Here is a 72,089-nt window from a genome sequence, read left to right on the forward strand (position 1 = left end):
GTTCCTCTTTCCTGCGGTGTCACACATAGCGATGTGTGCTGCCGCAGGAACGAGGAACTACATCACTAGCTGCAGCAGTGATAATCGAGAATAGGGGGGCATGTCACCGATGAGCGATTTTGAACGTTTTTGCGACGATTCATAGGTGTCACACGCAACGACATCGCTAAAGCGGCCGGATGTTTGTCACCAATTCCATGACCCCAACGAAATCGCTTGAGCGATGTCGCAGTGTGTAAAGCGGCCTTAAGGCTATGTGCCCACGTTGCGATCTGTCCCTGCAGAAATTTCTGCAGCGATTTGAACAGCACACGTGCGCTTCAAATCGCTGCAGAAACAGTGCGTACTGAAAAGCCGATTTCATGCGCTCTGGATGCAGCCTCTCCCATAGACAGAGCAGGACCTGCATGCAAAGCGCATGTGTGGCGCCCCTGAGGCTTTCGTCGCCACAGGTTATTGCACCCCATCCAGCGGTGTGATGCCCCATTCTGGGTGAGGAAGGGAGTGAACACCGGTCCCCTGGTAAATCTACACTACACCCATTGCTAGGAACACACTGGGACCAGGGATAGTGGCAGTTACCCTCCCATGCTGCATGCTGGGAGGAGCCATAAGACCCATCCCTGCTCCTATAGGGTAGATCAGAGCAACTGGGGAGGTGGGAGGAGCCACATGAGAGCAGACACAGAAAGGAAGGTCAAGTTTAGTTAGTTGAAGATAGAGAGAGGGAGGGGAAGGAGAAGGAGGCCTGCAGGAGGCAGGCAAGGAGGAGAAGTGAAAGGAAAAAGAGCTCCAAGTCAGTCAGGAGCTGAAACGAAGAAAGAGACGCTTCCTGGTGAAGATCCTGGGACTCAGAGGGTCCAGGTGACACCAAGCAGAGAGAAGAAGGGATTCCAGGGCCACGGATAGCTGTAGAGCTGTGGTGGCCTGTTCCACAGGAACATCGGTGGAGGGATCAAGCTGCAACAGGGGACGGTCCCTAGAAACCGGAGGAGTGCAAAATTATCTCCAAACAGTAAAAACCGAGGCCCAGGGAAAGTTGTAAACTCCCCGGGCCACAGCCCACAGCAGCACCTCTAGAAAAGGGGTAATCAGCCGACAGGTGACCCCCCAGCCTGGAGGCTGTTGTGGAGGCCAAGCCAGGTTTACCCTACAAAAAGGCAAGGCTTAGGAAGACAGCGGAAGACAGAGACACTTAAGAGAAGGGCACCGGGTTTTGCTCCAAGAATCACCCAGAAACGGCGGAGGTCCCTGACAGTGGTCCCAGCAGTCCAAGGGTTCCTGCCGGCCTTGACAAGAATTGTGAGTAAAGAACTTGAACTGCACCCTTGGAGTGGTCTCTGTTATTTCAGCCGCTTGGACTTCCACTACACCATAGACTCTCACGAGCACCAACAGTGCCCCGGGACATTGCTCCACCTGTGGGGAGCAGTACCACCATTGCTGCCATATCATCACCCCGGAGGCCTCACACCGCAGCGGCGGCTTAATAGCCGCATACCACAGGTGGCGTCACGAACACAAACTTTAATTCATCAGCCATATTTAAACTGACACCCACCAGGGCCACGGAGTCGGGCCCCGCCACCACTGATGTCCCCCGGACTAGTCTGGCCCGGCACCGGGTGTCCCATAGCCCTGGGGTGGGCGAGTCAACTTTGGCGTCACGAACAGGATTTCGTGCCCGGTCACACCGGGTACTGTGCGCCTGAAGAATCGTGAAATAGCCTGTGTTTTACTGTGAGAGACTGCCGCCATTGAAGCCACTGAGCGCGGGAAGAAGGGGGGCGTGCCTGCAGAAAGGGCGCGAAGAGAAGCCCCGCCCCCTTGTCCAAGAAAAGAGTGCGAAGCAGTGCCCGCCATGGAAGGCAGAAGAAGAAGAGATGGCGACTAGAAAAGCTGGCCGGCTGGCAGCAAGAGTCTAGATGCCAGACCAGACAAGAGCCAAAATGTACCTCATCGCAAGCGGAGCGGTGCCGGCCGTGATGGGCTGGGCGCCAGTGTGGCGCCAGATACTAGTGCAGCCTCCGGCCCCGCCTTCGAGAGGGGAAAGGGTGCAGCCGAGTGGCATGGTCGAGCACCCGAGCAGTGATCCAGCAAGCGTTCCCCAGGTCGGCAGCATGGCAGAGAGGCTGCAGAAGTGCGCACCAGGGACCGGGAAGATGGATCCGGAGCTGGACCTGCTCAGGGAGGAGATGAAGATCTTGGCCCGGAGGCTGTACAGCATGCAGACGGAGGTGGACCGGCGGAGAGAAAATCCGATGGTGCCGGAGAGCGTGGGCCACAGGATGGAGGTCGCCGAGCAGCGACCGGGTGAGCTATTTGAAACCCTGACCCGTCCGGACCCGCTGCCCCACCAAGCGCCACCGCCCAGTCCCTCCACCGTCCCGCAAGCCTTCCCCGCCAGCCCCGCTGATGCCCGGTGGGGCACCGGAGGCCTGCCTGAAACCCCCGAAGACGGCGCCTGGGGAGGGGTGGACCCCGAGCAGCTAGTGGGCCCCCTACCGAGTCCCCCTGTGAGCCTCCTGGGAACAACATCCCCGGGAGTGAACTGGGACGCAGCGCCCATTGAGAGTGGGAGACTGCAGCAGCCACTGCGGCCCAAGGAGACTCCCCTGGCAAATGAGCTGACCTGCCAGAGATTGGTGAAGGAGTACCAGCGGGAGCGGGAGGCCCGGGAGGAGAAGCAGAGGGCCGAGGAGGCGTCCAACCTGGCCTCCAAGGAACAAATCCGAAAGGCCCTCAAGGGGTCACAGGGCCCAGTGAGACGGGGCCTAGTGATAGACTTTCGGCAGAAAGGAGGCTGGGGCTTCATCAGAGAGCCCGGACTGGGCAAAGATGTTTTTGTGACCCGACATGATATAGAAGAGCACCTGCCCAGAGGCCACCCAGAGCGAGATGCCAAGCCTGGTGACACCGTGGAGTACACCCGGTTGATGGGGAGCCGGGGCTGGTACGCTCTACATGTACACATCCTGCGGGAAGAGGCGGCCCCAGAAGAACCGGAGTGGCGCCGCACTATGCCAGCGTGCAGCGTCTCCCCTGTCAGCAGCAGCCGCAGCACTCCCTCAAAGCAGGCCCAAGCCGCAGAACTGTGCAGCGGGCCTGCAACAGCCACGCAGGAGACACAGACCTGGATCTCTATGGCTTGTTTGATGCAAGGCGCACGGCCAAAGCAAGACCCCAAAGATCACAGCAACAGCCCCCTGCAAACCAGCAGCCCTTTGCAGGAACGCCGAGCTGAGCATGCAAGAAGCCCCATTCCTGCCCAGGCTGCAGCGCCTCGCAGTAGGTCAGTAACCAGCGCCCAGGGGACCCAGACAATGATCTCATCGGCATACCTGTTGCCCGGAGCAATGCCGGAGTGGGACCCCCGCATCTATCCTCGTGAGTGAAAAGGAAAAGAAGATGCTGAACTGTAAATAGCCCCTGTCTGCCCCTCATTCTTTGTGAAGATGTCCCTTTTGTGCTGCCCTAATGTTCTTTTTGAAGATGACACCCTACCCTGCTTTACTGCCCCTTGTGCTTTTTGAAGAAGTCACCCCCCATGTTTATATGTACCGGGCCACGGAACTGGAATGTGGTCCCCGGTGAATGTCGACGTATGTGTCCTGTGTTACCAGGCCACTGGACTTAGTGGCTGGTATGTTGTTTTTGTAGCTTGAGAAAGCTGAACGAACTGTTGGGCTACTGGACTTGTTGTAGCCAAAAATGTAATTAGTTGCACCCGTTGTGCCCCCTACCAGAATTATGGGGGATGTGCCCAAACTGTGCAATAGACTGAAAGTGCACATATAGAGTTTCTTCATAAGAAAGTTTGCAACGTTTAAGTACTTGTGCCTCCCATAAAGGGAAGAAATGTTTAATTGTTTTATGGTTATGCATAACAAAAATGTTTTTGCAGTTCTTCCACATGTTTTTGTTGTCTTTTCAGCCCGAGGACGTGCTGGGATTCGCTGTGGGGGAGTGTGGCGCCCCTGAGGCTTCCGTCGCCACAGGTCATTGCACCCCATCCAGCGGTGTGATGCCCATTCTGGGTGAGGAAGGGAGTGAACACCGGTGCCCTGGTAAATCTACACTACACCCATTGCTAGGAACACACTGGGACCAGGGATAGTGGCAGTTACCCTCCCATGCTGCATGCTGGGAGGGGCCGTAAGACCCATCCCTGCTCCTATAGGGTAGATCAGAGCAACTGGGGAGGTGGGAGGAGCCACATGAGAGCAGACAAAGAAAGGAAGGTCAAGTTTAGTTAGTTGAAGATAGAGAGAGAGTGGGGAAGGAGAAGGAGGCCTGCAGGAGGCAGGCAAGGAGGAGAAGTGAAAGGAAAAAGAGCTCCAAGTCAGTCAGGAGCTGAAACAAAGAAAGAGACGCTTCCTGGTGAAGATCCTGGGACTCAGAGGGTCCAGGTGACACCAAGCAGAGAGAAGAAGGGATTCCAGGGCCACGGATAGCTGTAGAGCTGTGGTGGCCTGTTCCACAGGAACATCAGTGGAGGGATCAAGCTGCAACAGGGGACTGTTACATGTCGTGGCTCTCTTATTGCAAGGAATGAGGTGGTCCCCCATTCCTTGTCGGCCACGAGCCCTCCTGCTCAGCAGCACCAAAGGTCTGGGAGACTGCGCAGTCTGCAGGAGTTGCCTTCTCAGAGACACAGCAGAAGGGTGACACCTAGTGGTTCTCTCCTTGCAAGGAATGGAGTGGTCTCCCATCCCTTGCCTGCCACGAGCTCTCCTGCTCAGCATCACGGAGGTTCTGGGAGGTTGCGCAGTGTGCAAAGAATAGATGCTCAGGGAAGCAGCAAGACTTCCCATGTCTCTGCACATTGTGAAACCGGGGATCCCGCCTTTATGACCCAGAGGCAGGAAGATGAGCATGTGCTCCACGTGACGTCTTCTGATTCGCTCACTGATGTCACACGGCCCCATGACGAGGCTGGTGATGTGCTGAATCCTGACTGGCTGGGCCAGGACGTCACGAACCCTGATTCGGTCACGCCCGTCTCGCGCCCGCCCTTGGGTGGAGCTACACCTCCTTAAAAGCTCCCCCTGCCATCATGGCGGCGCGTGACTGTCCTTCTATGTTTGGATGTCTGGCAGCGTGCTGCCACGCCACTGCTTAGGCATTATTGTCTTTTGTGGGCTTTGCCCTTGCTGCTCAGGCAGCACCTAGTTTGCAGGTCTTGCCCCTGCCTTGCTGCTCCGGCAGTATCCCGTTTAGCAGGCTGTGTTCCTGTCCCAGGTGAGCTCCTCGAGTCTCTGTCGGACTCACTTGGTTTCTGAAGCACACGTGCGTGGGCACCTCTGTGCTACCCCCGTGCCATATTCCTGTGACTCCCGCTGGCACACGTGTGTAGGCACCTCTGTGCGTCCCCGTGCAACAGGTACACCGTACGAGAAGCCCCGAGCCATACAACCCTCACGGGTTAGGGCGGACCGGTGTACATAGATCGTCTGTGACGTTCCAGACGATCACTAGCAGCAACCCGCTCACTCTTTCCTGACCATAGCAGCGGTCCCTTACACCGCACAGTGGACCTTGACCGGAGGAAGCTGTCCATTTCCCATCTTGGCACGCTTCCCCGGGTCCCCCTCGTAACAGGGACGGTCCCTAGAAACCGGAGGAGTGCAAAATTATCTCCAAACAGTAAAAACCGAGGCCCAGGGAAAGTTGTAAACTCGCCGGGCCACAGCCCACAGCAGCACCTCTAGAAAAGGGGTAATCAGCCGACAGGTGACCCCCCCAGCCTGGAGGCTGTTGTGGAGGCCAAGCCAGGTTTACCCTACAAAAAGGCAAGGCTTAGGAAGACAGCGGAAGACAGAGACACTTAAGAGAAGGGCACCGGGTTTTGCTCCAAGAATCACCCAGAAACGGCGGAGGTCCCTGACAGTGGTCCCAGCAGTCCAAGGGTTCCTGCCGGCCTTGACAAGAATTGTGAGTAAAGAACTTGAACTGCACCCTTGGAGTGGTCTCTGTTATTTCAGCTGCTTGGACTTCCACTACACCATAGACTCTCACGAGCACCAACAGTGCCCCGGGACATTGCTCCACCTGTGGGGAGCAGTACCACCATTGCTGCCATATCATCACCCCGGAGGCCTCACACCGCAGCGGCGGCTTAATAGCCGCATACCACAGGTGGCGTCACGAACACAAACTTTAATTCATCAGCCATATTTAAACTGACACCCACCAGGGCCACGGAGTCGGGCCCCGCCACCACTGACGTCCCCCGGACTAGTCCGGCCCGGCACCGGGTGTCCCATAGCCCTGGGGTGGGCGAGTCACATGAAGAAGTGACATGTCACCACGTGGGCATGGATTAGGCACAATCTTCATAGATTGTGCTGAGGACGCAGGACGCATGCAGTTACTCTGCAGTGCAGAATGCAGCGTAACTGCATGAAAATACGCTACGTGGGCACATAGGCTTATGCAGATGAATCAGGTCGCCTTGCAGTCCACAGTGCATCACGACTCTCTAAAGGCCACTTTACACGCAGAGATAAATCTGCAGCAGGTCTGTGGTTGCAGTGAAATTGTGGACAATCAGTGCCAGGTTTGTGGCTGTGTACAAATGGAACAATATGTCCATGATTTCACTGCAACCACAGATCTGCCAAAGATTTATCTCTGCGTGTAAAGTGACCTTTAGGCTATGTGCACACAGTGTGTTTTCTGATGCGTATTGTCACAATACTGCATGCAAATCCTGATGCCAGCATAGTCAATGAGAATTCTGAAGTTTTGTGCACGTTGCTATTTTCCTTTGCAGATTTGCGGAAGAAAATAAACTGCACCATGTCAATTCTTTCAGCGTTTTTCTACCCCAAGTGCATGAAAAATGCATGCAAAAAAAACGTATTGGAAAAAACGCATGCAAAAAAACAGATCAAAAACACACGCAAAAAAACATGCCAAACTCACCAAACACACTGCAAAAACGCACTAAAAAAAAAGCAGCATTTTTCCTGCTAAGTAATGCAGATTTGGGGCAGAAATCTCTGCAATAAATTCTCAGTATGTGCACATAGCCTAACATCCAAGTCTCACAAAAAAAAACAATGGTTTCCAATTTTTTGCACCTTGCTTGTTGCAGTCATGACACTATTCAACTGCATCCTGATAACCAGAGCTTTGCCGTACAATCTGTGCCGTGGCCAAAGCCGCCATGTAACCCCGGTATTACATGTTCTTTCTAATATAATTCGGTCTATGTGAAGCAGACATAGGTTGTGGTGAAGTTAGTCAATGTCAGATTCTGTTCTGATCATGGTGTTCAAGGGGTTGTCAGGTTTAAATTAAAGAAGACCAACCACCAGGATATTCATATATACACTAAAGCCAGTGCTATACTGCCACTATCATGCTGATTCTATACATACCTTTTAGTTGTGAGATCGGATGTATATGTCGCGGGTGGAGGAGGGGACGCTGCGCTCTCCCACTGCTCGGGTCCGGCCGCTGCTGCTGCGGCTGCTCGGTGGTGGCTCGAGCGGTGGGCCGGATCCCGGGGACTCGAGCGGCGTTCCTCGCTCGTGGGTGAAAAGGGTGGGGATTGATTGTGGGGATTTGAGATTGTCTGTGATGCCACCACGGTTGTGGTGAGGTTGTGACACCACCGCTGCTCTGCACGGGGATTCCGGGAGCGATGACAGGGAGCAGCCTGGATGTTAGTTCTCCCCTCCGTGGGTAGGGGGTTGGTTGTCCCGGGGCCCGGTGATGGGGTAGGGATGGATTGCAGGTGGGTTACGGGGCCTGGTGAGGTGCAGGGTCGCGGGGGCAGCGCTGTGCCGCACGGCACGGTGGTACTCACTTAGCCAATGATGTACACAGAGTCTCCGGTAAATCAAACGGCTGGATGGACGGGTCCCACAGACGGCTGCGGTGTTTCTCCTCCCGGCAGGTTGATGGTGACTGCCTTTCCCTGTACCTGTGTAACATGACGGTTCCAATGGGTTCCCACCGGTAACCCGCTCCCCAGCTTGAAGGTTGCTGAAGGAGCCCTTTTTGCCTGCAGGCTCTGGCCCTGGAACTTTAGCCTTGGCGGTGACTGTGTTTCCCTCTCTCGGTTGGACGGTTGCCTTCTGTTGGGACTTGGCTGCTGGGAAACCCAGGAGGTTCCCTTCGCTAACGGATTTGGCAAATTCACGGCGACTCCTAGCCTTGCCGGGGTCCGTAAGCCCCTGCCGGATGGTGCTGGCTTCTCTTTGCGTACCGGTCCGGTACCGCCGGGCCACCGCCTGTCCACGGTCCTTACGGATAGCTCCAATAGGCCACTCCTGCAGACGGTCACCACCGTCTGCCAACCTTGCTGATCTGTCCGGGCCACACACCCGGACCAACTTCTGTCTGCTCAACTGCTACTTCCCTCCTTCCACTTTCACCTCCAAACTCTAATTCTCCTGCTTTCCCGCCTCCAGGACTGTGAACTCCTCGGTGGGCGGGACCAACCGCCTGGCCCACCCCCTGGTGTGGACATCAGCCCCTGGAGGAAGGCAACAAGGGTTTTTGTCTGACCTTGGTGTACCTGACCGGGAGTGTGGGGTGTGTTGGTGTTGTTCTGTGACGACCTGGCTTGTCCAGGGCGCCACATATACTTTCTGAAATACAGGCAAGTAAAGTTTGTGAAATGCTCTGTTATTTGATTGATAGGTGCAATGGAATATCTAATAGGTGGGTCGGGTTTTGCTAGTTATTCCTGCCCCTGTCTGCCTGCCGCCCTGTCCTTCCTCCCACTGTCTCTGTTATTACAGGGGATGGAGAAGGGAGGGAGGACAGGCAGTCAGGGGCGGGAATAACTAGCAAGATCGACCCACCTATTAGATATTCCGTTGCACCTATCAATCAAATAACAGTGCATTTCACAAATTTACTTGTCTATATTTCAGAAACTATACATCCGATCTCACAACTAAAGGTATGTATAGAATCAGCATGATGGCACCAGTATAGCACTGGCTTTAGTTTATATAGGAAAATCCTGGTGGTTGATCCTCTTTAATATTGACCTGCAGGTTCATTATCATTTTTTTCAAGTCTTAACACCAAGGTCAACTTTTGCAATAACTTTTATTGCTCTAAATGATGTATAATAAAAAAAATATTGAATATTGATTAAAGTCTTCTTTTTTGCATCCACAGCTCTTTGCAGAACTTTATACATTTAGCAGTATGTAGGTCACAATGAATGGTGAATGTTCATCTTTAGTTAGTGAAACTTTACATTATATGTTTAGTATTTAAAGGGATTGATTACAATTATTGCCATTCTCCATTCCGGCTCCCAGAGGTGGAAATTAATCAGGGAAGCCCCTGTATGATGTCCTGATGAGATAACCCCTATGTGTGTCTGATATACAGAGTATCGCCTTTCTGTGCATATGGCAGATATTTCTTGCTGCAGCTTATTCCACAACAGTACATTCATTATTTGGGCTCTGACCGTCCTCTAGCTGATTACACTGAGCCCTGATCTCTTCCATTTCTCTTCCTCCATGGGACATCGAGGGACTATTTCACTTCCCACCCTGTAAATTACCCCAGCGCTGCTCCACGAGAAGCTTGCACTGATGAAGCCGGCTGTCTGTCTTCACGTCTAAATGAATCAACTTTTAATGTTGTAATGGATTACCTAATAGCAGGCTGCACTGCAAGGCCGGCTGCGGAAAGGGAATATATCACAAAAAATGAAGTCTCCTTATTTTAGGGGAGTGAACAGTGATCTGACAGCAGTGAGAATAAATCGATAGATATATCCCATCTGCTTCTATTCTTCATATGAATGGGAGGATATACACTGTGAACTGTGCTACCTGCCTGCGGCTTATTACATTGTGGCCACCTACAGCACGAGTCCCCAATATGTGGTCTTCAACCTGATACAAAGTAACAACTGACGTGGCCCAGGATGGGGGATATTTTACCAAGAAGGGGCCCAGGATGGGGGACATTTTACCATGAAGGGGCCCAAAATGGGGGACATATTACCAAGAAGGAGCACAGGATGGGGGACATTGTACTATGAAGGGGCCCAGGATGGGGGACATTTTACCATAAAGGGGCCCAGGATGGGGGACATTTTACCATAAAGGTGCCCAGAATGAAGGATATTTTACCATGAAGGTGCCTAGAATGGAGGACATTATACCATGAATGGGCCCAGGATGGGGCATTTTACCATGAAGGAGTCCAGGATGGGGGACTTTTTACCATGAAGGAGCCCGGGATGGGGAAAATTGTACCGTGAAGAGGCCCAGGATGGGGGCATTTTACCATTGCAGGGCTGTGGGGATCACCTTGACAAGACAAGTTGTGGTTGGAGGATGTCAACATGTAGGTCTGACCAGATGGTAGAGTGGACTCAGGGTCACTGCAGGCTGTAGGCTTGTTGGAAGAGGTGGGTCTTCATTCTCCTTTTGATGGTTTCCACAGTAGGCGAGAGTCTGATATGTCTGATATGTTGGGGTACAGAGCACCATAGTATGTGGGATGTATGGGAGAAATCTTGTATGTGATTGTGGAAAGAGGAGATAATAGGGGGGAAGAGAAGGACATCTTGTGAAGATTGGAGGTTGCGTGCAGGTAAGTAACGGGAGATTAGGTCACAGATATATGAAGGAGACAGGTTGAGGATGGCTTTGTATGTCATGGTTAGGGTTTTGAAGTGGAGTCTTTGGCCAATGGGAAGCCAGTAAAGAGATAGGCAGAAAGAAGAGGCTGGGGAATAGAGTGGAGAGGTGGATTAGTCGGGCAGCAAAGTTTAGGATAAATTGGAGGGGTGCAAGAGTGTTAGAAGGGAGTACAGAGAGCAGGAGGTTGCAGTAGTCAAGGCAGGAGATGATGAGGACATGCAGTAGTCACCAGAACCAAAATCTTGGTTAAGGAATGTACGGATATGGCAAATATTTTTGATTTGCCATCAGCAAGAGGTGGAAAGGGCTTGGATATGTGGCTTGAAGGAGAAAGAAGAGTCAAGGCTTACCCTCAGGAATTCAGCTTGCTGGACTGGGGAGAGTGAGCAGCCTTCGACTTTGATGGATAGGTCTGATTTTGAGGGTTGAGTGAGAGGGGGAAGATGATGAATTCTATTTTGTCTACGTTAAATATTAAATGAGCATTGTAGACATTTGCATTGGCGTGCTATGATTTTTTACTATATATCTATTATTAATATTGGTTATATCTCTCAGACCAGTCAATTGTTTTCCTTAAGGCCGCTTTACACGCTTGGGGTCATGGAATTTGTAACGCACATCAGGCCGTGTTAGCGATGTCGTTGCGTGTGAAACCTATGAGCGATTTTGAATCGTCACAAAAACGTGCAAAATCGCTAATCGGTGACATGCCCCCCTATTCCCAATTATCGTTGCTGCTGCAGGTACGATGTTGTTCTTTATTCCTGCGGCAGCACACATCGCTACGTGTGACACCACAGGAACGAGGAACCTCACCTTAACTGCGGCCGCCCGCAGTGAGGAAGGAATGAGGTGGGCGGGATGTTCGTCCCGCTCATCTCCGCCCCTCCGTTTTGATTGAGTGGCCGCGTAATGACGTTGTTGTGATGCTGAACAAACCGCCCCCTTAGAAAGGTGGCGGTTCGTCGGTCACAGCGACATCGCTAGGCAGGTAAGTAGTGTGACGGGTCCGCGCGATTTTGTGCACCAAGGGCAGCGCTTTGCCCGTGACGCACAAACGATGGGGGCAGGTACGCACGCTAGCGATCTCGCTAGCGAGATCGCAGCGTGTAAAGTGGCCTTTACTCCTTCACGTCTTCCATATGTCCTTACCCACTATATAGTGGCATTATTCTTCAACTCAGCAGCTCATTTGACTTTTAATACCACCTTTGTGCTCACAACAACCACATACCACGCAGTTCGCAACACACCTGTCTCCAGCCCTCCGGAATGGAGCACGAAGACAGGCGTCATTGCAGATGGGCACCGGGCAGCATTACAGGTTGGCTGCTGCAGTAAGTCAACACATCAGTTCATTTACAGAGCACTGCTGTTGCCAGTCGGAATCTGGTTCAGCAGCACTCAGGATATGTTATAAAAATTTTGGTGAGGAGGGGACTGGGGAGGAAGGAAGAGGAGATATTAACTGCTGGGTTGGAAGAGAGGAGATAATGACTGTTGGAGGGGAGGGAGAGAGGAGATAATGACTGCTGGGGAGGGGGAGAGGAGTTAATGACTGCTGAGGGAAGGGGGAAAGGAGATAATGACTGATGCAGGGGAGGGAGAGACAGAGGAGATAATGACTGATGTAGGGGAGGGAGAGAGGAGATAATGACTGCTGGGGAGGGGGAGAGGAGATAATGACTGCTGAGGGAAGGGGGAAAGGAGATAAAGATTGATGCAGGGGAGGGAGAGAGAGAGGAGATAATGACTGATGCAGGGGAGGGAGAGAGGAGATAATGACTGCTGGGGAGGGGGAGAGGAGATAATGACTTCTGAGGGAAGGGGGAAAGGAGATAATGACTGATGCAGGGGAGGGAGAGAGAGAGGAGATAATGACTGATGCAGGGGAGGGAGAGAGAGAGGAGATAATGACTGATGCAGGGGAGGGAGAGAGGAGATAATGACTACTGGGGAGGAGGAGAGGAGATAAGGACTGCTGGGGGAAGGTGGAGAGGAGATAATGACTGCTAGGAGGAGGGAGGGAGGAGATAATCATTACCTCCTCTCCCCCAGCAGTCATTAGCATGACTGCTAGAGGGGAGGGGGAAAGGAGATAATGACTGCTGGGGAGAGGGAGAGAGGAGATAATGACTGCTGAGGGAAGGGGGAAAGGAGATAATGACTGATGCAGGGGAGGGAGAGACAGAGGAGATAATGACTGATGCAGGGGAGGGAGAGAGGAGATAATGACTACTGGGGAGGAGGAGAGGAGATAATGACTGCTGGGGGAAGGTGGAGAGGAGATAATGACTGCTAGGAGGAGGGAGGGAGGAGATAATCATTACCTCCTCTCCCCCAGCAGTCATTAGCATGACTGCTAGAGGGGAGGGGGAAAGGAGATAATGACTGCTGGGGAGAGGGAGAGAGGAGATAATGACTGCTGAGGGAAGGGGGAAAGGAGATAATGACTGATGCAGGGGAGGGAGAGACAGAGGAGATAATGACTAATGACTGATGTAGGGGAGGGAGAGAGTAGATAATGACTGCTGGGGAGGAGGAGAGGAGATAATGACTGCTGGGGGAAGGTGGAGAGGAGATAATGACTGCTAGGAGGAGGGAGGGAGGAGATAATCATTACCTCCTCTCCCCCAGCAGTCATTAGCATGACTGCTAGAGGGGAGGGGGAAAGGAGATAATGACTGCTGGGGAGAGGGAGAGAGGAGATAACGACTGCTGGGTGAGGGGGAGAGGAGAAAATGACTGCTGGGGGAGGGGGAGAGGAGATAATTACTGCTGGGGGAGGGGGAGAGGAGATAATTACTGTTGGGAGGAGGAAGAAAGAGGAGATAATAACTGTTGGGGGGAGTGGAGATAATCATTATCTCCTCTCTCCATCCCCCCAGCAGTCATTATCATGACTGCTGGAGGGGTGGAGGAGAGGAGATTATGATTGCTGGTGGGAGGGGGAGAGGCGATAATGACAACTGGGGGGAGGGAGAGAGGAGATAATGATTATCCCCAGCAGGCATTATCTCTTCTCCCCCTCCCCCCAGCAGGCATTATCTCTTCTCCCCCTCCCCCCAGCAGTCATTATCTCTTCTCCCCTTCCCCCCAGCAGTCAATATCGGAAAACGTTTTGTTGTTAGAGCTACAAATATCACAAAATTATAGATTTTTCGAGAAGTGACACACCACTTGAGTTATGCTCATTTGTTTTTACGAATTTTGACACACTGAGTTCAAAAGGTTGGTCATCACTTCCTTAGGGTATGGTCATGTGGCGCCCCTGAGGCTTCCGTCGCCACAGAGACATTGCACCCCAGTCAGAGGTGTGATGTCCCATCCTGGGTAAGGAAAGGGGTACATGCCAGTTCACAGGTAAAACTGCACTACACCCATTGCTAGGCACACACTGGGACAAGGGATAGTGGCAATAACCCTCCCATGCTGCATGCTGGGAGGGGTCGTAAGACCCATCCCTGCTCCCATAGGGTGGTAGCTTAGCAACCGGGGGGTGGGGAGAGCCAGCCGAGTGTAGAGCAGAGAGGAAGGTCAGAGTTTCAGTTTACCTCAGAGAGTGAGAGAGTGAGGAGCCAGCATGTAGCTGTGAAAGAGAAAGGAGCTCTGTGAGTTCAGAGTGTCCGGAACAGAGAAAGAAAGCAACAGAGAAGGAGAGAAACAGAGAGTAGAAGAAGAGCTCTAGTCAGGTAGGAGCTAAAGAAAGAAGAAAGTGACGCTTCCTGGTGAAGACCCTGGGACTCGGAGGGTCCAGGTGACACCAAGCAGGGAACGAAGGGATTCCAGGGCCACAGATAGCTTCAGAGCTGGTGGCCAGTGAAGTCGGCTGAGAAAGGACACAATTAGAGGGGTGCACTGGTGTAACGGGGGCAGGGGGCACCTCAGGGGGTGTAGTCGGGTCCCCTCGCCTTGTGGGCCGCAGGCTGACCCCCGGCCCGGCCGTCACTAGTAAGACAGGTGTGTTGTTGGGGCAGAGTGTGGATGGCAGGGGCACATACATGTCAGCATTCTTTCTGTGCTCTTCAGCTCCCTTTTCACACACAGGAAAGAGGCAGTTACAGACAGCAGGTAAACTAAACACCAATTTATTGTATAGAGCTTCCATCTTTTTGTTTGCAGCAGGTTTACTTTGATACATTACAAGTTACAGGTCCTTTTCTACAAAAACGGTTTCCTTTTTCTCTACGGGCACTTTCCTTTGCCTGCAGGGGACATACGTTAACCCCCTAGTAGCTGCGCTCTAACCCGGATTTACTGTAGGGCAGATCCAGCACACACTACCGGCTCTGGATAAGTTCTCACCTCTCCACTTCTTTGTCAGGGCACTAACCTTCGCCTGCAGGGGCCACTTGTTATCCCCCTGATAGCTGCACTCCACTCTAGTACACACCACCGGCTCCGAACTAGTCCCAACTCTTCCACCGTTTCTCATGGGTTTCCTCTGCTTTCTAGCCAAGAGTACTCACTCAGGCTGACTGCCTCGTCTCACTCCCACACTCTGCCCCGTCACCTCAGACCGAGCTTGCTCGCCTCTCACATCTCACTGCACACTGGACTCTGCATTCAGAGACCTCCCTTCCCCACCTAGGCTGCCCTGCCCCTTCCTTCCCTGCCACTGTTACCAGGGGAACCACTGCTCTAGACTGGCACCTAGTGGGGAAACAGTTTATGACAGGTAACATTTTACCATCAACATTTACAATTTGCCACCATACTACTGTGGCGTCTTCAGGGGGGGATTCTCTTTCCCGGTTCGGGGGTCCAACTACCCCTTACATTCCTCCCCTCTTTAACCTCAGCCTCCTGGCGAGGTTCGTACCTGCAAAACAACACATGTAGGAAAACACAATACTTAAAACACATAGACTGGCACACAAGTTTGGTGCCCGGAGTCCCTCCAGGGAAGCTCCCGGTCTTAGTCGCACATCTGCCCGGAGGCCCTCCTCAGGCACTCCCGGTCTTAGCTGACCTTCTGCCCGGAGGCTATTTCCAAGCGCTCCCGGTCTTTGGGTGGGCAGAAAACAACAGGACAACAAGATTCCTTCACGGTCACGGTCACAGTCACGGAAGGAGTCCACGCACAGTTCTGCATTAAGCTCCTCCCGGGTTCAGTACTTTTAACGTTACTGTAACTGGAAACATTCACCGGCTTTCAACAGTACCGGTTTTCAACGGCAAACAAATCACTCTCTTCCGGACGATTACCTCTTCACGCTGGGTGGTATGCACACAGCCATTCAGCCCGCTGGGCCCTCACATGGTCGGAGAGGGACTGTCCAGGTAAGCGGGGTAGCCTACAAAACGGCTCATAACCCGGTGGCTCCGGTACTTCCTTCTCCGGTTCAGGCCCTTCAGCCTCCTGCGGGGGTGAGGGGGTAGCTGGACGGGACCGAAGTGGGCTGCCGACAACAACTACCGGGTGCGACACCATACTCTGTATCACCAGTAATGCCGATGCTTCTCTTGGCTTGTCTCCAGCCGTAGGTTCGGCGGCCACTTTTGGCGCGACCGTCGGGGTACTCTTCAGCCCACAGGCTTCAGCGAGCGCTTGCTTATGCTGAGCGCGCCACGCTCTGTTCTCCATTCTGCTTGGTCCAGGTATTGGAGTTTGCTTCTTCTTCCACTGCCGGGGTTGCAATCGCGCCGGGGAAGGTGGAGGTGGTTCTTCTTTTCCCGCTTCTGCCCATACTCCGCCCCCGGCCTCACCCACCAGGTCGGCACAGCGTTTGCGACGCCTCTTCTTTCTTGCGGTGCCGCCCACGTCTCTAGACCTCTGCAGTATCTCGGGGCAAGCACCTCCCCTCTTTGGGCGGTGCACTCCGGGCTTATTCCTTACAGGCCAGCCCAGCGCTTTTCGTTTGGCGCCCACTTTTCGCGCCTTCACTGAATCCATGAGCACGGCCGCCATCTTGCCGCCATCTTGTGGCCTGTTCAGTACATCAGGCACCACTTGGTCTCTACTCGGGGTTTCTCTTCTGCAGGCTTGATCCTGCCGACTACGCCAAAATGTAACGGGGGCAGGGGGCACCTCAGGGGGTGTAGTCGGGTCCCCTCGCCTTGTGGGCCGCAGGCTGACCCCCGGCCCGGCCGTCACTAGTAAGACAGGTGTGTTGTTGGGGCAGAGTGTGGATGGCAGGGGCACATTCATGACAGCGTTCTTTCTGTGCTCTTCAGCTCCCTTTTCACACACAGGAAAGAGGCAGTTACAGACAGCAGGTAAACTAAACACCAATTTATTGTATAGAGCTTCCATCTTTTTGTTTGCAGCAGGTTTACTTTGATACATTACAAGTTACAGGTCCTTTTCTACAAAAACGGTTTCCTTTTTCTCTACGGGCACTTTCCTTTGCCTGCAGGGGACATACGTTAACCCCCTAGTAGCTGCGCTCTAACCCGGATTTACTGTAGGGCAGATCCAGCACACACTACCGGCTCTGGATAAGTTCTCACCTCTCCACTTCTTTGTCAGGCACTAACCTTCGCCTGCAGGGGCCACTTGTTATCCCCCTGATAGCTGCACTCCACTCTAGTACACACCACCGGCTCCGAACTAGTCCCAACTCTTCCACCGTTTCTCATGGGTTTCCTCTGCTTTCTAGCCAAGAGTACTCACTCAGGCTGACTGCCTCGTCTCACTCCCACACTCTGCCCCGTCACCTCAGACCGAGCTTGCTCGCCTCTCACATCTCACTGCACACTGGACTCTGCATTCAGAGACCTCCCTTCCCCACCTAGGCTGCCCTGCCCCTTCCTTCCCTGCCACTGTTACCAGGGGAACCACTGCTCTAGACTGGCACCTAGTGGGGAAACAGTTTATGACAGGTAACATTTTACCATCAACATTTACAATTTGCCACCATACTACTGTGGCGTCTTCAGGGGGGGATTCTCTTTCCCGGTTCGGGGGTCCGACTACCCCTTACATTGGCATCAACCCCCAGATCTACCTGGGATCGGCGGAGGTCCCTGACGGTGGTCCCAGCAGTCCAAAGGCTCCTGCAGGCCTTGACAAGAACTGTGAGTAAAGACCTTGAAACTGCACCCCTGGTGTTGCCTCATTTATTTCTCTGCATAGACACTAATAAGCACCAACAGTGTCCCCGGGGCACCGCTCCACCTGTGGGGAGCAGTACCACCATTGCTGCCATATCATCACCCCGGAGGCCTTACACAGCAGCGGCGGCTTAATAGCCACATACCACAGGTGGCGTCACGAACACAAACTTTATTCACCCCAAGTCACTGAAGCCATATTCAAACTGACACCCACCAGGGCCACGGAGTCGGGCCCCGCCACCACTGACTACCCCCGGACTAGTCCGGCCCGGCACCGGGTGTCCCATAGCCCTGGGGTGGGCGAGTCAGTCACATGCAGCAGATTGTTGCTAAAATTTCCGTAAGTGTCCAATTTGTCTAAATATGGTTTGCAGAATTTCATTCACCTGCTGTAGAAACAACCACATTGAGATTTACCGAATGGATTGTTTTTGATTTTCTGTGACAAACCTGCAATCTGTGAAAATAACCAAACGTGAACATGACTGTACCTTTGTTTGTATAATCCGATCACTCGATAGCGATGGGTCCTTATCTCTGAAAATGATTATATTAATAGCCTGTGTCTATTTGTTCTCCCCGATATTAGAACAGGAAGCTGATATGTACTTGTTCTCTCTACGACTAATTATTCAGATGAAGGCAGCCGCAATAAGTCACCGCTCAGCGCGGCAATCTCCGGAAGAGACAATAATTGGTAGTTTGTAAGATTTAAAAGCCACATAGAGTTTCCTGAATACTCGGGATCCTGTTTACGCTGTCCATAGTGGAGATGTGCCAAGGAGGCAGCCGAAGATATATTGGACATAGTAAAAAATTATTAACGCAGCTAAAGCACCCCCTTAAGTTTCAGCTTGCTCACATTTACAGTTTCCTCCACTGCTTGGGAATCCCTGTAAGAACTGATTAAGCACGGCTCATGGGAACTGTCTTTCAGGATGAGACTTCTTAAATCCTTTCACGTTGTGTGACTTTAAAACTGATTTACTGCAAACCTGCCACACTTCACATAACTGTACGGCACAGGCCAGCTGGGGACATTTATTAAGGCCATTGGAAGACTTTGGCTCGTACATCGTAAAGCCCAGCACTATCTTAAAGATTCAGCAAATTTATAACAGGGCTGAGACCCCCAATGCTATGTACCAAAGCTGCTGGGTCTAATTTGTATATAATAACCGCTGAAGCTTTGTCTTTGTGCACTAAAAAGTCTGCATTGTATACATCACCTGTCCGTCAGTCATCCTGCTCGTGTCTGCTAGTCCAGTGGTTCTTTACAGGCAAACATTGGACTCCGTAGCTGTGAGGTCAGAGCTTGGTAGCCGCTGACTTCACAGCTCAACTAATAAAAGTATACCTAGGCAGTGCTGAGAACGAGGGGCGTAACAAACTGGGCCCGTGCTGGAAGGGGCAAGAGTATTTCAGCTGGATGTCTGTCTGAGGGTGCTGAAGTCTATTACGGCGCAGAGACACACTGGTTCTCTGCACTGCAATACATGCTGTCGGTGAATCAGAGGCCGGCAGTTGACGTTGGCCAACCAATCACAGGCGACGCATGTCAGTGACGTCATACTCTGCCAGCGGTTGGGACGTCGAAATCAGATGCTGCCCTCTCCAATGGCAATGGAGGGCGCTGTATATGGTGGGAGCAGGGGAAGGTAAGAAAAATTGTTACATTTTTTAAAAAAATATGTGTTGTAAAAGAGAAGCAAAATGGGGGACATTATAATATGAAGGGGCCTAGCATTAGGGATATTTCTTACAGGCTGTGGCCCAGGATGGGGAAATTATAACAGAATGTGGTTTATTTCTTATATGCTGCATCCCAGGATCAGGCTAATATAATAGAAAGGGGCACAGGATGGAAGGATTTTTTACAGGATGCAGCCCAGGATGGAGACATTATTATAGGAAGGGGCGCAGGGTGAGGATTATTTTTTACAGGCCGCGGTCCAGGATGGCGACATTATAATTTTGTTTTACAGGATGTGGCCCAGGATGGGGATATTATAATAGAAAGGGGCCCAGTATGGAGAACATTATTACAGGAAGAGGCCCAGGATGAGGACATTATTACAGGAAAGGGCCCAGGATGAGGATATTATAACAGGAAAGAGCCCAGGATGAGGACATTATTACAGGACGAGGCCCAGGATGAGGACATTATTACAGGAAGAGGCCCAGGATGAGGACATTATTACAGGACGAGGCCCAGGATGAGGACATTATTACAGGACGAGGCCCAGGATGAGGACATTATTACAGGAAAGGGCCCAGGATGAGGACATTATAACAGGAAAGGGCCCAGGATGAGGAAATTATTACAGGAAAGGGGGGGTTGTTTGTGTACACTACATCTGATCACGCTGATTTTACCCCAAATGTGAGCCAATCAAACACTGCACGCAGCTTACACAGGGCTGTGCCTCACTCATACCCAAGCACAGTGTCACTTGCTCAAACCTTGAACCACAACCTTGGTTTTTTTGGAAGTGTCTTTCTAAACCCGAACCTCGAATCTCAAGCCTCAGGTTCACTCATCTCTAGACATTATGACAGGAAAGGGCCCAGGATGGGAATATTATTACAGGATGGAGCCAAAGATGCGGGATATTTCTAACAGGTCGCAGCCTAGGATGGGATCATTATTATAGGATGGGGTGCCATGATTACAGGATGGGGTCCAGGATAAGGGACATTATTACAGAAAGGGGCACATGATGGTGGACGTAATTACTGAAAGTGGCCCATGATAGGGAATATAATTACCGGAAAGGGACAGAATGGAGGACTTTATTACATGGGGGATAAACACATATGTCTTTATAGGATGTACGACACTGCAAGGGCCTATACATCTGCCCAACATTCAGATGAGGGCCCAGGTCCACATTTTGCATCACTGCCCATTAGACTTTAGTTTCGCCACTGAGAGTGGCATTCTCATTTTGTCAGATGAAGCAGAGCTGAAGCACAGCCATACACATAAGACAGGGGAGGAACCTGTGTAAGAACAGTAAAAGGAGTCCTTTGCAGTCCAATATGTCTGTGACAGAAGCTGCTTGCTGATCCGGAGGGTTGGCAGGTGTCATATTGGCCATTGGGACACCTCTGTTCATTGACTACCTCTGCAGTGTTCCCAGGATTAGTTGTATTCTGTTCCCTATTCTATATTAGAAGAGACGTATCTAAACCTCAACATAATTGCCTGTTGTGTCAACGATGGCTCCAAATAGTATAACGAGGCCCTCTACGCTTATGGAGCGGTTCCTTTTGGCAGGATGAGAACTGGTAATGATATATAATGTTAATTGGATAATTATATATTTTTATTTCATGTCCATTTGTATCATTATACAGGAGAAAGCAACTTATGTCATTCTGACCCATGTGGTGGTCATCTACAGAAGCATCATTACTAATGGACGGGTAACTTTTGCCTTATTGCCCATCAGACTTCTCGAGTGCTGCAAACTTCAATCCGTTGGACGTCAAAAGGAATTTGATGACTGTTTCGTGTCTCTATCTTTCCCTTCTTCTTCCCAGAAATGAAGAGGATATTATGAGTGAAATCAATCAAGAGTCCTTGATCCATCTGGTCAATCTTTGTCAGAGAGAGAGCAGCCGTCCCTATTCTTGTGCATTCTCCGTATGTTTAGTGGACTCCGGCTCTAACAGCGGCTGACATTTAAATCAATTGTGTGACATTACAGAACTGCTTGTGATCCGTCAAGAAATTCAGGCGTCCCTACTGAGCTGCGTCAAGCACTTCATCTGAATATTGGGTCTAGAAGTTGGGTGGTCGGGAAACATGAGTGGAACTTATCTGAATGGGAAATACAGTTCTCGCAAATGAGAGCAAGTGCTCATAAGTCTACTGCATAAAAAGCCCAGGTCAGATCTGTTCAGACGCGGAGCTTCCTAAGAGATCGGAAATTATAAGAGGAATGATGACGTCAAGAATATTGCTACAGATTAAAGTAATTAATACAGATAATATGGTATTGTCACAGGGTGTGAGGGGATAACAGGGGGATCGGGGATCCTAGACTGGCCCTCAGGTTAGGCGGCCCTAGCTGTCCCTAATCCCAGAGATACTTCTAATAGTGAATATGTCTGGGTCACCTTCCTTTCCCTGCTCCTGGCCAGCCCTGACCTAATACCCCCTCTCCCTCACCCCAGAGGAGGACTGGGACAGAAGTGGTTGAACACACAAATAATGACAAACGGGGAAACCAAAACGCTATCACACAGCTAGTGACTCGCCCACCCTAGGGCTCTGGGACACCCGGTGTCGGGCCGGACTAGTCCGGGGGTAGTCAGTGGTGGCGGGGCCTGACTCCGTGACCCTGGCGGGGTCAACTTAAATGGCAGTTGTGGGGGTGGTAATTAATAATAAAGTTTGTGGAAATATTCGTGACGCCACCTGTGGATTGCGGCTATAGAGCCGCCGCTGCTGGATGAGACCTCCGAGGCTGATGGATTAGCAGATGGGATGGTTCTGCTCCCCACAGGTGGAGCGGTACCCCGGGGCAGCCGTTGGTGCTTATTAAAGTCTATGGTGATTTGGAAATGGTGCAGTGCAGGGCGAAATAAAGGAAGCAACGCCAAGGGGTGCAGTTTCAAGGTTTTTACTCACTGTTCCAGGGCTGCAGCAAACTGGTTGCCTTTGGATTGCTGAAATTCACTGTCAGGGACCTCCACTGATCCCAGGTAGTCCTTAGAGTAAATGCCGGTGCACCCTTATTTGTGTCTCTTTCCTCGACTGACTTCAGAACCTTGACCTTTATAGATAAACTTGTCTCAGCCTCCACCATAGAGTCTGGTCAAGAAGGCTTGCCTGGCTGGAATCTTGCCCTCTTCCCAGGGGATCTACGGCAGGTTGTGGCCCGGGGCACTTGCAGCCACCCTGCGCCTGGGTGTCACTTTCTGGAAAAGTCTTTCTTCCCTCTGTCTGGGACCGTCTCCGATTGCAGCCTGATCCCTCCACCTGATGTTTTAGTGGAACAGGCCACAAGCATGAAAGCCTTCTGTGGCCCTGGAATCCCTTCTTCACTGTCTGTGGTGTCACCTGGGCCTAGCTGGGCCCCAGGATCTCCACCAGGAAACTTCTCTTTCAGTCACTTTCTCTCTCCACTCTGCTGAGGTAACTACCTCCCTCTCCTTCTCCCTCTCAACAACTGTCTGAACTTGAACTTTCTGCTTCTACTCTACTTTCTGTTGGCTCCTCCCACTTTCCCTGTTGCTAGGCCCCACCCTATGGGAGAAGAGATGGGTCTTACGGCCCCCCAGCATGCAGCATGGGGGTAGCTGCCAAAATCCCCGATCCCAAAATATGCCTTACAATAGGTGTAGTGTGAATTTGCCTGTGAACCGGCGTTTACCCTTGTCCTTACCCAAGATGGGATACCACACCTCTGGCTGAGGTGCAATGTCTCTGTGGCGACGGAAGCCTCAGGGGTGCCACACTAGCACACATGGAGATTTAAAATAATATGTGATAAGGAGGAAATAAAGAGCAGGGAGGATATAACCAGATGATGAGAGGATTTCCATATCACACCAAACAGCATGCAATAAATCACCAAGAACAGGAACACAACAGCATCTGGACCAGTTTAGTAAAAGCTATAGTCAGCATGGAAAGACAGGCTCCATCATCTTGAGTTTCAGCTCCTCCAAAGATTTTCTATTGGTTTCAGGTCTGGAGACTGGTTAGGCCACTCCAGGACTGTGAAATGCTTCTTACAGAGCCACTCCTTAGTTGCCCTGGTTGTGTTTTTCGGGATACTGTCATGCTGGACCCAGCCATGACCCATCTTCAATGCTCTTTCTAGCATAAGGTAAGGAGGTTGTTAGCCACAATCTTGTGACACATAACCCCATCCATCCTTTCTTCGATACGGTGCAGTCGTCCTGTCCCCATTGCAGAAAATCACCCCCCAAGTATGATGTTTCCACTGCCATGCTTCATGGTGGGGACGGTGTTCTTGGGGTTGTACTCAATCTTCTTCTTCCTCCAAACAGGCTGAATGGAGTTGATACCAAAAAGTACTATTTTGGGCTCATCTGACCACATAACCTTCTCCCATGTCTCCTCTGCATCATCCAGATGGTCATTGGTGAACTTCAAACAGGCTTGGACATGTACTGGTGTGAGCATGGGGACCTTGTGTGCCCTGTAAGATTTTAATCCATGATGGTTTAGTGTGTTCCAGGTGTCTTCAGGTCATTAACCAGGTCCTCCCATGTAGTTCTGGGCTGATTCCTGACCTATCTCAGAATTATCCTTACCCCTTTGAGATGAGATCTTGCAAGGAACACCAGACCGAGTAAGACTGACAGTAATCTTGTGTTTCTTCCATTTTCGAATAATTGCTCCAACAGTTGTTGCTTTCTCACCAAGCTGCTTGCCTATGGTCCTGTAGCCCATCCCAGGCTTGCGCAGATCTTTTATTTTATCCCTGGTGTCCTCAGAAAGCTCTGTGGTGTTGGCCATGTTGGAGAGGTTGAAGTGTGATTGTCTGTGGACAGGTGATTTTTATACAGGTAATGAGTTCAGACAGGTGCAATTAATACAGGTAATGAGTGCAGAGTAGGATCTTCTTAAAGAAAAAAATAACAGGTCTGTGAGAGCCAGAATTCTTGCTTGTTGGTAGGTGACCACATACTTATTTTATGCAATAAAAAGCAAATTAATTATTTAAAAATCATACTTTTCAGTAATTTCTTTATTCTGTCTGTCACAGTTGCAGTTACCTATGATGTAAATTATGTACCTCTCCATTCTTTGTAGGTGGGAAAACTTGCTAAATTGTCAATGTATCAAATACTTATTTTCCCCACTGTATATACCCACTCCTGACTTTACTCCATGCCAGTGATAGATATTCTCTATACTGACCTTGAAGGAGCTTGTCTCTGCATAGCTGTGGTGTCGTGTCAGTTGCAGCTGGAAACTTTCCTGCTGAATAAACCAAGGAGTGCTTTTTGTTGTGTCTTTCTCCAACCGTTTGTCCTACCTTCCTTATGTTGCTTTATTGTAGTTGTGGGACTAGTGTCTCACTGGCCAACAACCTAGTCAAGATAAGTTCAGGGTCAGCAAGGGCCTAGACACATGATGGCGCACGAGGGAAGGACCCATCTAGGGACATTAGGGAATGCAGGTATCAGCCACAGGTGAGTGGGAGGTGGTGACCCCTCTCCCTATCTCCAGTGCCTTCTTCTATATATTCCCTGGTTTTCCCATGTGTGTTGCGTCCACGCCAAACGTTCCCTCGCCCCAGCATGACAATTATACAGTAAAACTTGTCATGAAATGAGGAGAGCACACAGTATAGACACATACATTTTCATGGACACAATGTTAAGGATCCATCAATCCCTAATCCATATCACCCACATGCAGTAATCAATTGGTTAGAAATCTTTGACTAAATAGACTGAGTAACCGGTGTGCAATACAAATCCCTTTAAAACATCAATCTTTAATAATTCATTTTTTAAAAAATTCGCCCAGGTGAAAAAACTCCAAAAAACTCAAATACTTATTGATAAAAAGGGAGCTACTGTAGATCAGGTACAGCCCAAAATTCTTAAAGTCATAGAGGCAGATATGATAGTAAAAAAGCCAGCCCAATACTTCTCTATGCTACAGTGACCCTAATATGTCACTGTGTCTGGCTCTGCCTATCAACGGAGGGTATGACGCCCTAACTTAGCTGGGCGCCCCCGTTCCTCGACGGCTGACCCTCACTCTCCCTAGTTGACCCTACCAATATAATGATAGTTTCTGTAGCTGATAATCTCAATAGTTAACACATGGTATAATACTCCATTATAAACTCAACTAGAGGGTTAATACCTCAATACCAGTTATCTAGGTACAGAGCAAGGGGTACTTCACACACAGCGAGATCGCTACTGAGATCGCTGCTGAGTCACGTTTTTGTGACCTCACTAGCGATCTCGCTGTGTGTGACACTGGCCCCTGCTGTGAGATCGCTGCTCGTTACACACAGTGCTGGTTCGTTTTTTTATTGTTGCTCTCCCGCTGATAAGCACACATCGCTGTGTGTGACAGCGAGAGAGCAACAATCCTGAATGTGCAGGGAGCAGGAGCCGGCGTCGGCAGCCTTCGGTAAGCTGTAACCAAGGTAAACATCGGGTAACCAAGGTGGTTACCCGATATTTACCTTCGTTACCAGCGTCTGCAGCTCTCACGCTGCCAGTGCCGGCTCCCTGCACACGTAGCCGGAAGACACATCGGGTAAATAAGCAAAGGTTTGCTTATTAACCCGATGTGTGCTGTGGCTACGAGTGCAGGGAGCCAGCGCTAAGCGGTGTGCGCTGGTAACTAAGGTAAACATCGGGTAACCATACCTGATGTCTACCTTAGTTACCAGTGTCCGCAGCTTCCAGACGCAGTCCCCGTGCAAGCGCAGCGTCGCTTGCACATCGCTGCTGGCTGGGGGCTGGTCACTGGTCGCTGGTGAGATCTACCTGTTTGACAGCTCACCAGCGACCATGTAGCGACGCAGCAGCGATCCTGACCAGGTCAGATCGCTGGTGGGATCGCTGCTGCGTCGCTAAAGTGTGACGGTACCCCAAGACAAAAGACATCTGCTGCCACAATCAGCTTACAGCATGTCAATCAAGATACAATGGGGATAAATGTACTTCCCTCAGTTTGATGCTGTGTTCATGGCCTAAAATAGACTGAGATGTAATATGCATGGATTGTTCAGCTAGATATGGTAAGTCCATCATATGACTGTAGATCAGTATGTTAATCCAATTATGGCTGATTTCCAGTCGCCAGAGATCTATGGTGGACGCCAGCTGGGAGTTTTCCTCCTCCTCGTTAGGATACAGGCATTTTTCACCCAGGGCTCTGGAATAAGACAACGTCCACCTCCATATTACTAAAACTGATTGCCGCGAGAAGCAGAATTCTTCTTCAGCTTTAACTCCTTTGTGTTTTCTTCTCCTCCGCTTCTCCAGAAATTGCTATGCTAATCCAGTAAAGGAGCAGAAAGTTGGCACCTGTGAGCCATAAATCATGCACAATAAGAATATGAGTAACTTCATTACTTCTTGTTTGATAATGCTAATGCGAACCTCATGTTTGTTAGTTTTGTGAGATGAAATGAAGGCCACTTAGCAGAGATTTATTTTTAGAACATTCTTTTTTTCTTAACTTAAAGGGATACTCCAGATGTCACCTTGACATTTTTTTTGAGGGGTGATCGATAGTAATAAATATATATATATATATATATATATATATATATATATATATATATATATATATATTGTGCCAAGAACAAGTTAAAATCCCTGGGATTAAAACTTCCAGAAACTGAACAAGGAGGAAATAATAAGATGGATCAGCTCAGAAGTCTGTATAAATGGGAACATGAAATGGTACTGTACAGACCAAAAGTTTGGATACACCTTCTCATTCAAAGAGTTTTCTTTATTTTCATGACTCTAAAAATTGTAGATTCACATTCAAGACATCAAAACTATGAATTAAAACATGTGGAATGAAATACTTAAAAAAGTGTGAAACAACTGAAAATATGTCTTATATTCTAGGATCTTCAAAGTAGCCACCTTTTCTTTGATTACTGCTTTGCACACTCTTGGCATTCTCTTGATGAGCTTCAAGAGGTAGTCACCGGAAATGGTCTTCCAACAGTCTTGAAGGAGTTCCCAGAGATGCTTAGCACTTGTTGGCCCTTTTGCCTTCACTCTGCGGTCCAGCTCACCCCAAACCATCTCGATTGGGTTCAGGTCTGGTGACTGTGGAGGCCAGGTCATCTGGCGTAGCACCCCATCACTCTCCATCTTAGTCAAATAGCCCTTACACAGCCTGGAGGTGTGTTTAGGGTCATTGTCCTGTTGAAAAATAAATGATGGTCTAACTAAACGCAAACTGGATGGAATAGCACGCCGCTGCAAGATGTTGTGGTAGCCATGCTGGTTCTGTATGCTTTCAATTATGAATAAATCCCCAACAGTGTCACCAGCAAAGCCCCTCCACACCATCACACCTCCTCCTCCATGTTTCACGGTGGGAACCAGCCATGTAGAGTCCATCCGTTCACCTTTTCTACAAAGACACGGTGGTTGGATCCAAATATCTCAAATTTGGACTCATCAGACCAAAGCACAGATTTCCACTGGTCTAATGTCCATTCCTTGTGTTCTTTAGCCCAAACAAGTCTCTTCTGCTTGTTGCCTGTCCTTAGCAGTGGTTTCCTCGCAGCTATTTTACCATGAAGGCTGCTGCACAAAGTCTCCTCTTAACAGTTGTTCTAGAGATGAGAAGGTGTGTCCAAACTTTTGGTCTGTACTGTATATACCAAAGGGAACAATGTAGGATCACTCCAAGATAAGCATAAGTAGTAAAATGGTGTTTAATGGGGTTGTCTGCTACTTAGATATTGATGATTTCTCATTAGGACAGGATGAAGATTTGTAAACCAAAACTAGGAGTGGGGGAATAATGCAGAAGTGGTGCCTGAATTTCTATGACACTTTTCTTCTGATTGTTCCCATCCTGATATTGGAGTATTGTAAAATACTGACCAAATACTGAATGTGGGAACGTGGCCTTAGAATAGGTAATCAATATGAAGTCAGTGAGGGTCCTGCCCCCCACCATTAAAGAGAACCAACCACCATATATAAACTAAAGCCAGTGCTATACTGGCGCTATCATGCTGAGTCTATACATACCTTTACTTGTGAGATCGGATGTATAGTTTATGAAATACAGGCAAGTAAAGTTTGTGAAATGCACTGTTAATTGATTGATAGCAGCTATAGAATATCTAATAAGTTTTGCTAGTTATTCCCACCCCTGTCTGCCTGTCTTTTCGCCCTCTCTCCTCCCCCCGTAATAACAGAGACATTGGGAGCAAGGACAGGCAGCAGACAGGGGGTGGGAATAACTAGCAAAACCCGACCCACTTATTAGATATACTGTTGCACCTATCAATCAAATAACAGCGCATTTCACAAAGTTTACTTGCCTATATTTCAGAAAGTATACATCCGATCTCACAACTAAAGGTATGTATAGAATCAGCCTGATAGCGCCAGTATAGCACTTGATTTAGTTTATATAGGAAAATCCTGGTGGCTGGATCTCTTTAAGCTGTTTGCAGCTCCGGGGACAACCAGATCTGAATAGTGCATTGGGCAGGAACAGTGTAAATACTTTTCCCCAGAACCTTCTTAAGTATAATATTTTACAGAATTTTTTGATGGAATTAATAATAATAATAATAATAATCTTTATTTCTATAGCGCCAACACATTCCACAGCGCTTTACAATTCAGGAGGCTCATATACATATCATATACATATATAAACAAGTAACAATTATAGAAGATACAATATTTAAAGGGAAAAAAGGCAACCCTGCTCGTGAGAGCTTACAATCTACAATAAGATGGGGGTGAGGGGACAAGGTTCAAGTGCTTATTTACAATAATAATCCAGCCATCACAAGAAAATGGGGGATAGATAATGGCTTCCTGGACCAATAGGCCAGAGCCTTAAGATGCATTTGGGTGCCACGGAGTTTGACGTGGGGTTATGTTCTGAGAAGTTGTAGAGGGGTTAGGTGAAATTAGTTTGGCTAGGGAGTGTGATAGGCCGCCCTAAAAAGATGCGTTTTTAGGGAGCGTCTGAAGCTGAGTAAGTTGTGACTTGTCCTAACTTCTTGGGGTAGAGCGTTCCAGAGGTTTGGTGCAGCTCGGAAGAAGTCTTGTATTCGGGAGTGGGAGGTTCGAATTAGTGTGGATGTTAGTCGAAAGTCATTGATGTAGGAATTGATGTATATCAGGTTTAAAAGGGTTATCCGATGACAAACAATTATAATATTGGTTCTTGAGGAGCTTGAAGTTCCAACACCAGTATAGTAGCTGGGGACCTTGTCCACAATTTTGCATTGGGATCTATGTTGGTGAGGAGGCTTTTGGTCACAAGTGAAAAGGGATGGAATGCTTTTCTTTTGGAAGGATTTTCCTCTTTTTCTGTGATGGGAACTATTGCCGTCTTCACTAGAGCTACACTATGAAGCAAACAGCCTTGTGATTACGCCCTGATGGGAATAAATGGCGAGGGATCTATCAATTACTATAGACAGAGCATTCCATGGAGCAAAACTGTGATAAAAGCATGCCGTACCAAGTGATTGTTCCTGCTTAGAAACAAATTGCTTCATATCTCAAGACCTCCATCCCGTTAGCAGGGATACAACCTCCGTCTGTCTCCATTCCACATCTCGCTTGTTAATTGACAGGACCCAAGTCAATTGTACATTAACCCACAATCACTAACACGAGCCCGGAGATCCATTTGTCTCATTCTCATGCAGTAAATTAGACAAACACCCCTGGATCATCTGTGCCGGATCAATTCTAAACAAAATTCAAAACTATCTTTGGGGCCCCTCTATAAAGGGAGGACGGGAGGTCTCTCAACATCTGCCCTATCATAACAATCTTGGGAAATTGGCGTTATTGTCAATGATGGGCACCGGCGTATTTTGTCATGTAGCTGCCGAGAGAGAGGAAGCAAATCAATAAACCCATAGTGAAGCATAACACTGAGACTAGCTGTGAATAGAGTAATATGACTATATATATAGGGAGCTGACATTACCCTGTCAGGAGTATGCTCACCGGGAGTCATGATAACCTGCCCTGTCTCTTACCACTTAGTAATAGAACAAAAAATTGTCACTTTCTGAAATGTCACGAAAAATGAAAAATTACTACTTTTGCAATAATTTGTCATTTGTACAATTCCAGCTGTAAGAAAGAGAAACTGATGCACAGATATACCACATGCTTATTCAGAAGTGCGTCCTATTGATCGGTATACATACCGCAGGTGATAAATTGCAGATGCATTAACACTGGGCATATGAGCAGTATAAGAATGAACTGAAAATTTGCTGCTGGAAGTCTGGCTTAAGTAAGAAGGGTCTTATCTAGAGATGGAGAATAGTAAATATTCGTGTTCGGATAATGCTTACCGAATACCGAGAACTATTCCTGTATTCAGTTCCCCACTGACTTGCATTAAGGCCGCTTTACACACAACGATATCGCCAGCGGTCTCGTTAGCGATGTGACACGCCCAGATCGCTGCTACGATTTGCCGAGATCGCTCATAGGTCGTTTTGTAGCGGTCACACGTACACATCTCACAAACGACGCTACATTGTTCAGCGATATATTGTTTGACCAAGGCGTCGTGTGGACACCGTCACACAGCATTCCTCCCAATGATTTTGGCAACGACAGAGGCATATATTTGTCCATACCCCCTGGCGTGACACCAATCAGAGCGGAGGAGACGTGAAGCATTGCTCGGAACGACACGCCCGGGTCGCTGATGACGGACGCACTAACAATGTTGTTTGTCGTTGGCAGGGTGTCAAACGTAGCAATATGTCTGCTGCGTTCGAAACGACGACCAATATTTTGAAAATGAACGACGTGTCAACGATCAACGATTTTTGCTACTTTTACAATTGTTCGGAGTCGCTCGTAGGTGTCAAACGCAACGACGACGCTAACGACGATGTAAGTGCATCACGAAAACCATGACCCCGACGACATATCGTCATATAAATTGTAGCATGTAACGGGACCTTTAGCCTCATTATTCGTGATAAATTCCGAAATAGAACTTTGGAATTCGTTACGAATAATCTGAACACGAATAGTTACTATTCGCTCATCAGGACGTAAGTATGAACTTTTGTAGAGGTATCAGTACAATAAGAATTGAACAACATGGTTTGCAGTTGTCCAGCTTTTGAAGAATTTTTCTATTCAGATATAAGGAGGTCGAGAGCTTTGCCACCCCTATAAGAAAATGTCTTCTGTTATGGTTGACAAATAACTGTTATCTTTGTAAAGGCCAATAGATGGCCATAATGCAGTGATCGCTTCCCTGGTACCTTCTGGGTAGAAAAAGTTTAATTGCATGGAGAAGAGTAGTTAATAAAAAGGCAAGTAACTAGGAAGTGGACAGGAGAGTCCCCAGTGAGGAGAAAGGGATAAGTAGCGGTGGCTGCAGTAGGCCCAGGAGGCGAGGGGTCAGTTGAAAATAATTTGGCCGGACCTTCGGGTCAAACTTGGACCCCGGACATGCAGTGTCCTAGCATGGCAAGGACTAATTGTAACTGTCCCTAGGAGAGGATAAAGTCTGTGCGGTCTGAGCGGCATCCGTACCCAAAGAACCCCGTCAAGAGACAGATGGTTATTGTGGCCCTAAAGAGAGGGTGGAAACTGAACGTGAGAGCAGAGGAGTGTTGTCATAATAGACCCCTTCACTGGCGAAAGCTAGATCCCTGTGAGTGGGACTAAATTTGCTAAAAGGACTTTTTGAACCTGCTAACGTACAATGACGCCCTTAGAGGGGATGAGGGGCTTAGAGATCTTCAAGGAGACTCAAGTACCAGGGAAGTGGTTGGTGTTATGATCCGGAACCATGGAAGACTACCACAAATCATTGGTAAAAGGCGACAAGAGCATTGGCAACTAATCTGGCCGCTATCCGCTTACTAACCATCACAACTAGAAGTAGCCGAGGGGTGAACTAACATCCTGTGCACCGCGAACCCAGCCGGAGAACTAACTATCCTAAAGAAAGGAAAGATGAATAACTCTCTGCCTCAGAAAATAGACAAGAATAGCAAGCCCCCCACATTCAAAGACTGCGGTGATATAGGAAAAACACAATACACAGATAGATGACAGGATTAGCAAAACATGAGGCCCCCGCTGACTAAAATAGGAAAGGACAGGAAAGGGACTGATGGTGGCCAGAGTAAAACCCTGCAAAATTCCAAATTCCTGATAGTACAAAAAGGCCCCCAGATCGCACGATCTGAACTCCGTCCTATACCAGGTGCCCTTGTCATACCAATGAACAGAAAACAAGAATCATAACAAATTCACCAAGCCACAAACACATGGACCCAAGCAGCTATACTCCAAACAGAACTGCAGGGAGTTCCCCAGCCAAGCCACTGAGGGGAAAATCCCTGCATCAAACTAAACTGAAAACAACCACAGCAAATGACAAACCCAGATAAAAGCAAAAGAACCAAACAATAAATAAAGAGCAAGCACTTATCTGGGGTAGATGTGGTGTGGAGCAGAATGAAGCAGGCTGGTGATACAAAGAACAACTGACATCCGACACAGCCAGCTATCAGACCACGATTTAAATAAGCAGAGAGTTAGCAAAGAAAACGCCCATGGCACAACATACCTGGTCCAAGTCCAAACCATTCCTGGCCACCAGAGGGAGCCTCCCAGCAGCCAAAACATAACTAACATTCACAACAGGTCGGCCTATAAATTGTATATCGTGATCGTTGCTATAGGAAACCCGGTCGGGGGTAAATGTTGTGCCCGTATACTGCATAAAGAAGATTTCTTTGTAATTCTACCAAGTTAAATTCCAGTGACAAAAAGAAACCTGCAAGTGTCTAAGTTAATGTGTCCGCAAGTGAATGGACTTTTGTTGTTTTATTGCAATGGGGCATGAAGTGTCAATATCGGGTGGTGCTGTGGCCATAAAGCCTCTACTGCAACTACAATGGCCCCGTTTGCCCCTCCAACACAGTGATTAGGAAAAAGATGGACTTCCACCAAATTGTAAATGCAACACTTGGAGCCTTTTGCATGTCCTCCTTGCTCCCTGCACAGGTGTATGATTTAGAATTTTGGAATGGTTCTCATTGGTATTTACAAAGCAACGAACTTCAGTACTGAGATATGCGCAGTGCAGTTTCTGCATGCAGGCGCTGTACTAAGCATACATGCTGATATGCGTACTAAAATCGCACGTGGTTAATAATGAAAAATAATGTCTTACTTAAAACTACTACACCTGACCCGCCTGGTTCTTGTACAGACTAGAAGTCCCAGCTATGAAGTCTCTAAATTTCCCTGCGCAGACTTCAACAACCCTAGCTGGATGACTCAGATGACCACTCAGACGTTTACTTCCTAAGCTGCCATCGAGGGTATGACATACCTCCTTAAGAATCTGGGGGAAGGTGCAGAGCAAAATAAGGTAAACCAAATATTATAATCTGCCAGGAGAAACACTAGACAGACAGGCTGACGTTCCAAGCAGGGTCCACTTCAGAAATATCACCAGTGGGAAATGATAGTGTGGGGAAGCTTTAAATAGGGCAGACTAAATTACATCATAGGAAACACTTGTTGGCAGAAAGGCAACAAACACACAAAGTGTGAACACAGAGACAAAGTGTTCAGAACCAGGACAGGGACCAAACCTGACTGACTCAGTGGAGAGGGAAATAGACCACAGCACTGGAGGTTGTTGGACCAAATCCGACGCATAACACATGCCGTGGGCAGCAAGGACAAGCAGATTGTAGAGACCAGAAAACTGATATAGACAGAAGAGTGGAGCACATGCTTCACTTTGCTTAGCAGGAATTCCTGGAGGAAACCTGCAGACGGGACAAAGCACTAACAAATTATTGGTAATGGATATTTTGATGGGTAGCATTGTAGCCAAATAGTTAACTCTTGAAAAATAAATTTAGTTAATTTGCAATAATAATATGACTCCTGACATTTCTAAGAGTCTTAAAGGGGCTGTCCACTATTCAAACAACTCCTTCTCAATTCATATGTTTGCTGCCAGTGCAACACCTCTACTCACCTCTGGTGTCAGCGGTGTTCCAGTGATGTCGGCACTGGCTTTCCCAGGGATTGCATGGTATTGTTATGTCACACAATCCCTTTGTCCAATCAGCTCTGGCTTCACTTTCCCCTCTTTTGGACAAATCAAACATTCAGAGAAAGTGATAGATCAGTCGACAACACTGGAGCGATGCTGGCACCTGAGGATTGAGAAGGAGTTATCCGAGTAGTGGACAACCGCATTAAGAAAACAGTATAGCACAGTCAGAGAGCCACATCTGGCTGCTACAATATAGACCGGCATTCCTACTTCCTATCTCTCTGATAGTTGAGATGGTAATTCCACTATAAATTACTCCCCAATTACCAGACTTGTAACTTGAAGCTCCTGCGTTCCAATGCAAAATCTACCTAAAATATGTAATTTATAAAACTTCTTTCTTCTTATATGGTGGAAGAGTTTTGGGGTGCAACTACTAATTTTTCACCAACTAAAGTATCTTTCAGTCCTTGCTAATTTTTAAAGGGGTTGGCCACTACTTTTACATTCATGGCCTATCCTTAGGGGCACTTTGCACACTACGACATCGCAAGCCGATGCTTGCGATGCCGAGCACGATAGTCCCCGCCCTGTCGCAGCTGCGATATCATGGTGAAAGCTGGCGTAGCGAACATTATCGCTATGCCAGCTTCACACGCACTTACCTGCCCTGCAACGTAGCTCTGGCCGGCGACCCGCCTCCTTATTAAGGGGGCAGGTCATGCGGCATCATAGCGACGTCACACGGCAGGTGGCCAAAAGAAGAGGAGGGGCGGAGATGAGCGGGACGTAAACATCCCGCCCACCTCCTTCCTTCCGCATAGCTGGCATGAGCCGCAGGACGCAGGTAGGAGATGTTCCTCACACCTGCGGCTTTACACACAGCCATGTGTGATGCCGCTGGAACGAGGAACAACATCGTAACCTCGGTCATTTCCAAATTATGGAAATGACCGACGCTACACCGATGATGCGTCACTTTCAATTTGACCCCACCGACATCGCACCTGCAATGTCGTAGTGTGCAAAGTGCACCTTAGGATAGGTCATCACTTACTGATGGGTGGCGTTCAACACCTGCCACCCCCACCAATCAGCTGTCCTGCAGGTGACCGGAAATACTCAGTTCCGGGACTGCCCGGTCTTATGATAGCAGCCGCGGCCAGGTAATGCACATCCGCCTAATATTGATTTGCATGGGGGGGTGGATGTGCTGTACCTGGCTGCGTCCGCTATGGGTTGACGGGGCAGATCCTGATATGAGCATTTTCGGCTGCCTGCTGCAACTGCCGGCACCGAGGACAGATGATTGGCTGGGGTGCCGGGTGTCGAACCCCGACCGATCAGACATCCTAAAGATAGGCTATAAAAGTAAAAGCATTGGACAACCTCTTTAAGAAGTTGCGGTAAACTAAACCCTACTTTGGTTGTTTAGTGCCCCTCACAGTCTATCCCGCTGCGCCTACTTTGTCAGTATGGTTAGCACAGCCCCGGCACCCTCGGAGCTTGGCTCAGGCTGTAGAGTACAGCAATAAACTTTGTAAGCTGTGAACTTCATCCCACACATATGCTGACTGGATCCCTGCAGCCCCACACCCCAGTGCGCAGTATTTCAGACGCTGCGGCTGCAGAAGTACGGGTACGGCCTCCGCTTTATTGATACTCAGCGATTCTCATCTCACGCAGGAGAAAGTGTCAGATTAATGTTATTATGCAAATGTGACATATTAGATTAATCTGCGGTGACCTTTCCTTCCAGGATGAATCTATATAAATAAAGTCATTTTTATTTGATATATTTAGCATTGTTACAAAGATTTTTTATATCCAATTTTATGTTTTATATGATCACATTAAGACAATGCTCATCAGGATACTTGCTGTAATCTATGTTCCCAGTGCACTCCCTGCCTCCTCCGTCATTACAGAATTATTTATATGGCACAGCTTCAGACACTTTTTTTTTATAACATTTTTTTTTCACAATTTACATTTTGCACATTCAGTTTTTTCTGCAGTACAGTAATGGAGCTGTTCTCCGCTGCCCCAATTATACAGTTACATATTGTATTAGACAATAAGATGTTCTTGGTATTAAAGGGATTATCCGGGACTTACTATGTGCCAAAAAGCTAACACGCAGGTAGCTGCTAACACAGGCAACAACCTGCGTATTTTACCCAGTGTCGGCACAGAGTGATCCATGACCGCTCCCACCGGCGAGTCAGCTTCTTCATGGCAACAGAGCAGCTTTTCTTCTTCCTCTTTGCTCTGTTGATGAGGCGGGACTGCTGGGATCAGCCAATTGATGGCCGGCTGTCACGCTTTACACACAAAAACACACCTCAACAACACCACAAACAAAGGGGGCACTGGGAATGCAATAAGAACGGTGGGCCCTGGTACTTGTGACAGAGTACATGGGACACCTCCTGCCGCTGTACCCTGCACTCCCAGTTAGACCCTATACAGGTACCTCACCTGTCGCCAAGCAGGAATATCTGAAGCCCTGAAAAATCCCTACTATAGTCCTGGCTAGTGAGTGTGAAGGTAAGGTACACTTCCCCACTACTGCACTAATACAACAAGAAGGTAGGTGAGACAAACAGAAGAATAACAACTGAAATGAAGAAGATACGACTCAGGATTAATCCACAGCAGCTCTTTCCACCAAGGTGGCCAGTATACAAATGGTTTTGTATAAACAGCAAAGATTGTTGGGAAACCTAGCTACTTAAACACAAAGGGGCGTGGCTGCACTGCTGCAAAGCTGCTAGCAGCAAAACTGACTAACTGTTTCAGCACCAAGTGAAATGAAACAACATTTAAATGAAGAGTCTCAGATGGAGAAGGGAGGCTCTAGTCCTAAAGCTGTCACTGGTCTCCAAACACAGACCCTGACACCGGTTTACCGCAGATAGGTAGCGGAAAGCCGGCTGTCAATTAGCATGACATCGACAATAACGCTACAGGAACAGAGCAGAATGGAAAAGAAGCCGGAGTGGTTTGAGATTGCTCTGTGTCGGCAGAGTTCGGCGCCGGGCAGAACAGTCAGATAGTTAGCCTGTGATTGGTTGCAGTCAGATGCTGTCACACAAACTGGGGGCGTGTCTGACTGCATCCAATCACAGACGTCAGGACTCCTGGTGGGTGGGGGGAGCAGTGAATATGGTTTAGCAATAATGAGCGGCCCGGAAGCAGTTGCAGCCGCTCCGGAAACTCGGTAAGTATAAAGTGCTTGCTTCAATACTCCTATCCATTCTACCACCATTTTTAAGCACCGGATTCTGGTCCCCATAAACTTTTATGGGGACCGGCGTCCATCCAGATATAAAGGATCAATTCAGGGCCAGAACAGAATTTATTTGTTTTAATCCATTCAGATCCTCCGGTCCCGGTTATCTGCAAGTCCACCCATCACTAGTCATCTCGTCTGCAGTTTTCATACTTTTTTCCTCTATAGGTTTTTGGCAGGAGTCTGAAAAAAATGCATGTAAAAAATACTTTGCAGAATTAAAGCTTTTCTGTACTATAAAAATAAATTACATTATAAACGCTGCTTAAAATATGTACGTAATAAAGGGAAAACACATACAAAAATATAACAAAAATGCAGCAACCAGAGGACATTTCTATTGCATAGTGCAGATAGCTACAGAAAATGTGCAGGAAAAAAAACATGTTTTTACGTAACGTGTGAACACAGCCTTAGGCCCGTTTCACACGTCAGTGAAAAACACAGACGTTCTTCACTGACGTGTAAAACACGCACATGTCCCTCCGTGTTCCATGATGCACGGCACACGTGGGTTGTCCATGTGCAATCCGTGATCCATGATCCGTGATTGCATATGGACATTACTCACCTGCCTTCACTGCTGCTGTCCATGGTGCTGAACTCCTCGGCTCTCCAGCGTCCGCCCACTGCTCTCAGCAGCTACTTCCTGGTTGGGTTTTCCTACTCTCATGAATATTCATGAGCCGGGCAGGAGCTGCCGAGAACAGAGGCTGCAGAGCGAATCGCAGGCAGGGTAAGTTGAAAATATTGAATATATCCGTGATTTTCTGGTAAGTGTTTCACTGATCACACACGGATCACACCATAGTGTGGTCCATGGGTCATCAGTGATGCCAGAAAAAAATGACTTGTCTCCGTGCAGAATCACGGCCACACTTGCACGGAGACACGTTCAGTGAAAAATCACCGATGTGTGAGCAGACCCATTGATTATAATGGGTCTGCATATGTCAGTGATTCTGGTACGTTTTTAAAAAAGCACAAACGTACCAGATTCACTGACGTGTGAAAGGGTCTTTAAGGGTACTTTGCACACAACGATATCGCTAATGATATATCATCGGGGTCACTGTGTTGGTGACGCACATCCGGCGCCGTTAGTGATATTGTTGTGTGTGACTAAAAAGAGCGACGATCAATGATCGCAAAAACGTCAAAAATCGTTGATCGTTGACACGTCGCTCCTTTTCATAATATCGTTGGTGGTGCATACCGCTGGTTGTTCCTCGTTCCTGCGGCATCACACATCGCTATGTGTGACACCGCAGGAATGACGAACATCTCCTTACCTGCGTCCACCGGAAAGGAGGAAGGAAGGAGGTGGGTGGGATATTCCGGCCGCTCATCTCCGCCCCTCCTCTGCTATTGCGCGGCCGCTTAGTGACGCCGCTGTGACGCTGAACGAACCGCCCCCTTAAAGGAGAGATTGATCGGTGTCTACAGCGACGTTGCCAAGCAGGTATGTGCGTGTGACGCTGCCGTAGCGATATTGTTCGCTACAGCAGCGATCACCCCCATGACAAAACAGCGACGTGGGCGGGTGCTATCGCTAGCGATGTCGCAGCGTGTAAAGCACCCTTTAGAGACCCAATAAAACAAGATCCCATATAGTGAAGCTTATGTAAAAATGAGAACATTTTCTCTGCTATAACTTTAAATGACAAAGCAAAAAAATAAATCAATATGACCCATCTGTCCCGGAAACAGCGGGACAGTCCTGGATTTAGATTATGTCCCGCTGTCCCGGTTGGTCTGCTGGTTGTCCCGAACTCACTGCTACCATGTCCCATATGATAGCTCCTCCTGACAGGATAGAAATAAATGGTAAATAGTTAAAGTTATGGGCACAGTTGCTATACATTTTGGGAGGGATGCAGGTGACACACACAGTTGCTTTATATTATCTCGGTTCAGGGATTTGCAGCTTTTGTGGCACATGGTGCACAGTAATAATTGGTGATACATTTTGCTGCTCACATGCTATGCTTTGTCTCACGTGTAGATATTATGCATGCAGTGACAATATTAACCTCTGCGAACAGTTTGACGATAATGAGACTTATCTCAAGTCATTTACTACGCGAGTTCAACAAACAGATCAATGCACAGGGAAAACACAGATCTGATTACAGCGGATGGAGGGACTGTCAGGGGGTTAGTGCTACATGTGTCAGAAAGCATCAGTTTCACAGGATTATTCCCAGCTCCGGCGGCTGTCACTTGACTGTAAACGGCCTGTATTCTGCCCAGAGTAAACTCATTCCAAAAGCCTCTGATAACACAAAAGTCCCTTCAAGTCACTGATTTCATTAGTTTCATGTTTTACATTCTTCCTAAACATCAAGACAGGTCTACATCTTAATCTTGAAGCCTTGAACCACTTAGTATTGTGAATGTCCTACTGAACTAACATTTCCTCCTCCTCAAACTTAAGAATTGTCCATAAAGGTTTGTAACTCTATGCTTCAGGTTTCAATTTTTTGCATTTTTTTCCCTTTTTTATAGAATATACATGTCATGCTAGGTACAGGCAAGTACCAAGTGAGCGTCGAAAGGTAAGGGGACCCCTGCGTCTAGGAAAGGGGGAGATGGTGACCCCTGACCGAACCTACTGAGGGTCCCTAGGAATGTCATGCTTGGTATGGGGAAGTACCAAGCCAGCGGCAAAAGGTAAGGAGACCCCTGCGTTTAGGAAAAGGGGAGATGGTGACTGTGATGGTGGAATATGAGGGTTGTGTATAATTTTGTGTAGGTTCGTATTTTAGGCGTGGTGCTCTGCCCATTCTGTGTAATCCTTGTGTGTGCATTGTCCTGTTTGCAGGTTACTCGCCCCCTGCCGGGCTTTTGTCCCTAAGTCTGGGGGGAGGGGGCCTGGGATCCACGTAAACTCTTTGCTTACCTGGGGGATTATTCATTCTGGCTGAGAAAGACAAGAGAGAATGAGTAAGGCTATGTGCGCACGTTGCGTACTAGCCCTGCAGAAATTTCTGCAGCGATCTGAAGAGCACATGTGCGCTTTAGATCGCTGCAGAAATGTCCGTAGTGAGCGCCGATTCCATGCGCTCTGCCTGCAGCTCCTCCCATAGACAGAGCAGGAGCTGCCGGCAAAGCGCAGGAAAGAAGTGACATGTCACTTCTTTTTGCGCAGCGCTTCGGCAGTAGCCGAAGCGCTGCACTCTGAGACGCCACGTGCGCACGGCCCCTGCACAATCTCCATAGACTGTGCAGGGGACGCAGGACGCATGCAGTTACGCTGCGCTACAAAGCGCAGCGTAACTGCATGAATTTACGCAACGTGCGCACATAGCCTAAGATTGATCCTCTGAGGGAGAAGCTGACACCTCAGAGAGACTGTGAGAAACCCCGATTTCCCTGGAAAAGGACTGCTGGAGGATTATTACTAACCTCCTGGGACATTTATCCCATTACTGGACTACTTTACCCTCTGTGTGGTGGATTATTTGATAGACCTTCTGACTTGTTTGAAATAAATGTTGTTTGGATTGTTAAATCATCTCTTAGCTATGTTAATTGTGTGATATAAGAGAAGGACCCCATGACAGTAATGTCACCCTTGTTACGGGGAAGTACCAAGCAAGCGGCGAAAGGTAAGGTAAGGGAAACCCTGTGTCTAGCGAAGGGAGAGATGTTCACCCCTAGCCAAACCTACAGCTGGTCCTTGGGGTCCTTTATCACCCTAAATAGGTTCCGCACCTATGCGTCAAGGCAGATACCTGACCCTAGGTATCCCTAGTGCTGGACCTTAAAAAGGGAATGGGTGGGATGAGCTTTTTTGTCAACCCCACTAAACACTAAAGGAAGGCACAAGGGGGACACACTGGGAAAAAGTGCATGAACTACTTATCCACAGATGACACAGGCAGGAGTTCAGCAATGATACCACAGATGAGTGCAAGCCTCCTGCTTGCAACCAGACCTAGAATGAACTGAATAATATCACCAATATAATTCCAGGGAGGATGGAAGTATTTGAGCACAATGGGAATACTGATAATCAGCCTCTGGACGGAAGGAGCACCCCCTTGGGGCCTAAAGGGGAATAGATGAAAATCCAGCGGAAGAGCTACCTTGTACAATGATTACTGACAGCAGGAACAATAGAATGTCAGGCAGCATTTTGTGCAGCCAAACGCTGCGACCTTCTATTGCCAGAAACCACATGACTGTCTGACACTTGTGGCACACACGTTACAATATATGATGATGATGGAGGAGGATGGATGAGAATATGGAGGAGGATAGATGAGAATGTGGAGGAGGATGGATGATGGCTGATGGAGGAGAAGGAAAGGTAGATTGAAGAAACCTAATATTCATAAAAATATGGATCCAAGGCAAAACCGCTATTCACCTTTCATAAATACTAAAGAACCCTTATGCTGATGTACTAAAATGTATAGTAAGTCTGAAAAGATGTAAAGTAGGTATACTTTTAAGATTCCAGCGCAGTTGCTAATGGATAATTTTGCATCTTTTCGCATCAATTTTGTTATCTTAGTGCTTGAGAGCGTACAAGGCACTACGGTAGTAGATTTGTGCATGCTGCTTTTGATGAATAAAGTAGCAAATTTTCTAAAACTCAAGATTACTACATGATAAATACTAAAGTTACCCAACTATTTTACTCAATTATTAAATATATCACTTTTGTTTTCCATTTTGTCTCTTTACATGATTATTGTGTCGAATCAGGTGAATATATAAATGCATCAAATACGTCGCATATTTAAATAAGGCCCTTCGGGGGTCTTATACTGGGCTTCAGCTCTCTAGAGCCTACCATTTTTATATATTTCCCCCCAAAAAAACAGACCACAAAAGCAGGTAAAAGTTTACAGCCAGTCTACTGTACCAATATGCCCCAAATTTGCGACATATGTCCATCAGGCTCTGTGGCAGGTTTTATACCGGTTTCAGCTTTCTAAGACCTATTGTTCTCAACAAAAGCTGGAATGCAAAAGTAAATATTAACTTACGGCCGAAGGACTGGACAAACCCGTCCTAAAATTTCAACCTAGGTAAATCAGGCACTTTGGAAGGTTTTCCTCAGGGTTTCAGCTCTGTAGCATTCCTAAAAGTATTCACAAAAAAAACTAAATGAACACAAAAGGAAAGATAACTTTTTAGGGGCAAAGGATTGGACCAATCTATTCTAAATCTGTCACACAGGTAGATTAGGCACAAAGGAAAGTTTGGCAAAAAAAGGTAACTACAAAAGCAAATATTAAGTTTCTTCTGAACACCACTAGAGAGAAGGAAAACGTCTAATAACTCAGAACATTAAATTTCTTCATACATCAAGCTCAGACATGTGTTACGGTCACCGAGGGGTGGCGACCGTCCAGGGGTGGACCCACTGGACCGTGCACCGGACTCCCCTGAAGGAGCAATTTGCAGCGACCCCCTATATAGGGAATGTGATGTGCTCCAAATGGAAGGCTTTAATGCACGGCAGCCAGGGACCGGAGGTGGTAGTCTCTACGGACGGGTACAGTCTCTTAATGTCCACTGCAGGTGTGTACAGATGTGGCGGCACAGAGGTCAAGGCGCAGACGAGACAACACTGTAGTATTGGCTTAACATGGGGCGTCACAAGAGGGATGGTTCAGGAAGGGGCGTCACAACGGGAATGGCTCATGTGTGGCGTCACAGCAGGGATGGTTGAAGTGTGGCGTCACAGCAGGGATGGCTCAGGTGTGGCATCACAGTAGGGATGGCTCAGGTGTGGCATCACAGCAGGGATGGCTCAGGTGTGGCTTCAAAGCAGAGATGGCTCTAGGATGAGACAGAGGTTAGGAACAGACGACTGGTGCAGGGATACAATACAGCAACGCACTGGGACCTGAAAACTAGCAACGCACTATAGGCATTGTTGCTCAGGTGCGTAAAAATCTTGAAGGTAATAGGTGACCTCTGGAACAGCTTCTGGGTAATGGGACGCTGGCCCTTTAAGAAAGGGGGCGTCGCCGCGCTCGCACCCTATGGGCAGACACAGAAGCAGTGAGCACAGCCTGAGAGGATGAGCAGACCCCGAGGTAGGAGAGGTGGCTGCGGAGCTGCTGGTCAGATTATAGGGGGGGCGCCCCCGCCGGTGTCTGGGTGCAGGGGCGCGCAAGGAAGCCACGCTGGAACCGGGCAGGTAAGAGGGGGGGGCGCCACTGCCAGGGTCTGGGAGCGGGTACACGTGGGGATACCACGCTGGGACCGGGAGCAGGCGTTACAACATGTTAGGTTCATATCAGGAGCAAAGTGTTTAACCATATAGAGAATAATTAAACCAAAAAGACCCGTATGAAACCACGTAATTATACCAGTATATTATACATTGTATAAGAGCCAGAAATATAAATGCACATCATCCAAATATAACATTTATAATCTAGATTCTTCAGCATGGAGGGGCAGACCATCTGTCTCCATTTTTATTCTTACAACATATAATGGATTTTCATTTTTTTTACCTTAAAATAGGGACTAGGAAATTTGAAAATTCTTAATAAAAAATGTTGCAAACTCCCCCCCCAAAAAACCATTACACATAGATATACTGTATGTAAATCACCTCAAACAGTTGGGTCCCAGCAAGGTAGAACTTGATGGACATATGTTTCTCCTAGACTGTCTGTCTTCAGGAGTGCACCACTCTGGCAAAGCTTGGCTGCGAGCGGTGCGCTCCTGAAGATTCATCCTGATACAACCCCTTTAAGTGTTTGTCACAGCAGCACTAAGATGGGATTCAGACAAAAGCCCCTGAGGGAAACTATGAACAGGAGGTTTAAACTCATTGATATCACAGCTTAAGCCAAAATTAGGATCAAAAGCTACAGAAATAATAAGTATAATGAAAAGACTTGTACTCCTTTTTTTGTCTTACAAATACAGATCCAAGATATTGCAACATTAAAATCAGCTAAAGCTCTGTGCACATGTTGCAGATTTGTTGTGGTTTTGATGCATTTTTCAGCACAGATTTGTCACAAAACCTGTAGGGTTTCCTTTGGCCATGTGCGCACTAGAAAATTGAATTTTCTTAAGAAAATTCCGGATCTCTGCAAGAATCACGTACCCTCGGCAGAAATCCGCACGCAAATTCCGTATGCGGTTTTACCGCGCGATGTTGCAAATTTGCCGAGGAATTGCTGCATAATTTCTGCTGTTTTTCCATATGTTGGTCCCTGCGGGTTTTTACCAATAATTAATGGTAAAATCGCAGGGACCTGCAGAAAAGAAGTGATATGCACATTAATTCTGCAGCGGAAATTCCGCGGGTAAATCCTCACAGCATTTTTTTATACCCATAGGTTTTGCTGGGGAATGACTGCAGAAATGTTAGACACATTTTCTGCAGCAAATCCACGGCAAATCAATGGTAAAATCTGCGGTAAATCCGCAGCGTGAGCACATAACCTTAATGTCAGCAAAGTGGATGAGAATCCTGAAGTCTTGTGCACATGTTAAGTATCTTCTCCAGATTTAGTGCAGATTTAAATGTCAATTCTGTCACCATTTTTGCAGCACATTTCACCCGTACTAATGTACGGGAACAACCTGCAAAAACGCATAAAAAACACGATGACAGCAAACTTTTTTTCTACTGCATTTTTCCTGCCAAGAGATGGATAAATGTTACAGATATTTCTACACAAATAGTTAACGTATGCTCATACCCTAAGAAGCCGTGCAACATGTGGTCTGCAACTCCTAGGATGAATCACATTTTGCAAATTAGATTAATAAATTTTCCAATATTTGAAATTAAGGACAATTCATTTCTCCATTTTTTTTATAAATTAATATTCAGGTCCATTTATGAGCTAAGTAATACAGTATTGAATTGTGCTGTAGATGTATCCACTGGTCTTTGTTATCTGGGATCCTTCCGTCTTCGCTAACCACAAAGCACATGTTATATTTTTACTCACGATCATAATTACCACTAATTGTTTGAACTCCATCTCCCTGGAGCACAGCGATTACCTACATTCAAATGAAATCTGAGCTGCAAGACACCAGGATACATGTTACTATACATAGATTTGCATTCATTTTCTACAAGTTTGCTGTCGGGCGCGCCATACTAAGTCAGTGGCGGCTAGGTAGTGAGCCAGACTGATACATCACACAGTCTATTACACAACGGGAATACATTTCTTTTGATATTGCAGTTTTCACCCTTCACTGATTAAGGAAAAGGATTATAGAAAAATGTAACATATCTGGTCCTTGCATTTACAGAGAAAAGAGCCGGAGCTCCCGTCATAATCTGCTGGATACTTTGTGCTCTTAAGTGAAAAATACCTATTCCAATATGGATTCATGCAAATGGACATTGCAGAGGTAGACACACAGAGGGGTGTTTTTTTTGTTGTGCTGTGTTCTATTAGGCTCTGTGTATTAGTAAATTATAGGAAGCATTGCCTATCCTATAGCGAAGAATATCTCCATTTAGAGAGTCCTAATATCCCATAAAATCAGCATACTCTTTTTCTGTAATATTTTATGCTGCTGGCGACCCTTCTCCTGCCACATTTGCAACTCTTCAGACTTTCATGGAAAAAAACTCAAACGTTGCATCTCCAAACAGAACATAGTAAGTGTGAACAGGTGCAAGCTGCTATAACTACATGAAACAAAAAACAAAAGAATACAGAAGCATGCTGTAAGCGTTAAGATATACAAAACATGGAATATACTGTATGACATTTAAACTGCATTATGTCACGATTCCTATGTGCAGAACATTCTGTATTGTTCTGCTATGCTCTCCTGCAGAGCCGGTATATGTTGCTTATGGTGCAGAGCATTTTGCAGGATGCATGCTCTGCTGGTTGTTTCACAGCACTGGGTTCCACGCTGGTCCTGGGAGGTGCTCACACAGATGCTTCTCGTTTCCAATGATTGCTCTGCCTCATTATTGAGCATGTTAGCCCAGGACGATGCCAGTCGTCCTTCCTGGTTAAAGTAGTGCTATTGGCTCCCATGGTGCTTAATATTCAATGCTTCGTCTCTCGACTATGGACTGTTGTTCACCCGTCTTTGCCTGCCCCACCCCCTTGTTTCTGTTGTGACTTCCCGACTTCTGACCCTAGACTTTCTCCTGACCACATCCTCACCTGCTCCCTGTATTTTGTACGTACTCTCTTGGAACCCTGACCTTCGGCTTGTATTTTGACCTTGTCTCTGTCTACACCCCATGTACTGTCGTGCACCCTGGTTTATGACCTTGGCCTGTCTAACTACCTCTTCATTTACTGCATGCAAGTTGTGTCTAGTGCCATCTAGTGACAGTCAATACTATATGGAATATACTTATAAAAATGAAGGTTCTTAGCATATAAATTGGTCAATTTATGTGAGCCCATCAACCGCAGCAAGGTGACCTTTCTTTGATGGGACTCTTACCTAATTTAATGCCTCTCCTGGACAAAAATCTACAAATATATCGGCAGAAAGGATCCTGCACTTATTAAAAGCACCATGGGGCTCATAAGAGGAGAGCATAGTCAGAATAGGAGGATGTCTATACCTCCAATATATGCTGCAAAAAGAACAAAATCTGCTTCACCAAATAGAACAAAGTATGTGGGAACAGGTGTCAGCTGCTATAACTACACACAACACAAAGAAAAGAATACAGCAGCACTCTAAGATATAGATGCAAACATAGAATATATGAAATTTAAACTGTATTAATGCTATATTGAATATACTTAAAAACGTTCTGTCACGCAGTGACTACCGGGGTTACGCCAGGTACATGGGAACCTCCGGCGAGAATCTCAACACAGGGTACACGTTATAATGGTGGACCCTTGTGCTAGGGAAAGGGGAGCAGAGTCACCTCCTAAACTCAGCTGAGGCTGATCCCTGCACTCCCTGACGTCCCTATACGGGTTCTTTCACCCTGTCGCTGATAACATACCTATCCCTGTCTTTTCCCTGGACTCAGCCCTGTATAGTGAGCAGGACAGTGGGAACGCTAGTCCCACTCTAGGTTAAAGACACAGAAAGTATTAGACAGACAGTGGTAAAATAAAGAGCAATCATACAAAGCACTCCAAACAACAAGAGGAAATAATCAGGAACGGACTAGAGGGGAAAAAACAAAGAGGACTAAGGGACAGGAAACAACACAACTTTCTCACAGCAAATGTCCTCTGAATGGCTTCCTGGTCCTCAGCTCACAAGTTCCCTCTAGAGGCAAGTAAAGCAGAAACTATCACCAGTGGTTACAGGGACTAGGAGGGAAGTCTTTATAGCACAGCTAATTAGCAATAGATAACAGCTGACATTTGCTTACATTCAGAGTTTTAAGAGACCAGAGGCTATACTCAACCCTAGCAGCGTTGGATAACAGAGAATCTGCACAGCCAGCAGTATTAAGCAAGTGTGTATGAAGCCCTGCGATCTCCTGACAGCAGAAGTTGAAGAGACCACTTAACACAAAAATTGGCATATAATCCGACCAGTCACATCCACAAATTACAGATACCCTGTTTCTCAAAATAAGATCTACCCTGAAAATAAGCCCTAGTAGGATTTTTGGGGATTTTTTGAGTATGCTTAAAATATAAAAATAGGCCCTAATTGCAGTTTCATAAGGAAGTGTCCAGCTAAAAAAAATAAAGACTACAGCAGGACTCTTCAGCAAAGAAAGAAGACATCCCCAAATGAAAGCAGACATCTTGAAAAAAAATTGCACTCACCAGACCCCAAACAATTACAGTTGTCAAGTGCTGATAGTGGATGGGCTCTCACACAGAGATCTGCATCACTGCCAGGTTCCTCGTTGTTCCAGCTACATTGCACTGCAGCTCTCACACACAGCTTTGGTACCAGTATCACTCCGCGAGGGAGATAATGCTATCAGTCACCAGGGGGAGCCAACCACTGTAGAACGCAGGGGGACCTGACAGTGACACAGATTTGTATGTGAGAGCCCATTCACTTTCCAACTCTAATTTTTGGGGGTCTGGTAAGTGCGATTCTTTCAGGGGGTGTCTGTTTTCTTTTGTGTGCACTTGCACATTGACTAACATTGGTCAGTGTACATTCTTTTGCACACACACAAATTGAAAACGTACCAAAAAAATCCACTAATTTGAGTTAAGCCTTTGTCTACAACTTCCCACAATATCAGCATACCTCTTTGCTTAAATACTCTGCACTGCTGACAACCATCAAAGTCTGTAACCCACCACTTGCCTCCATTGCCCTCCTCACAACACCTTGAGTTGACAGATGCCCATGATCATATACGATATGTCTCCTATTCCAGAGTTTGGGATTTTTCCCTTAGGTGATTATACTGTATCACCGGGGAGGATATGATATCCCGGGTGTTACATGCTCTGACAGCCCATTACCCAGCACATCACATCAACACTTCATTTCCCTGATACGGTGACATTTGAAATTCACAGTATCATTAATTACTAATTTAAAATGTTCATCTTGAATAAATCTATAAGACATGACACTCGTATGGGAAAGTCTATAATGAACCCATAATGTGTATCTGTTGATAATAACAAGATAACACATCCTGCAAAAAAAGATCAATAACTTAATCCCAGATATTATCATCATCATGGAATGGGAATAGGAACAAACTGTTACTATGAAACTGCAAAAGGAGACAAATATCAACATTTTGATCTAGAAATACACAGAAGGGACGATCAGATGAAAAGAGATGATTGTACAAGGATATTGCAGACCAGAAATACGAGAGAAGATGTATCCAGGGAATGTTAAGTGTACAATAGTGGTTGCTACATGAAAATCCATTCCTTGCCTCGGAAATAGCAGATGTGAAACGCTGAGATAATACTAATACAAGTGCTCTGTGTCCATGGATAAATTTCCACCGCACTTTACAGCACAAACCGTCATCAGGCTAAAGTTAGATATGTGATAGACGACGGAGGAATACACGACAGGCATAAGCTGAAGCAAAATGCAAGAAATCGTGGCTAGGTGCTAATCTGCTGCAAGCAAAATCCATTTACATCCATTTACAGTCAAAATACACACAGGTCTGCCTAAACATATCGGGAGGGAAGAACATTTCCAGTATTCTTTGGCCCTTTATCATGAGAAACTATGCAGGTTAAACACCCTGAAGATGTATTGATTGGTCAGGAAAGCAAGCAGTCTACACCAGTCTTGGATAGAGAATGGAGCCAGGGTTGCCCCTCTATGGTGTCCAACCAGCAACCCTCTAGCTCTTGCAAAACTACATTTCAAAGCATGCCAGGGGTAGACACAGATGGAAAGAAAAATATATGGACCTGTCATGACTCCTGCAGAGCCACTGTAGGTGTTTGTTTTCCTTCTGTCTGTATCCTCCGGGGCTTAGGTCATTTGGGAGGAGCCTGTTCTGTTCTGCCTCATTCCGGGGGTCACGCTGGTTTATCTTGGAGTTGTTTCTCTCGGAACGCCGCCAGTAATAGTTCCTGCTTTGCAGTGTTCGCTTCCTGGTTCCCGTGAGTTTGTTCTGATATTGTCCCGCTACCAAGTGCTCCTTCCCCTGAGCTCCTTTCCGTCCAATCTTCTCTTACTTCCCCTGTCTCCATACCCGCTATCCCCTTGTTACCCCCTCTCTGCTCCCTCCTCTATACTTACTTGTCCTCTCGGCTTCTGAACCCAGTTTGTACTCTGACTACGGCTCTGCTTCCCTTTGGCTCTTGATGTGACCTCCTGGCCTTTCAACCCTCTACTCTCACCTGACTCCGCTTACTGCTTCATACAGACGTGACATCGACCTTCGGCTTACTGACAACTCTATTACATCCCCGCACTGGTGCTTGTGACCTCTAGTGGACTTGCGCTAAACTGCACTCAGGAGCACTACATCCTCCCTGAGTTCCTGCACTCCCTAATGGTAGCATCACATGACCATTTGCAGTCCAATGGCTCATCAAAATGCTAAATTCCTCCTGTTTTGCAGGTAAAAGAGGGCCCCCGTACCGCTTGGGACCCTGTGTGACTGCACAATTTGCACCAATGGTATGTCTGCTTGGCAGTCAATAGTTTGATGCCTTCTGCAATACTCGAAGAGAAACATATTGGGAATCACCAATCTCTGGTGTGCTTGACTTTGTCTTTGTGTAGTTGAAAGGGAACTTTCCAATTCTTTTAAAGATTTTGTAATAGTATTCTGTATTGTTGCAATGGTCTGTACACCCGATTTATATCACAAGACATGGATGAAAGAAAGCCTGAGGGACTATGGATACATATAAGGATTATTATTACTGAAGAAGCCAAAAAGACAATAAACAAGAGTCAGAAAAGACCTCTGTAGCCATGTTAACAGAATAGACTCTAAAGATCATTGTAGAAAGATGAATGGCAAAAGGTAACAAGCAGGAAGCAGACAACATCAGTAAAAGACTTAAGAGAGACATTCGAGCAGACAAAGATCTTTATTACCAAAAGATATGTACAGAAATAGAAAATGAACATATGAACGGCAAGACTACGAAGGCATGCCAAAAGATCAAAGAGATAGGATGAAAGTTTCAACCAAGAGTGGAAATGTTGAAAGACACCAACGTTAACAAACTGACAGAGCCAGAACAGATCAAGGAAAGATGGAAGGTATACATGGAGCACCTCTACAAAAACAACTTAGTGGTATGGTAAAAAACTGCGACTGGAAATGATAGGGAACCGAACATCTTGATGGACGAAGTCATTGCTGCGATAAAGCTGTCAAAAAACAAAGCACCTGGATGTGACAATATTCCACTAGAGCTAATAAAGTCTCCTGAAGCAGCAGTTGATGTCATCACACACCTGTTTTAACAGATAGGGACAACTGGTAAATGGCCCAAGGACTGGACAAGATCGTTTTTTATTCCTTTTCCAAAGAAGGGAGATGCTACTGTCAGGAGAAACTATTGGACTATTGCGTTCATACCTCATACCAGCAAAAAACTGAAGATCCTACAAAAAGGACTACTGTGTGTCTTTGACGAAGAGCTGCCAGAAGAACGAGCAGGATTCAGAAAAAGCATAAGAACAAGAAATGTAATTGCTAACATTAGATAGATGGTGGAAAGTGCCAAAGAATACATCAAGGAGCTCTTTTTTTACTTCATCAACTACAGCAATGCTTTTGACTGTGTTGATCACCGGAACATTTGTTATACCATGAAGGCTATGCGTGTGCCGAACCATCTGATCAAAGTGAATTGGAGAGAGGAGCGCAAGTGAAGGATTTTTGGGGACAGTGTAGTTGGGAGGGATGGAACCGCTCACCTGTCGTGGTTGTGCACCCCTGCACAACCGCGCTAGAAGCGTGAAACTGCTGTTACTGGTGTCAGGACGCTGGTCCTGAGAGGTCCGTCTGTGAAGGCTGGAGCTTCACGGAGCGGTCACATGACAGAACACCAGGGAGCCTGCACGCTGCTGAAGCTGATGATGATTAAAACCTCCAACCAAAGCTGCTCCTGCCATGGATTACAAGGGAAAAATTGGATCAAGAGAAGGTGATGTCACGGTCCGAGGGAGCGCTACGGAGGTCAGGTAAGTAGGTAAGTTTAAAAAAGTAGTTTTCTTTATTCATTAACCTGCCAAAACACATTTTGATATGTAAAATATCTTCCACCTGATGAAGATATTTTACATATCGAAACGCGTTGTGGCAGGTCAATGAATAAAGAAAAATACTTTTTTAAACTTACCTACTTACCTGGCCTCCTTAGCGCTCCCTCGGACCGTGACATCACCTTCTCTTGAACCATCTGATCAGCCTCATTAGAAGCCTTTACATCGACCAAGAAGTAACAGCCCGAACGGAACATGGTGACACATTATGGTTCAAAGTAGAGCGAGGCGTCAGAAAAAGCTTCATCCAGTCACCATTTCTCTACAATTTATGTGCAGAAGCTATTTTCAGGAAGGCTGAACTTTCCAAAAAGGAAGGAATCAAAATGGCTGGATGAATCGAATCATCAACAATCTTAAATGTGAAGACGATAAAACACTGATAGTAACAAGCATAGATGGAATGAAGACTTATTACAGAGTGTCAAGATGGAAAGCTCAAACTTGGGATTCCTGTTCAGTACGAAGAAGACACAGATATTGACTATTGACAGGTATGACAGGGACACATTTGACATGGATGGCGATGAACTGGAAGTTGTAAAGGACTTCAGCCTACTCAGATAAATGGTCACTCAAGATGCAGCAAGGACACCAGAAGTCAACAAGGTAATAACTATAGGCAAATCAACAATAAGTCACTGGACAAGGTCCTCACATTGAGGAACATTTCACTGGTGACAAAGAAACAGCTCGTACATAGTCTGTTTTTTTCTGTTGTAACGCATGGATGCAAAACCTGAACAATAAGGGAACAAGATTGAAGAAGAATCAACACCTTCAAAACTTTCTGCTGGAGAAGCATGTTATCAATGCCATGGATGGCAAGAAAAACAAAAAATCAATTTTGCAACAAATCAAGAGAGACATGTCCCAGGAGAAAGACATAATGGTCGGAAGAATAGATCAAGGTGAAGAGGAAGATCAGAAACCTGATGGCTACAGTCAAGATAACAGTAGAGAAGACCCTGTTGGACCTATCTAGGCTACACAAGATTGATCTTCTACAGAGTGATCATCCATCAAGGGCCACGACTTGAGATCGAGCTGAGGACCGAAAAATAATTCTTTATGGTTCAGGCTGTTATAATAAGGCCTATTGAGTGTCTATACTTCTCACATGGTGAATGAGTGCTTGAGAAGTCAAGTATCTTTTAAGGTTGCAGCTGCTCATTTGGGCTAACAACCATCAGTCTGAACATGGAACAGTCTGTCTTCCTTTCAATTACTGCATTAGAAGAGTTCTTTGATTTGAATGATGTCACAGAGTCTGTATGATGACATAATTTACCTTCACTCAGGGTTAGAGATGGGCGATTACTAAAATGATAAGGTGCTCCGTATTCGAGTCGAGCAGGCCAGATGCTCAACTCAAGTAGCAAGTATAATGGAAGTCAATGATTGGTCAGTTCGGCTTTCATATAATGAATAAGGACCCGCCTCTGAAATGCATTTGTTGTTCATATATTACCTCCCATGGATTTTCTACGTTTTATGCCCATATGTGACTATGAATTTTTAGTATTTTTGGAATAAAAGGATAATTTCATCAAGACGCCGATTGCTGATTTTTTTCCCCTATTTTCGCTATCCTCCACTTCGGCTTTCCACCCACATACAGCCAGTGAAGGTGGAGTTTTGTTTTTTTTTTTCTTTGGACACACTACATCCAAAAACTTTGTTTCAACCCCAATGAGTGCCATTCAGAGACTGCGACTAGCTCTCCCTGGTGGGCCTGCACACATCATGCAGTGAAGCAAGCCTGTACATTGTGGTCATTGTTTCACCGATGACACATCTGAGCACCCGTGATAGTCGGCCAAGCACCGCCAGTACCCGAGCACCCTGATGCTCGATCGAGTACCAAACAGTGGAGAGCACGCTCTCGCAACACTACTCAGGATCCTAAAATCTAGAGTACGAAAGAACAAATACTACTGTCAAGTTCCTAAAACGTTTGCTAATATTTAAATGGTGGAAATGTCATCAGTAGTATCTTCATATAAAGCAGCTTCAAATAAACACTTTTTTAAGGAAAATCTCCCACCCTCCCAGACACAATCCCCTTAGCTAAATTTCGCTCATATACTATAGACAAATTTTACCTGTGAAGCTTTGAATCCAAATCCTGACATTGGGGAAAGTGCAGGAGAACATCCAGGTCGGCAGGGACAGAAGTGATCTGATGATGGCTCTAGTAACAGGTGATAATTTGATGGAACACCTCCACCTGCCAAGTGTTAGAGGTCTCATTTCCGCAAGGGAAGCAATGCTACAACACCAATGTAAGGCCCGTTTCACACGTCAGTGAAAAACACTGACGTTCTTCACTGACGTGTAAAACACGCACATGTTCCTCCGTGTTCCGTGATTCACGGCACACGTGGGTTGTCCATGTGCAATCCGTGATCTGTAATTGCATATGGACATTACTCACCTGCCTTCGCTCCTGCTGTCCATGGTGCTGAAGTCTCCAGCTCTGCAGCGTCCGCCCACCGCTCTCAGCACCTACTTCCTGGTCGGCTGTTCCTGCTCTCATGAATATTCATGAGCCAGGCAGGAGCTGCCGAGAGTGGAGGCTGCAGAGCGAATCGCAGGCAAGGTAAGTTGAAAATATTTAATATTTAATATGTCCGTGATTTTCTGGTACATGTTTCACGGATCACACACGGATCACACCATAGTGTGGTCCGTGGGTCATCAGTGATGCCAGAAAAAAACTGACTTGTCTCCGTGCAGAATCACGGCCACGCGTGTACATTGCACGGAGACAAGTTCAGTGAAAAATCACTGATGTGTGAGCAGACCCATTGATTATAATGGGTCTGCGTATGTCAGTGATTCTGGTACGTTTAAAAAAAAGCACAAACGTACCAGAATCACTGACGTGTGAAAGGGGCCTTATGGGAGGAAAATTAAAAAAAACAAACCTGCCATTAATAAAAAAGAAAACAGGGGCTGGTTATGTGTTCTGATTGGATGAAATATCAGCCCAGACACAGACTGTACATCTGAACGCACTCCAGGGGGTTAATTAGTCTTTCTCTTTTCGTTGCCTATTTCACACTGCTTGGATCGCTCTTTCAGACATTACACAGACACTGAACTCCTCGGCCCCTCTCTCTACAGTCTCTCATTTGTGCTTAAAGATTTCATCTCGCCATCCAGCCGAGCTGTCTCTCATTATACATAGGCATTTAAAGTGCCTTAGGTAGTACAAAAAGAGAAGAAAAAAAAGTACCAGACTGATGTTCCCAGTTCTGGAGATGCAGCTGAACACACATATGTATATTAAATGTTGGCTCAGGAATAAGGACTTATTAACCCCACTTGTCGGCCGGGGCCCATTGCTTTACCTTTTTATTGCACAGAAGAGGCGGCTGCACTATGTACCGAGGAAACTAAATATTGTATTTCTTATTTTTATTAAACCTTTTCTTCATTATGAACAGAGTACAACATGTTGCATTAAAGAGTCACACACTTTTGGGCCTCCAGTTAGTATATTTAACAGGACATTGAACCTCCGTACTGGACCCAACGTCACCGCCCTTGTGTTCTTTGATTAATGTGAACTTGTAAAGAAAAAAAATGTATCAGCTCAAGTCCCCACCAAATCCAAAAGTGTATCAGCTTATTGTCATGGGTGTGTCATGCTTGACAGACAGTCCTGTGGTGTCTGGCTTTGAAAGGTCGCAGCATTTGGGTACACAAACTGCTCCCTGACACTCTCTTCTTCTCTGCTTGGGTTTAATCCCTTTCCCTTTAGGTCCCTGAGGATTTCCTCACCTTTCAGCTTTTAATCATCACCACTTCCCTTGGTGACCTTAAATACTCTCATTCCCCATTGGTCTTTGCTGGTTATAGAGTTAAAAATCTATACAGGCTTTGGATGCAAACAGCTGGCTTGTATCCGTCTGAAGAAACATTATTGTTTGTTGCTGTACCTCTCCCTGAATCATCCTGGACATAAGTTGTTCATATATCTTCCCCCTATGTGTGCTCCCTGGGTCTTCTTTAGAGCTTAGTGGGGATGACTTAAGGCGGCGTTACACGCTACGATATATCTAACGATATGTCATCGAGGTCATGGAATTCGTGACGCACATCCGGCATCGTTAGAGATGTCGTAGCATGTGACACCTCCAAACGACTGTTAACAAGCAAAAATACTCACCTTATCGTTGCTCGTTGACACGTCGTTCATTTTCATAATGTCGTTCCTCCTTCTGCGCGTCGGTTGTTCGTCCTTCCTGAGGCAGCACACATCGCTCCGTGTGACACCTCGGGAACGACGAACAACAGCTTACCCGCCTCCCGCCGGCAATGAGGAAGGAAGGAGGTGGGCGGGATGTTATGTCCCGCTCATCTCCGCCCCTCCGCTTCTATTGGGCGGCCGCTGTGTGACGTCGTTGTGACGCCGAACGTCCCTCCCCCTTCAGGAAGAGGATGTTCGCCGCCCACAGCGACGTCGTTAGGGAGGTAAGTACGTGCGACGGGGGTTAACGACATTGTGCTCCACGGGCAATGAATTGCCCGTGACGCACAAATGACGGGGGCGGGTGCGATATATCGTAGCGTGTAATCCCGCCTAAAGCGCTCATCCAATCCATTCCTTACCTAGGGCCCAGTTCAGGGTCAGCCAGGGTCAGGTATCCTGCATGGCGTATAGGTGCAGAACCTATCTAGAGTGATCAGGGGAGCCAGGGGCCAGCGGAAGGTTTGGTCAGGAGTCACCATCTCCCCCTTCCCAAGACACAGGGTCTCCCTTCCCTTCCCAGTTATCATATGCATGGTACTACTCCATACCTAGCGTGACACTTACCAAGGAATGCTATTTCTGCAGGAATAATTGACATGCAGTTACGTGCGGGTGCGGGACATCCACAGCATATTCCGCAGCCGCACATACCGCACCATTGATATAGCACTCCCCAAATCCCATAGGATAACATGGGGAATGTCTGTCTTTGCTAAAACCTGTGAATTTAGCTAGAAAATCCAGATAAATCCGCAGGTTTTCCGCAGCAAAATCCACAGGTACATTGTCCCATGGGCACATAGCCTTAAAGGGAAGTTATTATTAGAATATCACCAATGTTTATATTAGGTTTTTGTGTTAAATGTATTTTGTTTTTTTAAAAAACATTTTTTACGTACATCACAATTTCTCAAAAAATCACAATCTTTGAATTTCACCTGCCACTAGGGCTTTTTAGGAGTCTGACTAAAGCTGTGTGTGCACGTTGCGTCGTGTCACTGCAGAAAATTCTGCAGTGATTTGACAGCTCATGTGCGATTCAAATCGCTGTAGAAATACTGTGTAATGGATGCAGTGTTTCAGCAGATTACATGCCGACTTCATGCGCTCTGGATGCTGCCTCTCCCATAGACAGAGTGGGAGCTGCATCCAAAGCGCATGACATGCTGCATTTTTGAACGCACTGATTTGGATCAAAATTTCAGCATCCAAATCGCTGCGTTGAAAAACGCAACGTGTGCAAGGATAATGCACAATCTTCATAGATTGTGCTGGGGACGCAGAATGTATGCATTTACGCTGCAGTGCTAGATGCAGCGTAAATGCATGCAATACGCACACGTGCGCACGAGCCCTTACTGTTGTTTCAGGAATATGTACTTAGCCACATTGGTCAAACTTGGTCCTTATCTTTCATATTGCAGTATCTAAAGAGCCTGTACAAGGTTCTTCGTGAAGGGAGGGGAACCAGGGTCAGCTGTGATATTGTATACTGGTCAATCATGTGACTGATGTGTGCCTACCAATGGATAACAGTTTGGGAACGCTCATACTACCATATAAAACATTAGTGCAATTTTGATCCAGAAAAGCAGGACAATTTTTTTTCTCATTCATCATCTGTGTGCAATCCATTTTTTTCCTTAGTAGCTATTATTCCTTTACAATCATTTATAGGACCATTTCAGCTATGTCCGCACTTTGCTTTTTACCTGCTTTTTTGCTGCTTTTTCAACTGCAGCGTTTAATGCCAAAATGGATGTATTTTGCCCAAATTTCTGCCACAAAAAGGCAGCATTTTGAACAGCATAGTGCGGACAAGAAACCCAAATTCCCATAGACTATGCTTGAAAAGCAGAACACATCCATTTTGTTATTTAATGCTGCAATTAAAAAAGCAGCAAAAAAGCAGGTAAAAAGCAGGTAAAAAGCAAAGTGTGGACATAGCCTTAGGCTATGCTCACACATTGCATTTTTGCTGCTTTTTTTATGCAGCCAAAACCTGATCTCCTGGGAGTAAAAAAGCTGGAGCCGATTCCACCTTGCAAATATGAACAATACAAGCTGCTAGGCCACCAATGCAATAGGTATGTGAAATAATTAAAGATATTTGGAAAAAAAAGGCAACTAGATCAAATTGTTTAAGGGAGATAGATTTTTTTACGTCTAAAAAAAATTTACTATTATGAACAAAAAGCTGGATTCATGTTTGAAGTGTAGCCATGAACTTAGGTTACATGAGTTCATGAAAGACAGCAAGGGGGAGATGAATTGGTAGGGCATTGTTTACTTTCACACATTAGTATAATATTCAGCTGGTAGGGCATTGTTTACCTTCACATACTGGTGGAGTATTCAGTTGGTAGGGCATTGTTTACATTCACACACTGGTAGAATATTCAGTTGGTAGGACATTGTTTACATACACACACTGGTAGAGTATTCAGTTGGTAGGGCATTGTTTACCTTCACACACTGGTAGAGTATTCAGTTGGTAGGACATTGTTTACCTTCACACACTGGTAGAGTATTCAGTTGGTAAGGCATTGTTTACCTTCACACACTGGTAGAGTATTCAGTTGGTAAGGCATTGTTTACCTTCACACGCTGGTAGAGTATTCAGTTGGTAGGGCATTGTTTACCTTCACACACTGGTAGAGTATTCAGTTGGTAGGGCATTGTTTACTTTCACATACAATATTGGTAGGATATTCAGTTGGTAGGGCATTTTTTACCTTCACACATTGGTAGGGCCTTCATTTGGTAAGTCATTGTTTACCTTTACACATTGGTAAGGCCCCTTTCACACATCAGTTTTTTGCCATCAGTCACAATCTGTCGTTTTGTGATAAAAATGGATCCAGCGCTGACTCAGTGAATAACATGGGTCTGAGTGCAAGCCCTTTTTTTTTCTCACATTTTATTTATTTATTTATTTTACTCACATATATAGTGCTATTAATTCAACAGCGCTTTAGAGATGTACAGATTGGGGATCACAATCTAAATTCCCTATCTGAATGTCTTTGGAGTGTGGGAGGAAACCGGAGAACCCGGAGGAAACCCACAAAAAAACACAGGGAGAACATACAAACTCCTTGCATATCTTGTCCTTAGTGGGATTGCACTCATCCGAATGAGCGTATAAATAAAATTCGGATTTCCCAATTGCTTTACACCTCCCCCCACCATAAACAGCTTTTAGAAAAAATAGTGCAAACAAAAAAAAAGAAACCTAACATCTGACAGTCATTTAATGGTTTTCTCATTAAATTATAATTTAGAGTTGAATTTAATTTGATGCAAATATCTTGCATGTTCAGCACAATCTCATTTTTTTCCTGTGAGGGCTCTGCAGGAAAATTAAGCACTTACTGCGAGGTTTCCCCCCAGACTACAGTTGATTGCTGAATGTCACTTGTAATTAAGATCTGCTCACATGTCCAGCTGCCAACCATTTGTAACAGATCCAGGATCCATTCATTTAAGAGGGGACCTCCTGAACCTAGTTCTGTTTTAAGACTTTAGGAATAACAATTTAGCTCTCTGGAAACACATAGGTCATTCTTTTTAAGTATAAGAAAATGTTAATGCCAATAGTTGTCCAAATAAATCAACTAAGCTCTCTTGGCACACATGGGTGTAAAGTAAACCAGTGACCACAGACAACATTATAGTGAGCTGTGAAAATACCATTTAAAGCTCATTAAATTAAATACTAAATTGCAAATAACACTTCAATATTTAAAAGGTCTGTCAACCCTGATGTAACATCTTATGGATCAGTGGTATCGGCGCCGTATGTGATAACTGAGCTTATACATTTTACCCTATTGACCATTCATAGTAATCTTTAAATATGTGTTATTCCTATCTTTTCAACAAAGAGCATATTGTGTTTCTAAAGAGTCAATGTGTTCACAGGGACTGATTTTTAAAACCAAATTCTAATCCCAGAAAACCCATTTAATTAGTCTTATTTTTCCAAGCAAGTTCTTGTCATTGATGATACAATGAGCCAGGAATATAAAACATAGCATCTCCTGCTTATTTTTGCCTAAAAGCTGTCATTATAGACTTGGATCACACGCGAGTGACAACGGAAATATGGCGCACGACGCAACACACTACAACACAAGGGGTACACCGGGGACACTTTAACAACGGTGGGCCTTAGCATTAGTGAGGGGAAGATGGGACACCTCCTGCACTCACCTGCAGCTGTACCTTACACTCCTAGCCAGTCCCTATACAGGTTCTGCACCTATTGCCGAATAGGATACCTGAGACCCTGGCAGACTCTGTAATAGCCCTGGTTAGTGAGCTGGCAGGTAAGAGATGCTAGCCTTACTGCTGCACTACTAAAACACCAAAGGAAGGAAGACAGGGGAAACAAAACAGCAGACTGCTGCAGTCAGCACCAAAACTGCAGTCTACAGAGCAACTTGCAGAGAGGGCTCCACCAGCTCCTTCCACCTCCATGCCAAGCATTCAAATCAGCAAGAGAATAACTGGCATCCTTTACTGGGAGCAGAGGGTATATATAGGGACTGGGAGTGGTCCAAACTGTAAACACCTGGGAAGGTAATGAGAATGCTTGCTGGCAAGAAATACTGACATTAACCCTCTCCTCCCCAAAGGAAAGGGAATACATTTAATCTGCAGAGTCTCAAAGCAAAGAGACACTGGGTCAGGACCTGTCACTAGTCTCTACAACAGAGAGACGACCGTAACAGTATACACCTGTTTTATCAATCAGTGTAATTCTGTGTTATGATCCGGAACCCTGGAAGATCACAATAGATCATTGGAAAAAAGGTGACAAGAGTATTGGCAACTAATCTGGCCGCCATCCCCTTGCTAACCATCAACACTAGAAGTAGCTGAGGGGTGAACTGACATCCTATGCACCGCGAACCTTGCCGGAGAACTAGCTATCCTAAAGGAAGGAAGGATAAATAACTCTCTGCCTCAGAAATAGACCACAAAAGGTATAGCAAGCCCCCCACATTCAAAGACTACGGTGATATAGGAAGATACAATACACAGAAGGATGATAGGATTAGCAAAGGTGACGCTCCACTGACTAAATAGGAAAGGATAGGAAAGGGGCTGATGGTGGCCAGAGAAAAATCCTACAAAAACCCAAATACCTGATAGTACAAAAAGGCCCTCAGATCGCATGATCTGAACTCTGTCCTATATCAGGCGCTCTTCTCAAACCAATGAACAGAAAACAGGAACAATTACAAATTCAAGAAGCAACAAACACATGGACTTATAGGAGCAAAACTCCAAACATAACTGCAGGGAGCTTCCCAGCAAAGCAACAGAGAGGGAAGATTTCTGCATGCAAATAAACTGACAAAAACCACAATAATTGACAACCCAGATAAGAACAAAAGAAAGAACCAAGCACTTATCTGGGGTAGATGTGGTCTGGAGCAAGATGAAAAGGCTGGTGAGCTACAGGACAATGATAACCGTCTCAGCCTGCTAGGAGGCCAGGGTTTAAATAGGCAGAGAGTTAGCAATGGAAACACCCATTGCTTCAGCACACTTGGTCTCTGTCCAAACCATTCCTGGCCACAAGAGGGAGCCTCACAACAGCAAAAGCATAACTGGCATTCACAACAATTCTGTCTCCTGTGGTAAGGAAACTACTGTAAATTCTTAATGGAAAAAAACATGCAAATTGACCCCTCAACTCTAACGTCACCTATTGGATATAGCAATCCTAAAACTAAATATCGATAAGCCTTGCCACATGATTTGGGATAAGAAGCCGGAAAATAATTTGCAAAATATGTCTACACGTGTTTCGCAATGTTTGCCCCTCATCAGTGCAAAACAGGAGATCTTGCTTGGCTGGGGGAGAAGTCACTAACTGGGGGTCCACGGGCTATTTGCATATTTTAAATTCCCAGAGGAGCATTGCATGGCCTATAAGTCTTTTTATGCCGGCTTGGCACTCTCGACAGGGAGAACGTTCCTCTTTTGACTCCTGAAATAAACAGGAAAGTATGAGTCCAAAAAAAAGCCCTAGTGTGAAAATTGCAAGATTAACTATTTTGTTTTTAATATGGATTGTAATATGAAAATTATTATTAATATTTTAGCATAAAAACTTGATTGAAACAATAGGTCATTTTGTGACTCTTTAAGCCTTTTTGCTGCGGCAGGGCGTGATATTGATGGAGCAGTGTGAGGCTCTGTGTAATTTGGACCTTACTGTTAATAAGACTCTCATGCATTACATATTTTGCACTAAAGACATATTACTGAATAAATCCATTTGCTTTCTTAATATAAGCATAGCAGGGTTTCAAAGAAAACAACACTAAAGCCTCATGTCCTCAGCAGCTAATCAAAGGGGTTGTGCGCTGAATCAGCAATCCAATATTAATTAAAATACCAAATTGGGTAATTCTATATCTCGTGAAGAAGGCTAAGTGAATTTTCTTAACCATGAACCTTTTTGTATAAGCTGCTTTACTGCAACACGACATGGAGGAGAGTTTAACACTGAGCCTGGAGGAGAGATAAAATGAGAGTGAGATGTAAGGTCATGGAGGATGGAGCTTGAGCGTAGAAGAGGGCCTGGGGTTAGTACAGGATGAGTACAATATAAATGGGGCACAGGAGCTGACCCCCAGCCCATTGTAAGAAATAATTACTAGCACTGAGACTCTTCTAAGCAGTCAGTGGGTCCGAGAAATGAGATCTCCATGACAGTTGGGTACTTCGAGAATGATTTTTTTCCCCTCCCAAGGCTAAATCCTGGTAAATAGAAATCCGTCTGCACGTAACAAGGTCTTCTATCAGTAACAGATGTTTTATTCAATGTTTGTGTGTTTTCAGCTTATGGCCACTTATTTCTCTATATTTATATTGCAATATGTCTTAAGTTTTCTACAGGAAAGATTGACAAACTCGGGTCGCGGAAAATATACAGGATGATTGAAAAAGTGAAATCTTCAGGAACAGAAGAGAATCAAATATCCTGCAGCTACAAAGTATCAACAAGATACTATTTTCCAACAATCTATAGTGCAATTCATGTGACAACTATAGAGGTCCAGAACTTGCGGAAAATCTCTAGGACCCATTATCATCACCTATAAATACCTATTATCAGCCGTGGTTCAAATCTTCGCTCTGATGCAATATAATTGGGTTAAATAAGGAATATTGTTAGAGCCACAGATATTTCGCAGATACGCATCTATCCACAGATCTGTGCACATGCATAAAAACAGCACACAGATCTGCACACTCGAGCTTGTTTCACACATACTGTATACATGCATTTATACTTAGACACACAACATACGTACAGTCATGAGCGAAAGTGTTGGCACCCTTGAAATTGTTCCAGAAAATGAAGCATTTCTTCCAGGAAATTATTGCAATTGCACATGTTTTATTTTACACATTTATTTCCTTTGTATGTATTGGAACAACACAAAAGAAACAGAGTAAAAAAGGCAAATTGGACATAATTTTACAAAAAACTTCAAAACTGGGCCGGACAAAATTGTTGTCCCCCTCAACGTAATATTTGGTTGCACATCCTTTGGAATAAATAACTACAATCAGTCGCGTCCTATAACCGTCCACAAGCTTCTTACTCTTCTCACCTGGAATTTTGGACTCTTTTTTTATAAACTGCTCCAGGTCTCTCATGTTTGAAGGTGTCTTCTTTTCTCCCAACAGCAATTTTAGGATCTTTCCACAGGTGTTCAATGGGATTTAGATCTGGACACATTGCTGCCACTTCAGAATTCTCCAGCTCTTTGTTTCCATCCATTTCGGAGACTTCTTGAAGGAAGTTGGGGGTCATTGTCCTGCTGGAAGATCAATGATCTACACACACCACGCTTTCTGACGCCGGGTACTACATTGCCACCCAAAATCCTTTGGGACTCTTCTGATCTCATGATGCCTTGTACACTGTCAAGACACTCAGTGCCACAGGCATCAAAACAACCCCAGAACATCTCTAACCTCCACCATATCTGACTGTAGGTCCTGTGCTCTTTTCTCTGTAGGGCTCATTCTGTTTTCGGTAAACAGTAGAATGATGTGCTTTACCAAAAAGCTCTATTTTTTTTTTCTCATCTGTGCACAAGACGGTTTCCTACAAAGATTTTGGTTATTCGTGTACATTTTGGTAACCGGCAGTGTAGCTTTTTTATGTCTCTGTCATTCAAATGTGGACGGATAGTTCACACTAATACTGATGCCCCCTGAGACTGCAGGATGGCTTGAATTTATTTCTCACTAGATTGGGGCTTATCCATCATCCAGACTATCTTACGTTGCAACCTTTTCCTCCATTTTTCTCTGCTATTCACGTCCAGGGAGGTTAGTTACGGTGCCATGGGTTGTAAACTTTTTGATTATCTAGCGCACCGTGGACAAAGAAACATCAAGATCTCTGGAGATGGACCTATAACCTTGAGATTGTTGATATTATTCAACAATTTTAGATCTCAAGTCCTCAGACATTTATCTTCTCTTTCTGTTCAAATATGCCAACTGTATATGGTAACACACTCCTCAACACTGAAATTGCAACAGCAATAAGGAAATGTCCTGAAATTCTGTAAATCATAGGATGGATAGACATGTTAGTGATATACAAGTGGTGACATAATTATGTCATGAGTGAAGTTTTTCAAAACATATCAATTTATTCAGGATTTAGTATGAGCCACGCACAGAAATCCCCACACTTACACTTCTTATCTGCTATCAATGAGGTTATTAACTGTTGTCTTCGGAATGTTCTGTCATGCTGAATTCATTTGGACACACAAATTATCAAGAGCCACTGCTGACAGCTACTTTTGCAATTACCAAGCAATAACATCCCAAGTGTGCTTGATGGGTGACAATTCCAGAGACCCTGAAGGCCATAGCAGCACGCTTACCCTGCACAGGCTGGTCACAGTAGCAAAAGCAATATGTGACCTGATCCATTCTGTACTGCAAGTGAAATTGGATGTCACATACCAAGCCTAAAGGGTGCTTTACACGCTGTGATATCGGTAACGATATATCGTCGGGGTCATGTCGGTAGTGACGCACATCCGGCGCCGTTACCGACATCGCAGCGTGTGACACCAATGAGCAACGATCAACGAGCACAAAAACGTGAAAAATTGTTGCTCGTTGACACGTCGCTCATTTCCTTAATATCGCTGCTGCTGCCGTTACGATGTTGTTCGTCGTTCCTGCGGCATCACAAATCGCTATGTGTGACACCGCAGGAGCGACGAACATCTCCTTACCTGCCTCCACCGGCAATGCGGAAGGAAGGAGGTGGGCGGGATGTTACGTCCCACTCATCTCCGCCCCTCCGCTTCTATTGGACGCCTGCCGTGTGACGTCGCTGTGATGCTGCACGACCCGCCCCCTTAGGAAGGAGGCTGTTCGCCGGCCAGAGCGACATCGCAGGGCAGGTAAGTCCGTGTGACAGGACTAACGAGGTTGTGCACCACGGGCAGCGATTTGCCCGTGTCGCACAACCGACAGGGGTGGGTACGCTCGCTGCAATCTCGCTAGCGAGATCGCAGTGTGTAAAGTACCCTTAAGGCATCAAACAGTGTCTAGAAAATAAAAACCTCAGTGTTATGGTTCTGACCCATGGTGCTCTGCTCTCCAGCAGAGCCGGTGTTCTGTTTTGTATTTTGCGTTCTCGGTTCCTGCACTGGTGTTGGGAGGGACCTCTCTCCAGGTGACTCGTTCCGGGTGATTGCTCTGCTTCATTAAGGAGCAACCTTACCTGGAACGCTGCCAGTTGTAGTTCCTGCCTGCAGTAAGTGCTCTGGCTCCCGTTTGAGCTTTGATCTTGTCCTCCTACCCCGGACCTGTTCTTACCCCTCTCCTCCCATGTCCCTGATTCTCACATTGTTCCCCAGTTCCTGACCACCGGCTTGTACCCTGACCTCGCACCTGCTTTTCCACAGTGTACCTTATGTGACTTCCTGGCTTCTGACCTCCGGCTTGTACCCTGACCTCGGCTCAGCTTTCCCCCAGTGTACCTTACGTGACTTCCTGGCTTCTGACCTCAGCTTTGCTTCACGCCTGTGTTCCCTACATGACCTCCTGGCTCCTGACCTCCAGCTTGATTGACTTCCCTGTCACTAGTAGCTGCTGGTGACACCTAGTGCTAGTTCATCACAATCAGATAATGTTTGCAGAAATTGAGCTACAAGCCAGACATCTAGCAACTGGTGTTCCATAGACCTCACAATACTGCTCTCAAAGGTTATCATGGTAGAGTACAAAGTTTCAATAGAGTTCTATTCTCTTCAGTGATGAATCCCTCTTTTATTATGGATGCAGGGACATCCAAAGCGTATTGGTCTGAAGACTCTGTGGGCCATGCTGTGAAAAAGGCTTCACGAGGTAGTGTCACACCAGTACGACTCCCAGAATTAAGGTGAGCGGTGGTATAAGATACCTAAGCCAAAACTGTCTAGTCTTTATTCAAGTTACCCTAACAGCTGGGCATTACATTAATTTCAATGTGGTACCAGTGGTGCGGCCATTTTTCCAAAGTGTCCCAGGAGCTGCCTGTTGTACATGCTAGAGTGAGCAGTCTGCATGGTCAAATATGCTACAATGACCTGCAGCATCTCTGGACTTGTCTCCCATCGCTCACCTCTAGTATGTCAATGGTTGGCAGTTGAACAGGAGCTGCCAGCAGTGACATTTAAGGATTTGGGTTCCCAAATGCATTCAGCATGGCAGAACCTTCCTCAGACAACCAAAAACAAGCTCACTACTAACAGCCAAGGTGTGTGTCGGGATTTCTGCCCATGGCTCTCATACTTGACACTGAATAAATCAAGATGTTTTGAAAACTCTGTTACCATTTTTTCATCATTTGCATATCATTATTAATTCTTTATGTAATTTCAATAATCCTACACCTTTTCCTTTTTGGTGAAGCAATGCAATGTTGAAGAGTATATATCAATGCTAATATGCATATGAAGGCTATAGCTGCCACCAACCTAACCCTATTTTTGCACCCCCAAAACAACACAGATAACTACACTGCCATTACAACAACCGGTAAAGGGTGTCTCACAGGTGACAGTCATGTGGTTTCTGGCAGTAGAACATCACAGTGTTTAGCTGGGCAGAATGCTCCCTGACTTTCTGTTGCTCCTGCTGTCAGTATTCAGTGTACTAGTGTACTAGGTAGCATTCGGCTACTTTCACACATCCGGTTTGAGCTCTGCGGCTCAATCCGGCTGTGAAAACTATGCAACGGATGCGGTGAAAACACCGCATCCTTTGCATACGTTTTTACATGCGGCCGGTCCGGTTTTTTCCGGTTGCGGCATGCTACTGAGCATGCGCAGTGGAAAATACCGCATGCGGCGACCGGATGCGGTTTTTTCCGCATCGCGCCGCATCCGGCCTCCATAGGGATGCATTGAAAAATGCGCCGCAGCGGCCGGATGCGGCGCGATGCGGTGTTTTTTGCCGGAGCAAAAAACATTGCAGGGTACGTTCGATCCGGCCGCCGCATCGGCTAAATCTGCCGCATGCGTCAAAAACCGGACCGAACGCAAGCCCCTACGGCACAATGCGGCACTAATGTAAGTCAATGCAAAAAAAACCGCAATCGGCGTTACAAAAGCCGGTTGCGGTTTTTCTGCAGAACGCCGTATTGTGCCGCAGAGCAAAAATCCGGATGTGTGAAAGTACCCTTCCTGCTGAATTTTCATCTATTCCCCTTTAGGACCCAGCAAGAGCTCACCTTCCACCCAGCTGCTGATGATCAGTATTCTCTGGGTGCTTAAATACTCCCATCTTCCCTGGGCTGGTGCTGGTGATATCATTCAGTTCATTCAAGCTCTAGTTGCAAGCAGGAGGCTCATACTCCACTGTGATATTGTTGCTGAAAACTTGCTGAACTCCTGCCTGTGTCATCTGTGGATAAGTAGTTCATGCATTTTTCCCTTGTGTGTCCTCCTTGTGTCTTCCTTTAGTGTTTAGTGGGGTTGACGAACAGCTTATCCCACCCGTTCCCTATTTATGGCACAGCACTAGGTGTCAAGTTGTACTATGCAAGCACTGCAGCTAGCTGGAGGTGCAGCTTCAGTGTAAAGTTAGCAGACAAGCCCACAAGAGAGCAATAGAGTAGTAAACAAGCCGAGTCTGCAACAGGAGATCTGGTCAGCAGCAAAGGAGAGAGATCAAAACGCGATCAGATGGAAGCCAAAGGGTGAGAAACCTAGAGGTACCATAAACTACAAGATGGATAATCGAAGCCAACGTCAAGAGCCAAAATACAGGTCAGAATTGGGAGATCAGAGTAAGGTACAGGGGGAAAGAGTCACAAGTAGGAACCAGGGTCAGACAGACAGGACGGGGAAGGCAACGGGCAGGATCAGGAAGTCAGGGAACAAGGACGGACGAACGACACAAAGAGGACTCAGGTCAGGACAAGGTAGCCGGGAAACAGGATGGATCAAGGTACACTCACGAGAGCCAGATACGCACTCTGCCAAACACAAACTATTACTGGCGATGCTCCGGAGGTAGCTGCACAAAGATATAGCAGTGTGACCTCCGGAGCGAGGCCGGAGAATTAACCCCTCCATGACCTGAAACTCTCGAGATAGAAAACATGCAAAGGCTCAGCGGTGACTGAGCCAAGCATATATCATGACCCTAGGAATACCTAGGGTCAGGTATCCGGCTCAGCCCATAGGTGCAGAACCTATATAGGGTGGTGAGTGACCCCAGGAACCAGCAGCAGGTTTTATCAGGGGTCACCATCTCCCACTTCCCTAGACACAGGGTTTCCCTTACCTTTCCCTGTTTGCTTGGTACTTCCCTGTACCTAGCGTGACACAACCTTAATGCTCGATTACATGAGAAAATGGACATGAACACGATCACATTCCATCCTATTGGAGCAATACCATCTATAAGAAAGGCTTTCCTAATATCATAGGATCAGACAGTATCCTATCCTTTGCAGGCATGAATTTTTAACAACGTGGGTTATGGATGGAGCTAGAATATTGATGTAGATGTGCATTTGTGGCGCTGCTGAGGCTTCAGTCGCCACAGGGTAGTGCACCTCACTCAAGGTGCAGTATTCATCTCGGGTAAAGAGGGGGTTAATCACCAATGTTTCCACATTTCACCTTACATACAGCTTAGGTACCTTCTCACTGGGGACTGAACTAGGGTAGGCTGGGGTGTGGCCATCACAAGGTATGGGACTTTCCCGGTCACTAGGACAGCCACCTGGGGGGTGGGCGCTACTTGGGGTAGAAGTAGGAGCAACCTTGACACGGTCTTCAGTCAAGTCGGGACTACAGTTCTGGCGACACGACACCACTTCCTTCTTTTTTTCTTCACGGAGCCTGAGGCTTAGAGCGGGAAGCTCAGCCCGGGTTCCTCACTTCTGAAAGGGAATACCTTGGGAAAGGACACTTTCAAAAACCAATGGCTACCTCTTTCTAATCCGGGATCAGATGAAGCCTATCATGGTGGAGACCAGCACCTCTGGGCAGCCCACGGACAGTGAGTAAAGACCTGTAACTGCAACTACTGTGTCAGCCCTTCATTGCCAGCACCGGCGCCCCGCACTTCGGTGTCAATGGCCACTACTACCGCCTTCATCCTCCTTCAGGCCTAGCTTCACCTGCGGGAAGCTGAACTATCCTAGCTGCGACACCATACCCCTCAGAGGACAGTGACCGCAACAGCGGCTAATCCCTTTCCGCATACCGCAGGTGGCGTAATGAGACAACTACTACTCCCAACATAATCATCCCATCCTTCATCCCCCTTTTGGTGTACATCTCGGAGCCACGAAGCTAGGCAGGGCCACCCATGACATCCCAGGCACATCACCTGCCCGACGACAAGTATTTCAACCCCTGCCCCGTGGGTGCTACACATTTGACTTTAGGAAATCAGGGTGTTGGGCCATACATACCAATGAAGTTTTGAAATCATTTACTAAATTACTGTTTATATATATGTGATGCCCTGGCAAAACCAGGTTTTCACAGAGCCTGCATAAATCCACCAAAGTGCAGGCCATTCTTCTCCTTGGAACCAACACAGCCCCCACACAGATATACACCAGCCAATCAGGCCCTACTCACCCCTCCCCAGAAAAATGGGAGGGATCGAGGAGAGCTTGAGGAGTGACAAAGCAGAGTTTAGTTTCAGTTTGGGCTGTAGTCAGTGAAGAGCTGGCAGGAGGGAGTTTGAGCTCACTGGAGATTTTGGTAGTCGGGGTTGGAGCCCTAGACTACCGGACTAGGTGGCAGTGAGGGCCACAGGCACAGAGATCCGGTGGCAGGGAACCTGAGGCCGACCGGGACAGGGTTGTAGCCCGCTGGTGCCGAGAGAGGGGATCCGGTCCTGAGGCCGTTCAAGCGGACTAGTCCAGACAAGAAAGAGACAGACAGAGAGTGTGGAAGAAAGGGCCCCTGACTGTATATCTGGGTGTGGGACCCGAAGACACCTGCCAAAGGTGACCGGCCATTGGCAATTTGGTTTACAATACAGACTGTGTGTGGTGACTGACCATCCAAATCATGAGCAGCTCATCCAGCACCACGACAACCGAACTGTGCGTTTCCTGCTTCCTGCAATCCCTCACAATACCCTGGGCCCTGGGACTACACCTCCCCTACCTGTGGAGGGGATCCCACCTTGCTGCCCCGCTCCATCAGCCCCGGGCACCCACATACAAGGCAGCGGTTGTGTCACCATCCCTCACCGCAACCCACGGGTGGCGTCACTGACAAAGACTCTGTCCCCTGTAAATAACCCCTGTTCACTCATGGGTGACGGACGGCTGCGCGAGCCCTGGATCCGGCTGCCACTCGAGCCACGAGCGGTCCCTCGGTTGTGATCTGTCCCCCGCCCGCGACATATACAGTATGTGTATATATATATATATATATATATATATATCTTTATATACTGTATATATATATATATGTCGCGGGCGGAGGAGGGGACGCCGCGCTCTCCCTCTGCTCGGGTCCGGCTGCCGCGGCTGCTGCGGCCTGCCGCTGCTCGGTGGCTCGAGCGATGGGCCGGATCCCGGGGACTCGAGCGGCGCTCCTCGCCCGTGAGTGAAAAGAGGAATTGGGGTTTTGGGATAGTTTATTGTCCGTGACGCCACCCACGGTTGTGTGCGCCTATGTAAAGTCCTTTTGGTAGCGATGGGTTCCCACCGGTTACCCACTCCTCGGCTTCAAGCTGGGCCGAAGGAGCTCTACTCTTGCCCGCAGGCGCTGGCCCTGGGAAACTGGTGCCCTGGCGGTGGCGGTGTCTCCCCTTCACGGTCGGGCTGTTGCTTTCAATCGGGACTTGGTTGTTAGGAGACAGACGTCCCCTTCACTGACGGATTTGGCAAATTATGGCGACTCC

Source organism: Anomaloglossus baeobatrachus, chromosome 8, assembly GCF_048569485.1.
Source record: "Anomaloglossus baeobatrachus isolate aAnoBae1 chromosome 8, aAnoBae1.hap1, whole genome shotgun sequence".
NCBI lineage: Eukaryota > Metazoa > Chordata > Amphibia > Anura > Aromobatidae > Anomaloglossus > Anomaloglossus baeobatrachus.